We start from the raw sequence: 72089 nt of genomic DNA, 5'->3' as shown, positions 1-72089 counted from the left end.
TTCAAATTAAGACTTGATGAGTTTTAATGATAAAAATTACACCCTAATCTACGATTTACAAATTGGCAGCGAAAATCAATCAGAAATTGGGGTGTAAATCTTATCATTAAAACTCATCAAATTGTATTTTGAACCTACCATATATTAAACAAATTTTAACTAATATTTTTATGAGTTTTATCTGTACATTTGATTTGTTATTGATAAAATAAAATATATAATGCCTAAACTTTTACAGATGTAGTTCGTCGCTGATGTAATAATTTTCTAACTAACCCCGCGAAAATGGCGACCTCCATCCAGAAACTTCGAACCATACTGTAAGAGGCCAACTTTGAAAAGGTGGTACTCCGTAATTGGATTAGGGTATGAGTGGATTCATTTTGATTGTCCTGTATTTATCAATGAGATCATGTGGTATTATGTTTTGGGTGTTATTTTCCTTTAATTCAGATATTACATGCCAGGGTATTGTCCTAGTTTTCATTTTTGGTGCGTAAATTGATCAAATTATTCGTTTCTTTGAACACTACTCTAAACTGAGTGGACTCCAAATATATATTATCATCTCTCGTCTATTTCTACTTGCCCTTCGGCCTTGAAGTAAACTTGGGATAATTATGCATTTTGTTATACGCAATTTTGAGTACAGTGCACTTTGCCGCAGCTACTTATATGATATTACCTATTGTAGACACATCCTTATGTTTTGTTCATTTTCTTAAAAACGATTAAGAGTTTAATCATTTTTGTCTTTAAGCATAAAACAAAGAGTAATCAGTCCATTCTGTATGTGTGACCTGCAAAAAAAAATACAATGGTCGTTAATTTGGTTTGCTGAAAAGCCTGATAGCCTTTGAGGTAACTTTTTAAAGTATTTAGAAGAAATGTATCTTTTTTTAAAGTATTTATATGCACTGTAATTTCTTTGATAGTTACTGTTATGTTACACTGTTTGTACAGTAAAGCAGCTGTTATACATTTTTTGTCAATAGCAAATGTAAACCAGTATTGTAAATTAATGACTCTATGAGCTAAATACCAGTACTTTCTATATCACTTGTAAAATCATTTGTTGTTTGTTCATTGAAGGTGTTGTATTTTCTTAATCTTATAAAAGTCCATAGGGTCATGAACACATTCTACTGCTACCAAAATCATACCCATGATCTGTGATGTATCTAACCAGTTACCACACACATTGCAACACACCAGTTGCTACATACATTATCATGCATCAGTTATCACACATACCATCACACTAGTTACCACACACATTTTGGGTAATGACTCTGATGCATGGTATTATGTGTAGTATGTACAATATGTGTGGTAACGTGTGTGGTAATTGTAATGCATGTGGTAACTGGTGAGTGTTTACCACACACCATTTACCACACAAATTACCTCATATTTTACCACACACCAGTTACGTAACTGGTGTGTGGTAGTGTATGTGGTAACGCGTGTGGTAAATCGTGTGTAGTAATGCATGTGGTAACCGGTGTGTGGTAAAATGTGACGTAATTTGTGTGGTAAGGCGTGTGGTAAAATGTGAGGTAATTCGTGTGGTAAATGATGTGTGGTAACGCGTGTGGTAACTGGTGTGTGGTAAAATGTGAGGTAATTTGTGTGGTAATGCATGTGGTAACTGGTGTGTGGTAAATGGTGTGGTAACTGGTGTGTGGTAACTGTCATGTGGTAAATGGTGTGTGGTAATCTATGTGGTAAATGGTGTATGGTAATGCTTGTGGTGACTGGTGTGTAGTAACCATCGTGTGGTAAATTGTGTGGTAACCGGTATGTGGTAAAAATTGTTACCGTAAATTAATCCCTTGTGTGGTAAATGTTACCGTATATTAATCCATTCATGTGGTATTCCTGTGGTAATGTTGTGTGGTAAATGTTCCAATTTACCACATGAAAATACCACACGACATTACCACACATTACCACAGGACATTAAGACAGCATTACCACACAACAATATATGTGGTAATCGTGTGGTAAAGTCCTATGGTAATTATATGGTATTACCACAGGACATTTTTGTAAGGGTTGGATAATTGACACTGGCACAATGTTGGAAACTGGTAGGTTGGAGATCAGTTGGATAGTCGATGATGACACAACGTTGGCAAGGTTGGAAACTAGTTCGATGGAAAGTTGTTGATCAACCGACAATGGCACAACGTTGACAAAGTTGGAAACTGGTTTGTTGGATAGTCGATGATGGCACAACGTTGGAAACTTGTGGTTTGGGAGATTTGTTGGACGGTCGACAATGGCACAATGTTGGAAAATGGTAGGTTGGAGATTAGTTGGATAGTCGACAATGACACAACGTTGACAAAGCTGGAAACTAGTTAGATGGAAAGTTGTTGAACAACTGACATTGGCACAATGTTAGAAAATGGTAGGTTGGAGATTACTTGGATAGTCGACAATGACACAACGTTGACAAAGCTGGAAACTAGTTTATTGGAGATTTGTTGGACAGTCGATAATGGCACAACGTTGGAAACATGTTTGATTAGATAGTTACTGAACAGCCGACATTGGCACAATGTTGACAATGTTGGAAACTAGTTCGATGGAGAGTTGTTGAAAAACCGACAATGGCACAACGTTGACAACATTGGAAACTAGTTTATTGGAGAGTTGTTGACAGTTAACATTGACACAATGTTGGAAACTATAGTTTGGTGGATATTTGTTTGACAGTCAACATAATATCCCGGCATAATATACACAGTGTTGAGAACAGAACTGGTTCATTTGAGAATTGATATACAGACGACAACTACTCGCATAAAATCCAAAGGGGGGGGGGGGTATAAAGTAACGGTTTGCTTGTCTATCCATGTCACCATTGTATCCTCCCAGCAATAAGGGGAAAAGAAATCGAGAAAGAAGGAAAATAATGGGAAGGGAAATAGGAATTTAAAGGGGAAAACAAAAATAAAGATGGGATAGAATAGATCAGGCCACCGGGGGCTGCAAATGTGTCGATTAATATATAGAAAATAAAGGAGAAAAACAAGAAAACAAATGCAGTTCAAGACCAGAATTTCCAGAAACGCCCTCGTCCTTTGCAGCTGGCTAGGCCTCTCACAGTAAGTACGAGATATAGGCCTACCGTCACATAGCTAGAAGAAATTGAAGAAGGAAATACAAGCATCAAATTTACCTATTTAAAAATACCATACTATTCTAATGGCAGAATTAGTCGCGACGCGTCGACGTCAGACTCATTCTTCTGTGTAGTCTGCTTCCTTCAATTTTGAACTTGAAGAATCTTGCAGAATTTGAACTGGATCTAGACAATTAAATTCCCGAATATCTAGTGATCATTTTTCATTAATGCTTACTTACGTCTTTTTTTGTTCTTTTCAATGTTTTCACAAGTCCCAAGGGCGGGCCAATAATTTTCCAAGGGTGGGGGGGGGGGCATTTTGTAAGGAAAAATTTGACAACCCCCCAAAATCACGGTCATTTGTTCAAGGAAAAATTTGACAAGCCACCCCCCCCCCCGAAAAAAAAAAAAAAAAGATCCCCAATCGCCTAGAAAGACACATTCCAGTTAAAAAAAAAGTGCCTCTCGAAAGTGGTTCCGCCACTGCCATGTCCCTTTCACAAATATTTTCAACTTATGCATGGAGTGTGTGCACTGCGGTTGCCCCTCCATTTAGCTCTGAAGTATATTGGAGCTTGTTCGATTATATGATACTTTCCATAACTTCTGAAACTGATATGTGATTCATTATAGTTTGTGGATACTTCTGGACAATTTCTGAGGAGTTTTTTTTCTAGTTTTCTTCAAATACACTCTGCCTCAAGTATTTTGCAGACTTGCCTACCGAGAATGCATCGTAGAAGCCATGATATGGGGCTAACTTGCTAACTTGCTCTTGGACCTATTGTTAGGTAAGCTGCTCAATGACATTCACAATAAATTTGCCCAGGGTAGTCCCCTTTGTGCTGATTTGTCTTCTTTTGTGCTGTGAACCCTAAACGAAATAACCCAGGTAAAAAGCCAACGTTGGCTCAACGTTGGAAACTTGAAAGTCGTTGGACGTTGGAAAAACTAGATGGATTTACGTTGAATCGACGTTGGAAACTAGTTTGATTGAAAGATGATGGACAATCAACAATGACACGACGTTGGCAACGTTGGAAACTTGTTAGTTGGAGAGTTGTTGGACAGTCGACAATGTCACAATGTTGGAAACACGTTTGATTGGATAGTTGTTGAACAGCCAGTAAAGGCACAACGTTGGCGACGTTGGAAACTAGTTCGATGGAAAGTTGTTGAACAACCAACAATGGCACAATGTTGACAAAGTTGAAAACTTGTTTGTTGGAGATTTGTTGGACGGTCGACAATGGCACAACGTTGGAAACTAGTAAGTTGGAGATTACTTGGATCGTCGACAATGACACAACGTTGGAAACTAGTGTGTTGGAGATTTGTTGGATAATTGACACTGGCACAACGTTGGAAACTGGTAGGTTGGAGATCAGTTGGATAGTCGATGATGACACAACGTTGGCAAGGTTGGAAACTAGCTCGATGGAAAGTTGTTGATCAACCGACAATGGCACAACGTTGACAAAGTTGGAAACTGGTTTGATGGAGATTTGTTGGATAGTCGACGATGGCACAACGTTGGAAACACGTTTGATTGGATAGTTGTTGGACGGTCGACAATGGAACAACGTTGGAAACTAGTAAAGCCAAAAAGTTGCACTTATATGCCAAAACAGGCATCTTGGTGCAAACGGATATTTTCACCATCAGATTATCATCTGTGTAAAGAATTTGTGTGTTTTGTAGTAAATAAGTTGAGCAAAGTTATTTTAATTGATTTCTGATTAATAAGATATATATTTAGGTTTTATTTTTCGCGAGGAGGCGTAGCGAGCAAGCGGTTTGGAAAAAAAGAAATCAAATCTGAATTTGTAAAACTCGCTTTTTGGTCAATTATGGACCTAATTACTGTTAAAAGGGCATTTTTGTGAGCGAATCACGAGCTCAAACTTTTGGGAATTTGATATAGGCCTATTAAGACATAATAATAATAATAATATCAATAATAATAATATTGGTATCAAAGGGAAGCCACTTCAGTTCTGAAAACTGTTCTTGCAGCAGGCCCTTCTATTACTATTACCCCGGCTTTGGCTAGGCTGCCTAGGCGCCCAAAGGAAGGCATCCTACCGGGTACCCATTCACCTCACATGGGTTGAGTGCAGCACAGTGCGGATAAATTTCTTGCTGAAGGAAATTACGCCATGGCTGGGATTCGAACCTACGACCCTCTGTTTCACAGTCAGAAGACTAATCCACTGGGCCACAACGCCCCACATAAAAATAAACATTCCGAGCATTTTTTGTAATCATGAACAAAAAATTGGCATTTTCGGATTAACGAACCTCATTTCGCTTTCGGAGTAACAAACCTTCGGAATTACGAACCTCATTTCGTTTTCGGACTAACGAACCTTCGGAATTACGAACCTCATTTCGTTTTCGGACTAACGAACCTTCGGAATTACGAACCTCATTTCGTTTTCGGATTAACGAACCTTCGGAATTACGAACCTCATTTGGTTTTCGGACTAACGAACCTTCGGAAATCTGAACCTTTGGAAATACGAACCTTCGGAATATCCGAACCTTTGGAATAACGTAGCTTCGGAATAACGAATGTGTGCGGGAACACATATACCTTACTGTGGAAATACATCGGCAACCTTTCAGGTATCATTCCCAGGTAACAAGCCAACGTTGGCTCTACGTTGAAAACTGGAAAGTCGTTGGACGTTGGAAAAACTTGATGGATTAACGTTGAATCGACGTTGGAAACTAGTTTGATGGAAAGATGATGGACAATCAACAATGACACGACGTTGGCAACGTTGGAAACTTGTTAGTTGGAGAGTTGTTGGACAGTCGAAAATGTCACAACGTTGGAAACACGTTTGATTGGATAGTTGTTGAACAGCCAGCAAAGGCACAACGTTGGAAACTAGTTCGCTGGAAAGTTGTTGAAAAACCGACAATGGCACAACGTTGATAAAGTTGGAAACTAGTTTGTTGGAGATTTGTTGGACGGTCGACAATGGCACAACGTTGGAAACTAGTAAAGCCAAAAAGGTGCACTTATATGCCAAAACGGGCATTTTGGTGCAAACGGATATTTTCACCATCAGATTATCATCTGTGTAAAGAATTTGTGTGTTTTGTAGTAAATAAGTTGAGCAAAGTTATTTTAATTGATTTCTGATTAATAAGATATATATTTAGGTTTTATTTTTCGCGAGGAGGCGTAGCGAGCAAGCGGTTTGGAAAAAAAAAAGAAATCAAATCTGAATTTGTAAAACTCGCTTTTTGGTCAATTATGGACCTGATTACTGTTAAAAGGGCATTTTTGTGAGCGAATCACGAGCTCAAACTTTTGGGAATTTGATATAAGCCTATTAAGACATAATAATAATAATAATATCAATAATAATAATATTGGTATTAAAGGGAAGCCACTTCAGTTCTGAAAACTGTTCTCGCAGCAGGCCCTTCTATTACTATTACCCCGGCTTTGGCTAGGCTGCCTAGGCGCCCAAAGGAAGGCATCCTACCGGGTACCCATTCACCTCACATGGGTTGAGTGCAGCACAGTGCGGATAAATTTCTTGCTGAAGGAAATTACGCCATGGCTGGGATTCGAACCTACGACCCTCTGTTTCACAGTCAGAAGACTAATCCACTGGGCCACAACGCCCCACATAAAAATAAACATTCCGAGCATTTTTTGTAATCATGAAAACAAATTGGCATTGTTAACACTAGGCGTAACGATCAACAAAATTGTATTAACATTTATTTTCTTTATTACCATTTTCATTATGATCATCGTTTGGATTATTATGATCATCATTAGTATTATTTTTATTTTTATTAGCAGCAGAAGCTCTTATTAAAAATGACATCCCCTCCAATACGAATCCTATTATCTAAAGGTTACTCGAAGGCGACCAACTTACTTAATCCCCTGCATCTTTAAACCATTTTCTTAGGCAGCAATTGCTCAGATAAAATCGAAATGAAGCCTATGCTTGATCCTGGCGCCTATTCTTAATGCAATACATGCTTTGGCCACAATACACACATGTATCATCGTTTGTTATTACTTCTATTGCATAATATCATGTTATCTTCTAAGGAAAACACGATTCTTGTTACCAAAATGAATTAATTTCATTTTCGGAAATATGAACCTTATTTAATTTTCGGATTAACGAACCTCATTTCGCTTTCGGAGTAACAAACCTTCGGAATTACGAACCTCATTTCGTTTTCGGACTAACGAACCTTCGGAATTACGAACCTCATTTCGTTTTCGGACTAACGAACCTTCGGAATTACGAACCTCATTTCGTTTTCGGATTAACGAACCTTCGGAATTACGAACCTCATTTCGTTTTCGGACTAACGAACCTTCGGAAATCTGAACCTTTGGAAATACGAACCTTCGGAATATCCGAACCTTTGGAATAACGTAGCTTCGGAATAACGAATGTGTGCGGGAACACATATACCTTACTGTGGAAATACATCGGCAACCTTTCAGGTATCATTCCCAGGTAACAAGCCAACGTTGGCTCTACGTTGGAAACTGGAAAGTCGTTGGACGTTGGAAAAACTTGATAGATTAACGTTGAATCGACGTTGGAAACTAGTTTGATGGAAAGATGATGGACAATCAACAATGACACGACGTTGGCAACGTTGGAAACTTGTTAGTTGGAGAGTTGTTGGACAGTCGAAAATGTCACAACGTTGGAAACACGTTTGATTGGATAGTTGTTGAACAGCCAGCAAAGGCACAACGTTGGAAACTAGTTCGCTGGAAAGTTGTTGAACAACCGACAATGGCAAAACGTTGATAAAGTTGGAAACTAGTTTGTTGGAGATTTGTTGGACGGTCGACAATGGCACAACGTTGGAAACTAGTAAAGCCAAAAAGGTGCACTTATATGCCAAAACGGGCATTTTGGTGCAAACGGATATTTTCACCATCAGATTATCATCTGTGTAAAGAATTTGTGTGTTTTGTAGTAAATAAGTTGAGCAAAGTTATTTTAATTGATTTCTGATTAATAAGATATATATTTAGGTTTTATTTTTCGCGAGGAGGCGTAGCGAGCAAGCGGTTTGGAAAAAAAAGAAATCAAATCTGAATTTGTAAAACTCGCTTTTTGGTCAATTATGGACCTGATTACTGTTAAAAGGGCATTTTTGTGAGCGAATCACGAGCTCAAACTTTTGGGAATTTGATATAGGCCTATTAAGACATAATAATAATAATAATAATAATAATAATATCAATAATAATAATATCGGTATTAAAGGGAAGCCACTTCAGTTCTGAAAACTGTTCTCGCAGCAGGCCCTTCTATTACTATTACCCCGGCTTTGGCTAGGCTGCCTAGGCGCCCAAAGGAAGGCATCCTACCGGGTACCCATTCACCTCACATGGGTTGAGTGCAGCACAGTGCGGATAAATTTCTTGCTGAAGGAAATTACGCCATGGCTGGGATTCGAACCTACGACCTTCTGTTTCACAGTCAGAAGACTATTCCACTGGGCCACAACGCCCCACATAGGTCTAAGCTATTATTGTCAAGAAAAGTAATTATAGAAGAAAAGGGGGAAAATAAATAAAAAGACATGTAGAACTTACCAGAAAAGTCTTCATGCTCTGCACATTTGGCCGGTATCACGTGTGCGCGCAAGCAATTAACGCGAGATCCGAGTAAAAGTACTTGGATGCATGATCTCAACACCCCAAAACTCACATACAAGAGTCATATACTACTCTTTTTCTCAGCGCAGTTAATCGTCAGATTATCGCTTTACCTGGCTGTGAGTTTTTTCACCCGTTCTGCTATCATACCTTACAAACTTGAAGAAAAACTCATTTGTACGGATTGTTTTACATACTTTCACTGACAGGGATACTCAAGAAAAGTAGTTAATAAGTAATGTCCTTGAAAAAAAGATCAGGTGTAACAGAAACCCAGATTCTCGAGTAAAAACACATACGTTACGAATTTTTGCACTTAATTCTTTATGTAAAAAACAATTTTACTCATGGAAAATAGTTCTCGTTTTTTGTGTGCATGTGGCGTGGATCGAGAACTTTCTTTCAGAGCGCAATCAAAGGGTGAAATATAAAGAAGCTCTGTCGAATTGGTGTATCACTTCAGCGGGCGTACCCCAGGGCACGAAATAAGGCACGGTTGTGTTTCTGGCCTTGGTAAGCGACGCTGCAGCCAATGAACTCAGTTTTGTAAGGACCAATGACATGTGTAGATCATTTCAAATACGTTGATGACCTCACCTTTGGTGAGACCCGTCCTGTGAGAGCACCGTCAACACTCTTGTCTGCACTTACTGAACTACATGAATGGTCAACCGCAAATGGAATGCGTTTGAATTTACAAAAGTGTTCCACAATGGACGTAAGTTTTTATAGAAATGTACCAAACCCGAGGGTGCTCTCACTACAGGATGTGTCTCTGCATCGTAGCAATACTTTGAAATTACTTGGCGTCTATATCCAGTCGGATTTGAAATGGTCTACACATGTTGAATATAATTTGTGGTCAAGCGCGCAAATAGTCGTTTATATGTTCTTCGCACTTTGAAATATCATAGTCTGTCATTTCAGGACCTTATAGTTGTATATACTAGTTTCGTAAGACCAGTTGTTGAATATGCTGTACCTGTATGGTCAGCAGCTCTAACAAAACAACGAGCACACAAGTCATCGAACGTATTCAGAAACGTGCCCTTAGAATCATTCTTGGGGCAGCATATTCTTCATATGAACATGCTTTACGCAAGTCAAAACTGATGTCTCTTGAAGATAGACGGGTCAAACTCTGTCTTGCGTTTGCGAAGTCTATGAATATCACCACGTCTAAACTGTATCATCTTCTACCTCACAATAGGATTTGTCAATATCAGACTAGAAGCTCGACCGGAATAGTAAAGATGCGATGTCGAACTTCACGATATAGAAATAGCCCTTTCCCTCGTTGATTCGGCACCTTAACTCTAAAAGAATTGATTACAAGGAGTAGTTTTTTTTGGTATATATCTTCCCCTATCGTTACATGCATTATAATATAAACATAGGTATGGCTGAGAAGTCAAGAACTCATCATTCATTGGACTCTTTAAATGTAATATAATTAAAAGATTGTTGTTTTTGTAAAATGCAGATTACATAATAATTCTAATGTTGAGTTTTTTTTATGTTGGCGAACTCAAATTTCATTTGATTTTACTTTGTTAATCAAAATATTTTTCGTTCATATGAGCAATTATTCACTGATCCATAAACTTAAAGTTTTAATTGAAATCACAAAAATTGCCCAAAAATGTATTATTGCAGTATGTATGAAACAATTTGACCTAATTGCTTCTTCGCCCTTTTCTCTCTGGTTCCCTTCCACCATCAATTTATTCTCTTCTCTCCCTCTCTCTCTGCCTCTCTTCCACTATTTCTATTCCTATCTGCTTTCCAATTCATTTCCTGTATCCACTCATATCAGTTTGGATGAATTTATTCTTATCTAATAAATGTGAACATTATATGCATGTAATTTTTATAATTCTAAGTTATCATGCCTTGCCATTTGTCACACAAATCATTAGCACATTATTCAGCATAGCCGGGTGTGATCCCTCCTCTCTCCCTCTCTCCTTCTCCCTATTCTCTTTCGCTTTTTTTCTTCTATCTCCCGCTCCCTTCCTTTTTCTTGCTTTTCTCTTTTACTTCTACATATCAAATTCCATCTCTCAGTTCTGTCTGTCTCTCTTTACAAACACACTCACTTAACTCACATTCTTGTATTATTTTCTACAATCTAATATCAGGTTTAAATTGACATATTTCTTACAAACGAGAAAATCTATAATGATCATTGTAACACATTAGGTTTATTCACATATATTTTGCATATTTTCATATTTGATCAGTGTGTATCGATTTGAATTTATTTATGATATACTTTGTTACATATATGCCTATATTGAAATTAGTTCGTAGTACAATAAGTTAATTTTACCTTGTTATTAATGATTTTGTTTGAAATGTAAACTTTTGCAATTCGGCTTTTGCCGCAAAAAAGTATTTTTAAGAAACCATTTTGAATTGAATTGAATTGAATTATGATTCATGGGCGATCCTCTGTATGCCAAGCATGGCGGATTTGGAAGGGTTAGCTCCATCAGCCGGTGCTTTATCGAAAAAAATATTCCATTTCATTTCAGAACATTATTTCAAATAATACTAACATGAAAAGTAGGTCTGTACATAAAATGCAATCGCCGAATAATCACCATGATTTCAAATTAGTTGTCGCTAAACATCTAAAATTAAATTTACTAATCATTTAAATCATGCTTACCTATACGCGAATTCATTTTACTAAACAGCTGCCACGCATTGCAACATCTGATTTTGAATGCCATTTCTCAAATTGCATGTTCTTTGTAAAAAAATCAAGTGATTCACTTGAAGAAGGTTTTTGCGGAAATAATGATTAGGAAAAATATTATCTTTTCGAATTAATGAAAGTGCATGCTGTTTATCTGAATTCTAGTGACTTGTTTGATAATTAAATGTGTATTGCGCGGAAAATACGTTCAAGTGACAAATTATTAAATACAATGACAAATTGCCTTAGCGATCATGGTATCGCGATTCGCGAAATCAAATGATCATAACAATAAATTAAATGATTTGAATCTGAAATTGAGCGGGAAAACCTATATTATCATCTTATGGGGGTACACGCCTTCCTCCGGGGTACTGCACCTACTTGTACCAAGTGGTACCTTGCGCACATATGAAAAAAAGAAATGACTAATTGAACCCTTTCTCTTCTCAATTTCTTTTTCTTTCTTTCTAATTTGATTTTTTTCTTCAGGTTTTTGAACTTTGAAGGGACTAGAGCCAGAGTCCCCTTTTTACGCCATTGGCTTGAAATCATTAATAAACTGACCATTTTTTTCTAAATAGTAAACAGAGTAGGATTACACATATGTTATAAACGTGGGCATTTATTGCTGTGTCAGAAATGAAAGTGAGCATTTCAAATAGTCGAAACACAAATTTCATTAAAAGGATGGTCCGGGCTGAAAACATTTATATCTAAATAGAGTAAAATTCACAGAGCAAAAAGCTGAAAATATTATCAAAATCGGATAACATATATCGAAGTTTTTGAATTTTAAATAAAATATCAATATTTTGTGAAAACAGTCATATGCACATCGTCATGAATATTCATTAGGTTATTTGGACGTTATTACGTGAAGTCATACATGTATAATAAGTTGCGGCAGTAAATAACTAATGCACTTAATCGGTTGTCAATCCAATTTTTTTTTAATAAACCCAATTTCATACATGTATACGCGTCGGCATTTAAGGACGTTCCACAGTTATGTTTGTGCGCATCATGGTCTGCGCGCTGACGTCAACAATGGATGAACTTGTGATTTAATCAGCTGTAGGTAATGCGAGCTGATTTTTTCCTTATCTGCACTAAATGCAGATCTGGGGCCCGTTGCAGAAAGAGTTGCAATCAATCGCAACTCTAAAAATCACGCGCAACTTGATATTCAACCAAATAATTTTTTTTTTTTTTTTTTTTTTTCATATACAACTAATATTGAAGTTGGAGAAAATTTTTGCTCAAATCATATCATAGAAGGATATATTTCAAATATGTTACCCCGTTTGGATTGTCAGTGCAGTTCTACGTGGTAGTCCCAGCTGTGTACCTGAATGTCATGATCTCACTTCACACTCCAACGAGGAGCCCGTCATACTTTGGTAACGTACTGATTGCGATATCCTACTCTATTTGAGCGGTTTTATAACACTTAAACTGCCTAAGATCTTTTTGACTGATCATATTACATCCCATAAACTCATTATTACGTTATCATGAAAACAAATGAATGCTCAGAAACGCCGGGTACAAACAACTTTCGTTACAAGTTACCAAAATATGTCACAAAGACCAGTCTGGAAAGAACAGTGAAATACTTTGAAAATGCTTTCCGACATACTGTTGAGAATGAGAGTGTTGGAAAATCTCAATACATTTATGAAACTTTATGTTCTACATTTCCACATTTGAATAAAGACATATGTCATCATTTCGCAAAACATGAGATTGAGAGCCGCCATGTTGAATCATCTGAAAATGCTTTGGATCAACGACCAGATAATGATATATCTACTCCCAATAGAGTTTGTCATTGCTCTGAACTAAATACGAAGCTGAGAGAATTGCAAAGTCAAGTTAAATCCCTGTCCTCATGTATTGACTCATTATTATCTGCTCATTCATCTCTTGACAATGAACGTATTAACAACATTGCCGACGAAGCTGATAAAGACAATCAAAATCAAGATCCCATCAAATCTCCTACCTATGTACCCGGTGGAGATGTCAATAACCCCTTTCATCTACTCTTAGAGGACAATGGAGATGATCTCTTGATTGTTAGTACAAAGTCCCAATCAGATCAACTATCTGACTACAGAGAAAAGCATCAGAAAGAATGTCTACGACTAAAGCACATTGAACAAAACAAGGAGAGAATGAAAGCCAACACACTAATTATCGGTGACTCAATGCTAAAACCAATCAAACCATCAAACTTGTCCAGTTCCATAAAGGTCATCTGTAAAACTATTAGTGGAGCTAAGATCGATGACCTTTTTGTTCCAACAGAATCCCTTGCTAACAAGCATAATGTAAAAAAAGTTATCCTCCATATTGGTGGTAATAACATTCCTATTAACGATGCTATGTGCATTGCAACGAAGGTAGAATCTTTGGGTTCACAAATACTTTCGAAACGCCCAATGGTTACCACAATTACCATCAGCTCTATCATAAATAGAAGGCTAAATCAACGTGAAACTATGGAGAAGATTAACCTTGCAAATAGTCTTCTACTTAAAGTAGCTGAAAATAATGGTTGGAATTACATCAACAATGATAATATTGATGAGTCAAATCATTTAAGTATAGATGGAGTGCATCTAAATGCGAAAGGTGCTTCTGTATTTGCCGGAAATCTGTTTCAACATGTCAATGGAATCTCATCTTCAGATATAACAGTACCACTGAAAAGCACCTATGTTAAAACTTCTACTGATAATCCTAATTACGCTGATATTGCTGTGATCGGAAACCCTATGTCTCGTAACGATCGGATGCGTTCCGGGATACCACCGTTGCCTTATGTGCCACGCCCACTTGAGTTTGACAAGCGACCCACCGAACCATGGCAACGTACACAACGCTCGATGCAACACAATGGCGAATACTCTGGGTGCTACTTCTGCGGTGAAAGAAACCATAAGAAAGAAAACTGCCGCTTCGGTCAAGAAATCGAATGCTTTAACTGCCATAAACTTGGACATAAAGCTAAACTCTGTAGATGGAATAATTCATAGAACATCGGCCAAGATGACATTGCCGATCAAAGTTTAGACTCCAAAGAGACAAGTACACTTAATATTTCATCTGACTCTTACAAAAATGAGTATGATCGTTGTGCTGTTCTCTTAAATCAAACTAAAGGATTGAGAATCGCCCATCTAAATACCTGCAGCTTGATTGATAAAATGGATGAACTGAAATTTTTAATCAACAAACTTAATCTTGATGTATTTTGTATAACTGAAACTTGGTTAACTCCGTTTATTCCAAACAGTTCAATTTTGATAGATGGGTACTCCATATTCCGCCGTGACCGCGCTGACGGTCGCCGTGGAGGGGGTGTGTGCATTTTCGCCAAAAACTCATTGTCAATCGACGAACGAAATGATTTAAATGATAGTACTGTTGAAAGTATTTGGGTGAACTTAAAAGCACCATCATCTGAAAACATACTTATATGTTGTTTATACAGACCTCCAGATGCAAACAATGATTATTTTGAAAGAATGGTCGATACATTTGAAAAGGCTTCATCTGAATCGAAAGAAATGTTAATACTTGGAGATCTAAATATTGACTATCCTACCACACATGATATCAATGACAGTGTTAACCCTATTAATCTCATTGAAGATCTTTTTGCTCTTACTCAAATGATAGACAAACCTACTCGGGTGACGTCTTCATCATCCAAATGTATCGATCATATCTCATCCTCCATGCCTGAAAAACATGTCATTAGTGATGTTGCCAAAATAAGTGTAAGTGATCATTATCTTGTATTTACTTGTATTAGTTTTAAGTCTACCATTAATGAACACAAAACCAAACGTTCTCGTAATTATAAACACTTCGATGAAGAAAAATTTATCTCAGCCGTTCAAAAATCGGATATTCTTAGGAAAAATGAATATCAGAATCAATCTGTAACTGATGCATGGCACGAATGGAAGGTTGAATTTATCAATATTTGTAATGAGTATGCTCCTATCAAGACAATTCGCGTAAAGAATAAAACATGCCCTTGGATCACACCTGATATTGTGAAGATGATTTATAAAAGAGACTACTTAAAAAATAAATCTAATCTACAATATTCAAATGAAATTAATAAAGAATATCGTATAATGAGAAATCGTATTACTAATCTCATTAGAAAAAATAAACAGAAGCATTTTAATGATATCATGCATAAATATAAGTCAGACTCAAAAACACTTTGGAAAGAATTGCAAAAAGTTACAAATAAAAATGTTAACTCGGAAAGTTGTAATATTGACTGCAATGTTATAAATGATTATTTCACTAATATAGGCAAAGAAATATCTAAGAGTTTTGATAATTCATACATTCTAGATTGGAAACACCCCAAATGTATTCGAACTTTTGAAATTGAACAAATTAAATCTAAGAAAATACTTAACTATTTGAGTTGTCTTGATACTAGCAGTCATCTCGACATACTGAATTTCGATACTAAGTTACTAAGACTTGCTGCTCCCTATATATTTGAATCTCTATGTTCTATTTTTAATGCTAGTCTGTTCACAGGTGACATACCCTGTGATTGGAAGATTGCCCGCACTACCCCTGTATACAAGGGCAAGGGGAACAAAGATGACATTTCAAACTATCGACCTATATCTGTAGTATGCCACATATCTAAAATGATAGAAAAAGAAGTTCAATTGCAATTATTAAACTATCTTAAAGAGAACGATATGATCAATGTCGATCAATATGCATTTCTCCCTCACCATTCTACTATCAACTGCCTTCACAGGGTAATTGATGATTTTCACGAGGCTCTTAACAATAAAGAACTAATTGGTTCATGCTTTCTTGACATTTCTAAATGTTTCGACTGTGTTAATCATGAAATACTCTTGCTTAAACTAGAGAAATATGGTATTTATGACAAAGAATTAAAATGGTTTTCTAACTATATTACTGAAAGAAAACAACTTGTTTCTTCAAAAGGTAAAAACTCCTCTATAAAGGAATTACCAGTAGGGGTACCACAGGGCAGTGTACTTGCTCCTGTTCTATTTTTATTATTTATTAATGATATATCAGAAGGCCTTAATAATGCTGTATGTTCTATTTATGCTGATGATGTAGTTATCTATGTTACTGGCGATAATATAAATAATGTTACTGTAAATTTACAAAATACGATAAACACACTAGACAACTGGTATAAGAGGAATCGTCTTAAGATAAATGTTAGTAAAACGAAGACAATGTTAATTTCTACAAAGTCAACAGAAAATCTTAATATCTACATTGATAATGTACTCATAGAGCAAGTTCATTCTATCAGGTATTTGGGCATTATTATACATGAAAATTTAAAGTGGAATGACTATTTAAGACACTTATGCAAATCAACTGCTTACAAGATTTACTACCTTGGCAAATTAGCAAAATTTTTAAACAAAACTTTACTTAATACTTTATACATATCGTCCATACAACCATGCCTTGATTATGGTGTCTCAGTATGGGGCAACTGCCCCAACAAACTGAAATTACCCTTATTGAGACTTCAAAAAAGAGCGGCCCGCCATGTAACCTTTAACTATGATTATAATACAAATTCAGGTCTTCATTTAATGGACAAACTTTCCTGGCAAACGATTGATGATCGCCGTGACTACTTTCTATCAACCCTAATGTACCAATGTGTTCACGGTCTTGCCCCATCCCGATTATGCAATGAAATAGAAATGTACTTCGACAGGCATGGATTAAACACTCGTAATGCTAACTCCCTTAATGTTGTACCACCAAAACCTAATATTCAACTCTTTTGTCAATCTTTTAAATATGCCGGTGCCAAAGTATGGAATAAATTACCGATAAATTTCCAAAATGCTCAATCCTTAGATGTATTTAAGTCTCTATACAAAAAATCTAAATCTAATATGTCATAATAATCCCATCCCTGAACTTATATATTCAGTAATTTACATTACAATTTTATTCTGTCTATCATTATTCAAAACTCTCAGCCCCTACTTATTTTTGCAATTTGTTTATATACTGTAGTTGATAAGGTCATACGTATACCTACCCTTCTTTCATGTAGGCCGATCTATTTTTTTACCACTAATAATAAGGTGATCTATAATGTTTTCATGTTTTTGTATTACGCTGATACTTTTATGTCTTACCCTGTTTTTCGATATATGCCTATTGTTATATGCCTATTATTGTCATTACTATTTTATCATGTTTTTTATACACCAGGACCAAGATGAAAAACAGTAATTTTATCTCTGATCTTGTGAACCTGTTTAAATATGTGTGAATAAATAAATAAATAAATAAATAAATAAATTAACAGCGCGCATTTGGGACTTGCGATTGATTTTTTAGGACTTGCGTTTAAACGCAACTCTTTCTGCAACGGACCCCTGGGGGGCGTTTCATGAACATTTCCCGTCTGACATCTTGTCAGATCCGACAACTACGTCATCGTCTGACATCTTGTCAGAACTGACCAAAAAACCGTTTCATGAAGCTCGCAGCGGCCGTCTGACATCTTGTCAGACGGTTTTAATTATTACATCGTAGTGAACGAGCCTACTGACCAATTAGGCTCCGCCCCAAACTAGCGGCAAAGAAAAACATTAAAAATTCTCGCGATCGTACCCTTCTGCTGCTGCTGCTGTCTGAGCAAAGATGGACACGAACACTCTAGGCGACACCCCAATACTTACCCGTGCTAATAAACTGGGACTCCACTCACGCGCGTTTGGGCCTCCCTAGCTTAGAACTAAGCACTAATATCACCTTAAAAACTAAATCTACAAGGTATGTATAATCTATTTATAACTTTAATAATGTTTAATCGGTACTCACCGGTTCTTTTGTTGCATTTTCAGACCATTTCTCACAATTCTTCGTAAATATTTGCGGCAAATTTTGTCGCCATAGACAGCTTAGCGTCCATCTTTATTGATAAATGGAGCGCCCTTTACGATAGTTGTTAATGCCGCGGATAAATCGTTAGGCATTTTGGCCTGTGTTCAAGGCGTTCTTTCTGTTTTATTTTTTATATTGAAGATTGTGCATTTGTTGAATAGCGCCGTCTACGTCAGGTATGAGATCGAGTGTATAAATACACTCTTCCCAAATAATTATGATTCCGACCTGGCGCTGTTTAACTCTAATCTCTTTCACCTAAATTAGCGATGAATGCTAGCATTATAAAATATATATTATTAACGTCTGACGAAAAGAATAACCAACCGATCAGCTGACGAGAACGCGAATCACGTGATCTTCATATCAGCTTCGATCGCGAGTCAGAAGAGAAGAGCAGCTGCCCAGAAAATCAGGAAAAAGCCGTGAAAATGTAAGTTCCCCTTCATTTCTTTCATTTTTTGTTGTTGCTAACGATGCATTTACACTATAAAATTATAATTTAAATAAGAGAAAGGAATAGAGCTTGTACTTGTGATATAATTGCCTAAATATCCTGTTCTCAGAGATTTCTAACCAAAAATACTACTGATGTCGCCTATGAGGTCCATACATGTAATGTTGGACCTCATTGGTACTAGGAGTGGACACGAACACAGAAGAACCGACGGTAAGTACAGTTTTTGAAAGTATTTGAGCCGATGAAATGAAAATAATGATATTACTTTTGCATATTGGCCTGAATATTTAGATTGCCTTGATACGGAATGGTATTGGAGCAACAGTTTAGAGGCATGAAATTGGTGCGAGAAGACTCATTGTGGTCCCACCAATGCCTTTCTGTGTTTTTTTTTACTTTCGCGAAAATGATGGTACGCGAGCTCGACAATTCTAACTTGTACTTGTAACTTGTTAGTTGTAGTTGTACTAGATCTAGACTAAAGCTATACTTAGTCTAGGTCACTTATCCAATGTACAAGGTTATGATATAACCTTGTCCTGAGTTAGTAACCCCTGTGTGGTGAAATAAAGTGGGAATAATGTTTGGTTTTTTTTCTCTTGACTTCTTGTTTGGGGGGGGGGGGGGATAAATCAAATGCGTGATTTGTTTTGACATTGAATGTAGTACTAGTAGAATGCATTCTTTTAATTATTTTTTCTGAATTAAAAAGAGAGTCTGTGACTATCTATGGAGATGGAGATTGCCATCAATCTCAGTTTTCCACCAAAAGAAGTTGTCATAAATATCTGCCTAAAATTAAAGAGGTTTTTTTAGCGCTCTGGTGAATAAAAAAAAAATTATTCCCCAAAGACCCAAGTCTAGAAAATCAGAACTTAATCAATGGCAACTGATTTTTTTATTGTCACAAAGGGTATTTTAAAGACTTTTTGAGTGTGTGTTGTATGATGCATAGATTCATCACATACAGGGTGGTTGCAGAGTGCACATGGTCTAGGCCTAGACATAAAAAGCCTTCAGATTCTGGGGATTTATTAATAATTTCTGACATTTAACTATCATCCCCACAGAGTTTTCCAAACTCGATCGCACTTTATCTTTATGGAGCACCTCGTCCTTGAATGTAATACATTGGATAAATGCTCTACGTGAGATCTATTAGTATTACTAATAGATGTAACGTAGACCACTTATCCAATGTTCACCCATAAATATTATGATAATCTTGTCCTCAGTTAGAAACCCATGTGTGTTAAACTTACATAAATCCAAGATAAATCCATGATAAATCCATAATTTATTGTTCGAAAATAGACATGAAATGAAATTGAACATGAATAAGATTGTCAATGTTTGACTTATTTTTCTTGATCTAGAATGGATAAATGCTTGATTTCTTGGCACATTTTATTTTAGTTCAGTAGATTCTAATTCATCATAAAAAAATATGTCTTGGCCCAAAACTAAATTGGATTCTTTAAAATTTTTTTTTCTAATTAGCCTCTAAACTCTAAAGAGAGTCTGTGGAGATGAAGATCTGCATCAATCTCAGTTTTCCACCCATAGAGGTCACCAAAATATGCTCAAAATTAAAGCTTTTGAGCACTCTGGACTTTCTGGTGAATAAAAATATGATTCCTAAGACTGGAACTGGGTGTTTTTTTTTTTTTTTCTTCACAAAACTCAAAAGTGATATTTTAAAGACTTATTTTAATGTATGTTAAATGTTTAATGTATGACCCACCACAGACAGGGTGGTTGCAGAGTGCAAGTGACGTAGACTTGGTCTTGGGAATCATTTTTTTTTTCATTCACCAGAGTGCTAAAATCTTTAATTTTGTCATTTCGAGCATATTTTTGAGACAATTACCATTGTTATAAATTTAACTTCAACCTTGGAAAAATTACATGATTTTTTTTAGCAGGATGCTGAATGAGCACTTCATCATTGATATTTTTTGTAACATGAACTTTAGTGAAATTAGGTCTGATTTTGATGTATAAAATGGGCCAGTGTTCATTGTAAATTCCATCCATTCTTTATTTTTAAATTTTCCATTGTTTTGAAACAGGATGGACCGAGAGTAACATATAACGACGCCCAAGTACAGGCGATATGTTCATATGTGAGAGAGAATTACACTGAATTATTTCCGTGTAGTGACAAGCCAAATGTAAGTACCACTTTATTGTAGAAACCATGACATTGTTTAATCCAAGTACCAGTTTAATTCATATGCAGACAATAGTTATTACAGGATTCTTATTTCTGTAACTTGTATCGCAATCTTCCCAATATTTCAAATAAATTTTATTATTGCTATCAATTTTATAATGTCAAAATTAAAGAAATAATCATCCAGAATCGAGTTTTGTTTTATGAAGGTCCCTGCAACATTCAATAGTATGCATGCAAATTATCCTATAATCCTATTCAGCTTCATCTTTTTAAATGCAAGTTATCATTTTTAATTTGTCTTTCTCAACCCTCTTTTCACCTCTTGCCATTTTCTCCATATCCTCCCAATCTTCCTCACAAAATATGTTTTGTTTCATTCAATGTTCCCAAATTGTTTTACTTGATAAATTGTATAATTGATCTTGTTTAAATTTCATTTCATATGCTTCATTAAATGAATGAATCTTGATTTGATTTTGAACTTTTAAAGTGTTTCTTGTGGTCATCAGCACAGACTTTTTATTGTTAAAAAATATTGACATACACCTTTTTACATTTACAACATACAATGAACTAAATCTGTTTAATAAATAAAGAAATTATTAGTCTAGTAATGAAAATGGTAAAATTTATGTTCAAAATATCTAGAACATTTCATAATTTTTGTCTCGCCTGCATAGCATAGCGAGACTATAGGCGCCGCTTTTCCGATGGTGACGATAGCAGCGGCGACGATGGCAGCGTCAACAATGAAATCTTGACCAAGGTTAATTTTATGAAATGTCATAACTTAGAACGTATATGGACCTACTTCATGAAACTTGGACATAAGGGTAACCAAGTATCACTGCTCATTCTGCACAAATTTCCAGGTCACATTATGAAGGTCAAAGGTCATTTAAGGTCAATGAACTTGGACCATGGTTAAGTTTTTTTGAAATGTCAACATAACTTTAAAAGTTTAAAGGCCTTTTTCATGATACTTGAACAAAGGATTAAACAAGTATTGCTGATTATCTTGCATCAGTGTCAGGTCACATGATCAAGGTCAAAGGTCATTTAGGGTAAATGAACGAACGTTAACCATCAGCACTGCTGCTGTATTGAATTGCGTAATGCAGGCGAGACTGCCAGGGGCGTTCCACTTGTTATTGAGTGTGTGTCATTCAGAACAAAACATCAAATTTGATAAACAAAACACAGATTTAATGCATTTTTTCGTCTACCTTTCAGACCAAAGGACGGGTTGCAGAGGCATGGGACAGGGCAGCCACCACATTGATGAGTGGTGGTCTGCCCATTTCTAATGCCAAGAAGGCCCCTGGTGTGCACCTCCGTGACCTATGGCACAAGATGGTGTCGAGGGCCAAAAAGTACCGTGATGACCGTTCACGTACAGGTAAGATTGAGACATATTTCACGAACCTTGGTTACATTTTGAAATTATTGTATGTTCTACATTTGAACACTTTGAATGCCCGTCGACAATGGGTGATTTCAAGTTCGGTGTTGGCCTTGGTGTTGGTGTTAGTGTTGAAATTTCGATTGCTTCCCCTAGCTCCAAAACTTATTCAGAGTTTGTAAAACTGATCCAGATCACATTATTGACATCTCAACAACTAGTGAGTGACTTTTCGGGACCATCCTCATTTTATGTTTGGACTTATAATTGTGTAAAAATTGACCCAACACCAACACCAAAAGGTCAACACTGAACTTGAAATCACCCAATATGTGTCCTGTTGTAACAATTTGTTTTTTCCTTGTGAATTTATTCATCGTAGGATTTTAACAATTATTGGTTCATATAATATAGAATAAGATGCATGAAATACAAAAATTCCATGCTTGTTGATGAAATTGATTGATCATTGGAACCTTTGTAATGTTGTATCCTGTGCAAATTTGATTACTGTTTGTGCCAATTAGAATGCTGTTCATGTTTAATTGAATTCGATTTTCCTAAAAGTCAATCACATGTTGAAATCAAATGGACCTTAAATATTTGCTAAATAATTTTGATAGACATTGACAATTGATTTCACATCATAATGAAGGAACTTTCATTTATCCCAACGATAAGTTCATGAAGTTAGCAGGAAAATCCTTTAAACACATTAACTCATCTTAATAGGTGGTGGCCCTCGACCCAGATTCCATCAGCGCCATGAAATGGTCATGGAGGTGCTACCTAAACCTGCATGCATGGGCTTTCTTGGCCAAGATAGTGAAGGAGGGAATTTAATTGCCTTAGTGAGTAATCATTTCTAATGCTTCATTTGCAACTCTTCTGTCATTCATATATTTCATGTATCCTCTGTATATTTCTTCTTCTCTTCTTACAATGGAAACAGAAACTTTGTCTGCAAACATACACCACCAGTTCTTGTGAAAACAATTACATAAGAATGCAAGAGTGGTGCCAAAGCACACCTGTGAATCTTGTACTACTTATTCTTCTCTTTCTCCTTTTCAAATCTACCTTTTGCTCTTGTTCATCTCCTAGATCTTCAATATTTACATTTCTATATTTGTTATAAAAATGAGGAAAATTGCCCGCTTTTTTTGGAAGGGGGGGTACCTTTTAATAAGCCTAGATTCCCTCCCCCCTAAATAAAACAAAAATTATGCATGTTGTAAATTGTAGTTTTACCATTTGATAAAACTAGTAAATTTTATGATCTGTGCAATCTCCCCTCCCAATTTCTCTCTTTCTCTCTTTCTTTTTTTTGAAATTTTCCAATAGAAAGGGCATATTATCGCTTTACACTAGAGACACCATTTTTTCAGTTTTCTAAAATGCAAATCTTGATGTTCTAAACATCAAAGTTTACATTTTCATTAGACATTTTATGAACATGTCACCCGGTATACAGATACTTTTTTACTTGAAGAATAGATAGTGAAAGCAGCGTTAATTCGTAGATACTGCTTTGAACTGATTTTTTTTTTTTAGATTTGGAAATGATTTTCAGGATTATACAGATTTTTTTTCTGTTTACTTTCTTAAATTGCAAAAGAATTAGATTTGCATGTTCTTTTTATGTTCCTCAAACTCTTTCATTTTATTCATCACAGAAAAATGGAGTCTCTACAGCTTTCTTACTTAAAAAGGATGTAATGAAATTAGACCTTAAATGACACACAAAAAAATGATATTTGTAATATTCTTATGAAAATATCAATTTAATGATACATGCACTATTAACGATGATCTACAGTAATAAATCTTTTTTTGGATTAATAAAAAATATTTACAAAGTCTAAATGAGTTTTTGTTTTTTCATTGCTGATTAAAAAGTCTCTGTATTTCAAAGGTAAAAATTTTAACATTTTACTGTATTTAAATTTCAGCTAACGAATACGGAAGACTTTGATAACATGGAAGAGCAATATCAGACAACACGGCAGCATCAACAGCAGCAGCAGTTGCAGCAACAACACCAGACACAGCAACAACAGCAACAACACCAGACACAGCACCATACCCAACAACAACACCAGTCACTCCAGACCCAGCAACAGCAAGTGCAACCTTTGCAAGAACACCATCAACAAGATCGACGGCAAAAACCACAGCATTCTAACCTTCGACAAGTGCGAAAAAGGAAAGCAGATTATCAGTGGGAGTTGCTGGAGTGTGAAAAGGAAAAGCTAGGTGTAATGAGGCAGAGACTAGAGGTTGAGAGAGAAAAAGTTCAATTATTGAAGCAAATATTTAACAAACTTAGTGGCAATGTGTCAGAGAATGAATCATAATTCCATAAACAATTTTGATAGAGTAAAGAAAGTAATAACTATAAAGACCAATTGTGGAATAGTTAGAACAATCACGGTTTGAAAGAAAGTGATTGGAAATAATTGCATTTATCATTAAATGCACACAAAGGTACTGTGTTCTAATTTGTTTCATTAGATATGGTTTCAAATGAAAACTTACAATTGATGATTAGGAATTTTATAGCAACCAGACAATAGTAAAGGACTTTTTCTTCAAAAGTTTGGTATTAAAACCGATGACAGATAAATTTTTGGTACAAGTAAATTTAAAGGATGACAAACTGACAGTTGATTTATGCAAAAAAACTACGAATGATGTCATCTCTAACTTGTTTTCCTGTCATGGCATCCCCCTCTTCATTGAGGTCGTTGGCTTCATCACCAGCGTCGTCGTCAACCCTCTCCTGTTCAACCTCTGGCTGCTTCATCTGCTTGCTTATGTTATGAAGGCAGGCACATGCCGTTATCACATCGCTCGCTCGTTCTGGAATCATGTTGAGCCCTCCACCAATCAGGCAACGGAATTTAGACTTCAATTGTCCGTTGACTTGTTCTATCACAACTCTGGTGCAACTGTGAGCTCTGTTTGAAAATGAGAGAGAGAGAAGATTAATAGGACTACTTATTTCCTTCTCAGAGGTCTTTTAACCCTAACTAGGCCTGGCTTTTTTGGTTGTTCTGTGGCCGTAGGGGGTTGATTCACCCCCCCCCGGCCGTTTTTTGTCTTAAGGAAGAAACAATGTTATCTATGATGATCTCAGGATTTTTTTTTCTTGCTCCTTTACTCTTACACATGATTATTGTGAGTGAAGTTTCAAATGCCATGTTATCTGTTGTAAGATAAATATGATATATTATTGGTATACAGTGGACAGGTAATGCAGTAGGTATTATTAACTAAGAAAATGGTGGCATTGATTGTTACATACTGATTGTATCTTCTCTCTCCTCGTGTTCTTGGCAGTGGAACCGGTGTCATTAGCCATGATTGGAGGCCGTAGCCAGAGTCCCCCAGCAACAATCCATTTAGTGCTCCTTCTCTGAAGGCCTGGGCAATTACGCTGGTCTGTTGAAATGAGAGCAAGACATTTCCTATGAAAATTTCCCCCTCAGTTCTTCTGGCATTTGTATAAAGAGTGACTAACATTGTAACTTTAGCTTCATTATTGCTCTAGACCACAATTTGCTTCCTTCTGGCTTGAATTAGCAGTGGTTGTTATTGACAAAATCCCCAATCTATAGCTATGAGGTACATTTACATTTTATAGTATTCATTGTACTGAAAATTTCTTTTTGTTCAGTATAATGTTTCCAAATTCCTAGTTATGGCTCCAGGTTCATTTTATAGCCCTACTTATGAATTCATCTAACTTAAAATAATAACAATAATATACAACATTTATAAAGCACTTTATACAGTTCAAGAATACTAACTGAGTCATGTTGATTTTTTTTTTCATGTTATCTATTTTTTTTGGGGGGGGGGGAGGGGGAAGGGAGGATAAAAAACCTTCAAATCTTACCCTGCAAATCCTGCTATCGTGCGTAGATCCAGGCCATCGAGCAGAAATGCTCGTTATCTCATACCGGGCATTGCATGTTAGTTGGACATTTATACTGTAGAAGCCCTTTCTGTTTACAAAGAGATGTTCGGCTGCTCCTAGGGGGACTCCATTGATCCGAACATGAGTACCGTCAATAGCCCCAACCACGTTGGGAAAGCTTGCCAGAAGGAAGAAACGTCTTTGGGTATCACGCACTTCTTCTTGTGTGCAGGGAAATTTAATGGACTGTAGAAAAATGATTGATAAAAAAAGAATTGTTTGAATATTCAGACTCTCTTCATTTGAGATTAAGGCTAATGAAGCTTGCCTGCAAGGAATAAGAACTTGCTTTGTTGTTTTAACCAAGTATCCGATATATTGTGTTAACAAATGAAATAATATATGTACATATATATATAGATATTGATTAACTCAATCGTATGCTCATATTGTACAACATCCAGTTAGCAGGTCAATATTTGTACATAAAATTACACATGTGCTAAATGTCCAGCAAGTAAGAAATGTCTTTAAATTATTTGTAAATATGCATGATTTAGAATAATTATCAAGATGATAAACTTGAACAGAAGATATGAATATTATTTCAATGAAAATATTAACAGCAAAATTCCACACTAACACTCATGTGTATTTCTTTGATGTATTTTCTTGAAATTTGAAATAATTTATTAACTGCATGCTTACTTTCACATATTGTATTTTCTACAGAAAAGTAAAACAATTGTTGTACAAACATATTTATTTGATGCAGGATACAAATGAATATTGTTATAATGAATATTATTATATTGGATATTTTTATTGAAAAATATATATTTGAATTTAACACAGTATTGTTTAAAATAGCAATATATAGTACAAGTAATATATGAAAATAAGATACATGTTTGATGATTATTTATTAATAAATTCCAATCCCAGAATTAAAGCAATTGCCTCCCTATATTTCTTTACTTTTTGGATGTTGTCTCTGTTTTGCATATGTTCCAGGTAACTAACAATTGCTGTAAATACATATTTTATGTGGTAGGTAATTATAAATGATAATATTTATGAATGAATTTTATAATACCTGTATTTGTGAATTTAAAGAAAATATTTAAAATAACTGCCAGTAGTAATTAATGAAAACATGAAGTGTAAAATGATATTGATTAATTAATATTAGCAATAAAATTGTATGCTGTAAATTATAATAGATAACTTGCTTGCTTCTATTCCTTTACTTTTTGCAGATGGATTAGCAATGAGCTGCCTTTATTTTTCCATCTTTCATAAAAATGTTCACATCTTCTACAGTTGATATGTTCATCTTTTTATAAGTTTTGAAATAAGAAAAAAATCATTGAGTTTTTTTAAGAACATAATTAACTTGTAACATGTAGATTTACATATCTAACAAACCATATAAATATGAATAATAACTTTCCAAGATATAGAGAATGCAGCTTTTTGATCCACCAATGTTGGATCTTTTTCATAAAGGGCTATTGAGAATATTTCTCCCCACTGCCTGTTCACTAATTTCTTTAGTTATCTTGCTTCTACCTTCTCTAATTATAACTGCATCAGTATTTCTCATTTCATATTAGAAATAACTGCTTTATTCGAGAATTAGCATCGTTAACCATTAAACAAATATTTTTTGTTTAATTATCCAACATATCAAAATTGATTTAAAATTGAGGGTGGGATAGGATTATAATCAATCAACATCAATCATGATCATCACTGTCGCCATCATAGGTGTCGATCCAGAGGGAGATATGGAGATATTGGCCTAAATATAAGGTCTTGGGGCCATGGACCCCAGAAGTTTCATGATCAAAAGGAGGGTAGAAAAAAGAGAAGGAAGAAGGGTGAATATGATGGTTTTTTAAATGTAAAAATGCATCAAAAATTTTATTTATATCGAAATGTCAAAATTTTTGCTAGTTCGCTTTGCGGGTTCAATTTTTTTTTACCCCATAGGCCTACACAAATCGGGCCCCTCAAATTTGGCTAACTGTGCCACCCCACCCCGTCTAAATTAAAAAGAAAGGGAAAAGAAAATTGTGAGAACCCCCACCCCCCCCAGAAGGGGGTCTTCATATTCATAGAATAAAGTTGATTTCTGTCAACTTAAAAAAAAATTGACAAGCCAAAAAGAAAAAAGAAGGAAAAGTGGTATTTAATGACTACCAAATGAAGGTGATTTTTAATCTTCCCAAAAGTAGCATACCCAACAAAAATTTACGGGGGTTCACCCCTGCTTGCAAGGGTTGTGGATTTAGTTGTTCATGAGAAATAAATGCTGTATTTCAATTTGTTTTGTCTTATGAGAAACCAGTTATACAAATGCTTTGTAGAGAAATATGCATTTGTTTGAGATATGTCGTCATTAAAACACAAGATCAAAAGGCATGCAGGTACAAAATTAGGTGTATCAACCTCCCAGGATTTGTTTAAAATATAATTTTTATCATTATTTCTGAAGTATTCCACTGCGGCCCGAAACGACATTGAAATATTCTTCGAAATGCCGCCAGCTTTCGACCATGTGTAAACAACCCTGGACAAAATGTTAACAGTACGGTATAGGTGTCACGCGCGTAAAACGTTCCCCATAGACTTGTGTGTTAAAATGGCACTTTTGAAAAATTCATAAAAAATAAATGTGAAATTAGAGGGTGGAATGTTTACTACCAATGGATAGGATATATATCTGACATTCCAAATCTGACCAGGAAAGGGTACCGTAGCCAGCTCATTTTAAAAATAAATCGCCATTTATGAAGATAACTATGAATCGATCGAATTCATCAACTGAAACAGTAAAATAGTCCTAATTATTCCGCCAGTCAAAAAATAGTTCCAAATTACTTATTTATCTTCCCAATTTGGGCGAAGTAAGTCCAGTAGTTACCATTTCTAGAATCAGTGTTAGATTTTGAATCACATTCATACATTTTTGTCAATCAGCAATATCAAATTGACAAAAATTCGAATGGGTTGGGTCGAACGAATATCTTTAGCCCTCCTGATGTAATTAGGCTCGTGGAACCTATATTATGTGACTTATGTATTTTATTTTTTTGAATAGCTACTTTTCTATTCTTTTATATCTGTACACTCACACTAGCACAAAGAAATACATTGAAAATTCCTATTTTCTATGCAATGACCCATTTTAATGTGTTACCCATACATGTTATTTTCACTATTTATGGATGTATACAAATCCTACCTGCATATAGCCCAACAGTGAATGCAATGACAATATAGGTCCCTATCAATTGTAATATAAAAGTGTATGTAAATTCTGTGTAGATATCAGGATACCAGAACTGTCCCAAACATAATTACCAAATATACATGAGATTGGATGAGGAAACAATAAAAGAATGAGATACTACTTTAGTATATTTGCATTTGACCTATTCAAAATCTTCCTAGGGCTGTTGCCTCTCAGATGTAAGAAGGAAGAGATACATAGAGAGAGAGAGAGAGAGAGAGAGAAAGAAAAATAATTTTATAGATGGCATGGCTTAATAAAGAGGGGGGGGGGGCTATACTAAGATTGCAGCACACAGCCCCCCCTCCCTCCTTAGTTGAGCACTATTAGATACCTTACCTTACTCTGTGCCCCTTTCTAAATACCTTCTTGAAGGCACCACTCTAGTTCTCTTTAGTAAAGTTCTCAAAGTTCTATCTCCTCTCTACCTACCCCCTTCCTAAGAACAATTTTAACATGATGAATTTCTAAAGGTCTTTCTAATGCTAAGTAGGTGATGTACACTAACACAAAACAATGATAAATCAGAACATAAAGAGGCCTTGACTCTATACATTGACCAATATACATATACATTCCTAGGCTACACAGACCTACTAACTTTACCTGATGTAGCCCTGCTAGCCATTAAATCCATTTTTTTGCACCACTTCTGATGACTAAACATATTGATATCAGTGAGAAATTGTTTGCTACTGAAGAGTTTGGCCAGGTATTCCATCCACTACTAGGGATTTCCCATATTACTTACAGGTGTCACGCGCGTAAAACGTTCCCCATAGACTTGTGTGTTAAAATGGCACTTTTGAAAAATTCATAAAAAATAAATGTGAAATTAGAGGGTGGAATGTTTACTACCAATGGATAGGATATATATCTGACATTCCAAATCTGACCAGGAAAGGGTACCGTAGCCAGCTCATTTTAAAATTAAATCGCCATTTATGAAGATAACTATGAATCGATCGAATTCATCAACTGAAACAGTAAAATAGCCCTAATTATTCCGCCAGTCAAAAAATAGTTCCAAATTACTTATTTATCTTCCCAATTTGGGCGAAGTAAGTCCAGTAGTTACCATTTCTAGAATCAGTGTTAGATTTTGAATCACATTCATACATTTTGGTCAATCAGCAATATCAAATTGACAAAAATTCGAATGGGTTGGGTCGAACGAATATCTTTAGCCCTCCTGATGTAATTAGGCTCGTGGAACCTATACAGTTGTGGTCACGACAGTCTTCCGTTCTCTGAGAACTGTTAGAACTTCGGCTTAATTGAAGAATGACCTTCCAAAATGTTCATAAACTGATGTAAGTAATACAGATCTCTAGGCATATCAACTGTTTTTATCTAACTTGAAATATTTGGAGTTTTTGGACGCAAACAGCTGCAGTCTTGCAGACATGGACGTACAGTAATTACGAGTGAGCGAGTTGTATTGACAATACTATTGACTTTTGTGTTTGCAGACGACATACAATCGCCAACAATATTTGGTATGTATGGGACTGAAGTGAAGGCTGTGCGGTGCAACGAGAAGTGAGTGCGATCGATCGATGACGATGGTCAATCGCACTCTTCTTTCCCCCATATCGACTTGAAAGAAAAAGAAATAAAATGAACGAAATACATTAGGCCCTATATCAATCTTGCTCTCAGGATCATGACTTTTCAATATTTTAGGACCCCACTATATAACTTACTTAGTGTATTCTAGAGACTAGATCTAAGTAAAAAAAACTTTTTTATTCATGATGGCCAAAGTTAGACTGTCTCTACGTACGACGTAGTAGAACTAGATCCAAATTAATAGAAAAGGACAATTAAGAACTTACCTCATCTCTTTTAGAGCACAAAGCAAGTGTCACCCTTCTTATGACTCTTGATGCTGTTGATCTACTGCAGCCGTGGATAGTGGCTGAACTATCCATCACATATCCCGTGGCATAGAACCTCAGTGCTACAAAAATTTGCAGTGCTGGGGTCAGTGCATTACTCCTTTTAGTATTGTGTTTCAATTCATCTCCAATATAATCAATGATGAAGCTTACACCATCTCTGGTGAATCGGTATTTTCTGAACATATCTCTGTCATCGTACAGTTCAAAAGGATTGGATCTGTCGCGAAAAACACGCTCCCTATGCAGAGCGGCTCCAACCATAGCATTCACTAACGCTATCTTGGTTGTCATAGGCAGTGGACTTGTCGGATGAAATTTTGACTTGTCGGATGAAATTGGCATTTGTCGGTAGGTAAAGGGTGACCGACCAAATTCAAGATACTTGTCGGATCAAATTAGAGCACTTGTCGGATTTTTCATCCGACAAAGTTTCATGAAATGGAAAGTTGTCGGACGAATAAAAGTTGTCGGATAAAATGGGACTTGTCGGATAAAACGTCCGACAAGTCCTTTCATAAAACTCCCCCCTGATGTCTTATTTTATGAAGCTAATACACTAGAAATATTCCATGGACCATTTTTTTTTATTCCTCTACAATTTCAAAATAGTTTCTCTGTAGTGCTGCAAAGTATGATGAATATGACCCCGAGTATGAATAAATGAAAAAGTGGTTCGGAATTTTTCCTCACATGTAAGATACTGCTTTTGGCGCGTTTTCGGGTGTTTTAAGAAGCAAATTTGCTCTAATAAGAGTGCTGATAGTTTAAAAACAAGCACATGAACCCATATTTTTTAATGTTGCATACACTCCTCTACAACTTTGCAAAGTTTTGTGAAAATGACACAGATTTTGAATAAAGTGCAGCATTTTTTTGACTTCTCAAGTTTGTTATTGAAATTTGAAATTTTTGAGGTTGATCATCTTTCTCGCAATTTCTAAGAACTGAGAAAGTTGTTAGACTTAAATGAGCAAACAATTGACAGCAATATAGATCAATTATCCATCTCACGGATGCAATTATTAATCATATTGCAAAATTTGATGAAATTTTCATGGATTTTGACTGAGTAATAGGGCTTTAAACTCAATGCTGTGATCTCGTGAGGTCTAAAAATGCCAAATTCTTTTGGATGCGCAATACTTAAGAAGAACATCATCCATTTTGGGTTAACTTTTAAGCTCTATAGCAAAAAATCAAGCATATGGACCCATGTTAATTTTTGCATATTTGGAATATTCAGGTGCTAAAGTATCTATGTGCAAAGTATGATGAAAACGACATGGATTTTCAATATTTGGGAGCAAGACTGCGGAACCACTTGCATTTTAAACTGTATTAACAGACTTTTGCTTGTTTTCAGCGCATTTTGGGCTGTTTCAAGCCAACTCGCAATACTTTGGACACTGATAGTTTAAAAACGAGCGCATGGACCCCATATTTTAATATTTTAACGTCTTCAGAATATATTCCTCTACAAATCTAGAGAGTATGATGAAAATTACATGGATTTTGAATGCTTGGGAGCAGAACTACGGAACCATTCGTATTGTAGACATTTTGGACGGTATTATCAGACTTTTACTTGTTTCCGGCGCATTTTGGGCTGTTTCAAGCCAATTCGAAAAGTTTAGACACTAATAGCTTAAAAACGAGCACATGGACCCCATGTTTGTTATATCTTAACGTCATCAGAATATATTCCTCTGTAAATCTAGAGAGTATGATGAAAATGACATGGATTTTGAATGTTTGGGAGCAAAACTACGGAACTATTCGCATTTTAGACGGTATTAATAGACTTTTGCACGTTTTCGGTGCATTTTAGGTGGATTTCAATATTTTCAAGCCAACTCGCAACATTTTGGACACTGATAGTTTAAGAACGAGCACATGAACCCCATATTTTTAAGATTTTAATGCCTTTAAAATATATTCTTCTACAAATCTAGAGAGTATGATGAAAATGACATAGATTTTAAATGTTTGGGAGCGAAATATGGAACCATATGCATTTTAGAGGGTATTAAGAGACTTTTGCATGTTTTCGGCGCTTTTTAGGCGATTTTCAAGCCAACTTGCAACATTTGGGACATCAATAGTTTAAAAACGAGCACATGGACCCCACATTTTTAGTATTTTAATGTCCTCAAAATATATTCTTCTACAAATCTAGAGAGTATGATGAAAATGACATGGATTTTGAATGTTTGGGGGGCAAAACTAAGGAACCATTCGCATTTTAGTCCGCATTATTAGTTTTTTGCACGTTTTGGGCGCATTTTTGGCTGTTTCAAGCCAACTCGCATCACTTTGGACACTCATAGTTAAAAAACGAGCACATTGACTCAAAATTGTTAACTTCCCTACACCTTTAATATGCATTCCTCTACAATTTAGCCGAATTTGATGAAAATGACATGGATTTTGAAAAAAGTGCAGCTTACAAAATACTTTTTTAATTTTTGAGTAGATTTGACGTCTTTGAAGATTTGTTTTTTCCGAGTTTTTGCACCATTCTTGCCAAACGAGGGCGCTGCTGACTCCAAATAGATATAGTTAATAATAATGATAATATTGATAAAACATTGCTTATATAGCGCATATAACGATGATATAATCATGTCTCTATGCGCTTTAGAAAGAATGGAGAAGAAAGAAAAGCCTTTTACAGAGGAGCAAATATATAATCAATTAGTATGTACATAAATATCTTTTTTTACGAAAAGGAATGTCTTCAAAAGGGACTTAAAGGTAAATTGTGTCATTGGTTTATTTCAAAACTTTCTTTTAAATTTCACTCTTTGCTTTCCACAATATTCATAAACAAGTTCTGAGTCCATACAATGTATTGCATTGGCCAGAAAGAACTGTTTTTATTCTCAAAAAAATATATAAAGATGAGAAGATTTGCCGAGTGAGCTTTTTTTATATTTATTTTTTGAACTAACATAAAAAATGAAGAGCGCCACCTTGAGACCAAATGACATCAATAACTGCTCATGAATATTCATATCTCTAGCTCTCGCCTCTGCGCGAGTCTCAATCAAGTGCAGTGCCGATGCACGGTACGGACGCATGGACGGGTACGGAGTCTGTACACCGTGAATGCACGGGTTTCTTTCCCGGTTTCTATTGCATTTCGTAGAAAGCGTGTACATTGAAAACAAAGTCTGACGGCTTTTTCCTTGCTTTTATCTTTGCTTCGTTGATCTGTATTGTTTCTCTATTTCTCCAGGGTATGGAGGGAGGGGAGAACGGTGCTTGCGAAAGGGAGAGAAAGGGCTATATTCTTATTTATTATATTTTTCTAGTTTTTTATATGTATTTTTGTTTTGTTTCCGATTCACTGAATTGTTATCATTTTCTTCAGGTTCTGTATTTTGATTTGTTCATTATTATCACGTGTAGTAATATACGTTGTAATTTCTTAATTGTTTAAATAATAGGCCTATGCTACATTTTTTTTTAAGGAAAAATTAGAAATCATTTTGTATTGAACTAGCTTGGCCACCAATTTCGTTATTTGCTTTGTGTGTCATATAGCTCTCCACCACTGAATTCGTCAATATACTGCCTCGACGTATTTATCAATTAAATTGGACAAATACCGCGTGGCCTATAGTGTTTTTTTTTTACAATATCCAGGGGCGGATCCAGCTTTCACTAATAAAGAGGGAGGGGGTTGAAAAATATTTTCCCCGATCGATCCGCAGCTCAAAGCTATTTGTTTGTATCTATATAGTCGTAACAGTTACTCATAAGCCCTATAAAAAATGCGAGCGCGAGGTAAAATTTTCGGAAATCGTGTATTGTGTCCTGAAAATTGACGGATCCATGCAGCACGGGCCGGCTGTGCCCCCCGCCCCCCCCCCCTTCAGAGGCACAATCAATATTTCTTATGTAAAAATCTATCGTTCTAACCATTTTTTTTTTTTTTGTTAAATTTTCCTCGGGAAAATGTGCCCCCCCCCTTTGGAAAATCCTAGATCTGCCTCTGAAGATTAATCATAATAAAACAAAATAATCATAACGGTACGTAGGGCCTATGGTGCACTGGGTAGCCACTTCAGTTCCGTAAACTGTTCTCCCAGCGGGCCATGCTAATACCCCGGCTTTAGCTTGGCTACCTAGTAGGCGCTCAAGCATTTGAATTAGTAAATGGTAGTTCCCTTGTTTGTTTTACCATGGACCTATAATAGGTCCATGGTTTTACTAAGGCCTGTTTTTGTTTACATTGATCAGCTGATATTTCTTTAATTTGATATGAATAATACCTTTTTATTGTAATCGCTATTTTACTATGTTTTATTATAAAAGGACCAAGATGAAAAAAACAGTAATTACAACTCTGATCTTGCGAACCTTTTTAAATATGACTGAATGAATAAATAAATTAATAGGTAGGCCTATTGATATAATGATAAATAGATATTCCATCGAAACTGAGGCAATGCGAACACGAAGCGCGGGCTAGATTGTTTTATGCAGTGACATGGTTCCCCCCCCCCAAAGTCTGAATTACCCTCACCTTATTTTATTCATTCTTCCCCCTTATATTTTTTCTTCTCTCCCCACCCTCTGCTTTCCATTCTATTACTTGTTTCCCTTTCTTTCCCCCTATTATGCGCCGCCAATAGGGTGGGGCGCCCCGTTGGCCTCCTGGATCCGCCTATGATACCGGTACGTCAGGCCTGTATATTATAAGCAATTGATGTTTATGTAACATCGATTATCCCCCCCCCCCGAAAGTTTTTCTTTGTATTTTTCTTTTCAACTTGTTATGGTAGTATATACTAAACAAGTATCACGTTTGACTTTGTCCAACTTTGTGACCAAAACTTTAGTACGGTTTTCTCAGTGAAATTGATGATGACGTCTCCTGGGTGCCTCCCCCTTCACCCCACTCCTCCTTGGTCCTCTGGGCTTGGCGAATAAAATTGCGTACGTATCATGGAGAGATATATCGAGGACATACAGCTAGGCGGAATTATTTGGGGAAGGGGTCTTCCATTTCTTTGTTATTCAGCGATGGTTCAGCGAATGTGCTCTATGCAAAATCACGTTTTGGCACGACTTCTAAGCGCTGGGCATGTCAACGGACAATAACAAAATAAATGCAAACATGTCATGGATCGAAATGGTAAAAAATATATATTTTAAAGAAAACCATCGTTATCAAAATTTGATGCAGTCAAACCAAATTTTTTTGTTAATACCAGTTTCAACTTACATTAAAAATTATAACCCGAGGCCATATTAGCACCGGGGGGGGGGGGGGGGGGGGGGCAGAGAGCACTTGCACCCCCCAAAAAAAAATCCCAGTAGGAATTTTTTTTTTTTTTCAAAATGGAAAGTGCCCTTCTTTCAAAATGATGTGTGCCCCTTTTCAAAATAAAATACCTTTTTTGAAGTCAAACAATACATTTTAGGTTAGAAAATCACAAAATTTTTGGCTCGCGCTTCGCACTCACATCATTTTGAAAGAAGGGCACTTTCCATTTTTTCCCTACTGGGATTTTTTTTGGGAGAGGGGTGCAAGTGTTTTGGTTACAACTTCTGCTTACAATGTTCAATTTTCAAGTTTGAATATCACAAATTTTCAGCTCGCGCTTTCCGCTTGCATCATTTATTGTTTATTCTTGGTTTCAAAACTTAGAATGTCCATCAGGTTAAAATATCACAAATTTTCGACTCGCGCTCGCATCAATTATTATTTATTGGTTTCAAAAAGTGCTTAGATTGTCCAGTTTTCAGGTTGGAATATCGCACTCGCGTCCATTATTCAGTTAGATACCCATCTTTTTCATGATAACAAAAACAATTGCTCGGAATGTTTGATTTTCAGGTCTTATTAGTACATGCAATGTCCAAAATTTTGAGCCCGCGATTTGCGCTCACACCATCTCGCAAGGATGCTCTTTTAACAATAATTTGCGCGGTAATAATTGACCAAAAAGCGAGTTTCACAACTTCAGATTTGAAAATTTTTCCAAACCGCTTGCTTGCTACGCTCGCTCCCGGGAAAAATAAAGCCTGATTACATATTTAATCAATCAGAAAAGACTTCAAAAAGGCTTTGCTCACCTTAATTACTATAAAACGCACAACTATTTAACGCAGATGATAATCTCATGGTGAAAATTTCAATTGCATAAAAAATACATATAAGTGCCCTCTTTTGCCCCCCAAATGAAATACGTTCCGCCGCCCCTGATTATCACCCATCGCACTTGCTGGTATTTCTATTTATCGTCATTCCCCCCTCTCAAAGAAAAAACTTATGCTTTTGCCCTTTATTTAGCCTGCAATGGAACTTGTCGGAAATTTTATTTAAACGCGAGCATATCAAACAGGATGCAAATGGAGGTCTATTCAGCCGGGCATTATTTATACGCTTTGGATTCTTGTTTGCCTAGAAAATGTAAAATATTTCAAGAGTTCTTATATTTTCATTACATCTTTGTCCTTATTTCTCTATATCTGTAGCTCCACCATGCGCGTATTCGAGGGCCCTTGGGGCACACCCCCCCCCTGGGTAGGCGAAAAAGGGGCGCCAAAAATAGGGAGAAAAGGGGAGAAAAAATGAGGGAAAGAAGAAGAGAAAGAGAAAAGGGGGAAAGAAAGAGAGGAGGAAAACAAAAGAGCGAAAGGGGAGCGCCGAATTAATGTTCGCCCTAGGGAGGGGGGGCGCCCAATTGATAATCGACCCATAGGGGCGCCGAATTTAAGTCCAACATAGATAGGGGAGCCGAATAGTTATTCGACCTAGGGGGTGCCAATTGATGTTCAGCCTAGGTGGGGGGGCGAATTAATGTTTTACCTCGGGGCGCCGTATAGATGTTCCACATAGGAGGGGCCGCATTGAAGTTCGACATAGGGGCACCGAGGGGGCGCCGAATTGATGTTCAAACTAGGGGCTGGGGCGCCGAATCGATATTTTCCATAGTGTTGCCGAATTGATGTTTGACATAGGGGGGCGCCGAATTGATGTTCAACCTAGGGGGTGGCAAATTGATGTTCAACCTAGGTGGAGGGGGGGGGGGCGAATTAATGTTTTACCCCAGGGCGCCGTATAGATGCTCGACATAAGAGGGGGCCGCATTGAAGTTCGACATAGGGGCACCGAGGGGGCGCCGAATTGATGTTCAAACTAGGGGCTGGGGCGCCGAATCGATATTTTCCATAGTGTTGCCGAATTGATGTTTGACATAGGGGGGCGCCGAATTGATGTTCAACCTAGGGGGTGGCAAATTGATGTTCAACCTAGGTGGAGGGGGGGGGGGGCGAATTAATGTTTTACCTCAGGGCGCCGTATAGATGCTAAGATGCTAAGATGTTAAGTTCGACATAGGACATAGGGGCACCGAGGGGGCGCCGAATCGATATTTTTCATAGGGTTGCCGAATCGATGTTTGACATAGGGGGGTGCCGAATTGATGTTCAACCTAGGGGGTGCCTAATGGATGTTCACCACACGCGGGCGCCTATTTTATTTTTGTCCTGGTGCGCCAAATTCAGGTTCAATTAACCAAGGGAGGGGGGTGGGCGCCAAATTCATGTTTGCTCGCATCAAATACTCATCCTGTTCATGATTACCAAAAGTGCCTATAATTTTAGATCAGAATACAAAAAAAAAATCATCCTACTCTACGCACTAGCATTAATTGTTTAGTAAAGTGACGATCCTGTTCATGGTTAGATAAGTGCTTAGAATGTCCAACTTTGGATCGAAATATATAAAAAAAAATCAGCTCGCGCTTCACGCTCGCATAAACTGTTTTGTTAGTGCTCATCTTGTTCATGATAATCGAAAATGCTTACTCGAATGTCCAAATATTAGGTAAGAATATGAAAAAATTTCATCTCGCTCTTTGCGCTCGCATCAATATTGTTTAGTTAGATGACAATCCTGTTCATGATTACCAAAAGTGCTTAGTCAATGTCAAAATTTTAGGTCAGAATATCAATAACTTTTTAAGCTCGCGCTCCGCGCTCGCACAATTGTTTAATTAGATACCCATCCTTTCCATGGCTATAAAATATGCTTAGAATTTCCAGTTTTGGGTCGGAATACTAAAAATTTTACGCTCACGCCTCTCGCTCGCATTAAATGATTTGTTAGATACCCATCCTTTTCATGATTACCCAATAATGCTTAGAATGTCCAAATTTTAGATCAGAATATCAAAAATTTTCAAGGCGCGCTTCGCGCTCGCATTAATTATTTAGCTAGATACCTATTCTGTTCATGCTTATAAAAAGTGCTTATCATGTCCAGTGTTGGGTTGGAAATTCAAAAATTGTCAGCTCGCACTTCGCGATCGCATAAAATGTTGACAGATACCCACCCTGTTCTTGATTACCAAAAGTGCTCATAGATTTTTCCAAATTTTAGGTAAGAATATGAAAAATTTTCATCTCGCTCTTTGCGCTCGCATCAATATTGTTTAGTTAGATGACAATCCTGTTCATGATTACCAAAAGTGCTTAGTCAATGTCAAAATTTTAGTTCAGAATATCAATCACTTTTAAGCTCGCGCCTCGCGCTCGCACAAACAATTGTTTAAATAGATACCCATCCTTTCCATGATTACAAAACATGCTTAGAATGTCCAGTTTTGTCTTGGAATATCAAAAAATTAAGCTCGCGCCTCGCGCTCGTATTAAATGATTTGTTAGATACCCATCATGTTCATGATTACCCAATAGTGCTTAGAATGTCCAAATTTTATGTCAGAAAATCAAAAATTTTCAACTCGCGCTTCGCGCTCGCATTAATTATTTAGTTAGATACCCATCCTGTTCATGATTATAAAACACATGTGAAAAGTGCTTATAATGTCCAGTGTTGGGTTGGAAATTAAAAAATTGCCAGCTTCCACTTCGCAATCGCATAAAATGTTGATAGATACCCACCCTGTTCTTGATTACCAAAAGTGCTCATAGATTTTTCCAAATTCTAGGTAAGAATATGAAAAATTTTCATATTGCTCTTTTCGCTCGCATCAATATTGTTTAGATAATACATATACCCATCATGTTCACGGTTGCATTAAAACTCAGGATCCGCCCCCGGTTAAGAAATTACAGCTCCCGCACATAATTTTAGTATGGTCTACCACTCTGATGAGAAGTTGAACTAAATTGAAACCCCAAAATGCTTAAAATTCTGTGCTTTCTGGTCGCATTTATTTTTTTCAAAAGGTGGTTACAACATATTCATGGATGTTTTTTTTTTCATGAACACATTGAAAAGTGGTCTTCGATGCCTTTTTCCCGTGATTATGAAATACGATCATTCAAACTGCATTTAAGGCACCTATGATTGCCGTGCTGGGCGCGCGCGCGGGTCGGGGTGCCATTTTCCGAAAAGTTCACAGGGGCGCCAAAATAGTCGGGCTCAATCATGGATCCTGGATACGCGCATGTCCGTGGGCATCGTTTCCAACACTACCTCCTTATCTATACCGGCGTGATACTAGGCGCTAGTCCATGGATCGGATCGGTTTACTTCCATTTCGTCTGATGCCAACTCGTCCAAATGCCAACTCGTCTACTATCATTATTTGGTCTACCATCAGTTCGTTCACTATCCACATGCATGCATTCCGTCTAATAACCATCTGATCCAATAGTCATTTAGTCCATATACAATTTGGTTATTGAACGTGTTATTGTGCAAAATGAATTGGATACTGGACTAACTGGACCAAATGGTTGTTCGATGAAATGTTGATGGACGGATTGGCATTGCATGGACTAAATGAAAGTAGACCATGTGATGAATGGACGAGTTGGCAGTTGACGAATTGGCAATTTACCAATGGACCTACTAGTACTAGGCCACTGAATTGAACTTGTCATGTGCCATAACACCTAAACTGCTTCCTTATATCCGATACCCCCCTCCATCCTAGCTCGGCCGCCCCAATAAAGGGAAGGAGGAGAGAGAAGAAAGGAAGAGAGAGATAGATTGTTGAAAGGGAATCAAAAGAACGATCAAAAGGGAATTTGAACGCAACATAATATTATACTCTGTTATTGTTTGAATCGTTTCTCTCTCATGAAATCTATATTTTTAATATATATCGTTTCAGTCATTCTCATTATTTTACTGCATAGCGAATTACAAAACGTCCTATCCTCGTTTCCACTGACCACACATGACATTATTTATCATTTTATTATTATCATGCAATGAAATTCATACTGTTTTTACACGCTGCGTCGGCTGCCACTTGACTACCTTGTAAATATTTTTCTGATGATATTCAGTTTAAATCAGTGGCGTTCAAAATAAGGCTTGGGGCTGTATGGATTCCCAAATTTGTCACGGCCAAGAAAAAAAAAGGAAAGAGAGAAGGGAAACTATTATCTGAATATCATGTCAAAATCTATCATAGATTACAAAAAAAAAATCAAGATTTGTGCCCTATATGTATATCTGGCCCCTTCATTTTTGTTATGTTAATTATTTACGCCACTGGTTAAAATTAAATTCAACTTAAAACATTTTCCCTTTATCATTGCATTATACATTCATGAATAGTGGAAGCATGTTCATAACATCTTTCTGTATTTTTCGCTGTTTATACAATTCCTAACCTTAGGTTGTGTGTATTCCTTATGTTCGCATTCTCAATGTTATTTTTCTCTTTATTTCAATATTATTCTCACAAACTTTATTATGGTATGCCTATTCAAGAAAGTATTACTTGTTTGCTTGCCCCATGACAGCTTTGCCTTCACGTTTGCAGATCGGAGTGTCTCTCAGTCAGTATTCAGAGCTATTACTGTATTCTCCTTGACCCCCCCCTGTGAGTTGTAAAACACCCATAAAGGCAAAATATCATATTTTTATCGGCAACATATTTGCGTCACATCACCATAAATTAAGTACATCAGAATAGGCGTATACCCATTGAACCTCGCCAGAATGGGCTTGCCCAAAAATTTCAAACACAAATTTCTTTTTTTCCCCGAAAGTCATCACCGCTTGGAAGTAGGCGACCTTCCCGCCCCAAAATATTCTTATTCATACAATAGTGCAATCCGTCACGAACACCATGCACGATTGGCCTTTCATAATTAACTGATCTCCAAAATAGTTGAACCATATTCCAACACTTTCTACGATCAATACGATCGCCTTGACTGATCTGATACTTTCTGATACGATTAATTATTCCGCGATTATATGCCTCTTGGAAGCGGGGGGGGGGGGTGAGCTGGGGATGCGGCATGTATTATTTTCCATGGGCAGCACCCCCTGGAATTCTGATAGGTGTCAAATTTGAGAAATGTATGGAATGACCAACATTTCGTGTTAGAACCTTTATGTTTTTCTTTTGCTTTGTCAATTTTTTTTCAGCAGGTAACCCCACCCAAAAAAAATCGTGACAGTGTGAACTGAGCACATTTTTTTTTCAATCATCAAAAATGATTATTATATTATTTTCCCCATGAGTTGTGAAATGTTGACACGCCGAGATCTCCTTGGTCCCAATCCCAATGAAGAATACATTTCCTCGGCTATATAAAACAACAGTTATCATTCGTTTTTCCTATATTTATAGCAGGAAAATGGGAGTCCCAATTCCCGGTTCCACTTTCATTGCTAAATAAGTCTACGTTATGCCAATCAAGATGTGAGTGATGTCTTTGTGTCCTGCTCACGTCGCCACGCACCACAGTCATTCACATTTTTTTCAACAGTTGAACTGCTCGTGCACACACTGTATGCGTAGGCCTATATCCCGGAGGCCTATCTTCCTCTCATTTGTTGCAATAAAAGTTCATCTTTCCATCTATTTTTATTTGTTTATTGTTTATTTAATAAGGGGTAGCCCATTCAACAACAGCTCCCATGGGGCGCCCCTATCTATTATTCGTCATTGGTATCCATTTGTCTTTGTCCATCCATTCTTGGAGTTATACATTCATCGGATGATCCATTCATATATATGCCTATTCATCCATCTATTCATTCTTTCAGTCATCCATCCATCCATCCACTGATGGATTTGATTAGGCATATAGGCTATACCCCCACCCTCCCCATACTGGAGAAATACTCTGCGACCCATTCTCTGGAAATCCTTATTGATACACGTTTCAAAGCAGACGTAAATTACTATCCCCTCGGACGTTGCTTCTCCAAGTCTACTTAGTCTTCTTTCACGTACTTCGTTGCCCTGTTTCACACGGCATGACTTGTAAAGTTCTGTTGTAAAACATGCCGGTCGGCCCCCGGGGTCGGCTCCGAAATTCACCCCTCTGCATACCTAGAGCGGTTCTACCATAGACCACAGCGCCGCGCAATATTGAATATACTCAACTTCTCATTACTCCATATCTAGCTACAAGCTTTCTTGTGTGGCTGCAAGAATAAGAGTTTTCCGAGAAATCTTGCCCCTTACGTCTACCCCCCCTAATTTTATTTGCTTTTGCTCATGACGCCTCTGCTCTGCTTGTGAAGATTGACCAAATAACACTTTATTCTAAATTTGCAACTTGATGCATGGTCGCATACACACACTGTCACGGTCTACACGATGTAGACTACGCTACATACTTCGCATCAACAGGTTTCTCAGCTCACCTTTTGACCTCGCAAGTTTAGTCTAAACAACGAAGAATAATCCTACTTTCATGTCAATACTGTGTGTCCTCCATGGTCCCATCAACTTTTATCTTCCTTTTATGTTTTACTATTTTGCATCCCGCCCTGAAAATAATCGATTTTCTCTTCGCCCTTCCCTTTCTTCATACTCGGCCCTAGACAGAATGGGGGTGGCCGTCTATATACATATATATACATATGAAAATTTTTCATCTCGCTCGCTTCAATATTGTTTAGTTAAAATTAGATGACAATCCTGTTCATGATTACCAAATGTGCTTAGAATGTCAAAATTTTAGGTCAGAATATCAATCACTTGGGCTTAAAAAGTGATTGATATTCTGAACTAAAATTCTGACATTCTAAGCACTTTTGGTAATCATGAACAGGATTGTCATCATAGATATCTCTGATTGTCATCTACCTAACAATATTGATGCGAGCGCAAAGAGCGAGGTGGCCGTCTAATCAAACTCAGCCCTTGCCCTTCTCTGGGATTCTCGTATCTCTTTTAGTCTTGGAGTACTTTCAGATTCATGACATAAGATTCCGAAAGTAAGCAGTATTGGGCAATCCTTTGCTTCGTCATTCACGTCCGATAATCCACGTGTCTGAATCCTTATTCACGTACGATACAATCATGGAGCTATAGCTCCATATAATATGCTTGTAATTGTCCTGTGTGTGCTATCGCTAATAGTAGAGTATGTCTAAAGTAAACGTGCATGCAGAGCGCAAGCATATCGCTATAGCTAGTCCACCTCCTGGACTGTTGGTATTTTGTACGATACGACTACCAAACACAACACACTACATCCCCATAACACGCATACACACACCCCCTGAATAGTCACACGAAACAACATTTTTTTTCGGGGAAAGTGAATCAGTGGGTTAGGTGAATCACTGGGGGTAAGTGAATCAGTGGAGGGCGTGTGTGTGTTGGTTATGTGTGCGCGCGGGGGTACCTGTACAGTCCGATAAGGTTTGCCCCTGGTTTGCCCAATCAATAAAAATCGTCCAGGACGTGGACCAATCGCTAGCCGGCTAGCATCGGCTCATTGAGCTTGCACGCAACGTTCGGTGTTTGCTTCTACTCGACTCAGCTACTTCTGCACACAGCGCTGCACTTTGTTGATACGGGGATTTCTTGATACCGCGCATGCGCCATGACGTATTTCATCGATATGCATGAGGTTGTAATGAATATGCATGATTCGAACGGTGTTCTAATATCAATTTATTTGTTAACTCGAGAGGGCGGAAACAAAATATATAGGTTAACCGACATATTATAATATATATTTCACCCCTCAATATCATGAAAACAGAAGAGTTATACCAATTTCTTTTGAGTGATAAAGTAGAGCATTGATATAGATATTTAATGAAAATAATATCTTTACAATTGATTCACTGACCTTGTCTAAGATTAACCAATCATACACTATACCTTTAAAGGATTCTACATTATTAGCTTGTTTAACAATATCGGGTAATTTATTCCAAAGTTCAGCAGAGGACATTTTGAATGAACGAGCGCCGTAGAATTGAGTGTTAATTTTGGGAACTACTAGGAGAGATTTGTTGTTTGACCTTAATTTTCTTTGGGGTACATACTGTTCAATGAGTTCTTTCAGATAGAATGGCGATTGACCTTGTAAGCATTGGTATGTTAGGAGTAATATCTTGTATTCAATACGGGATTTTACAGGAAGCCAGTGTAATTCTTGAAGTATGGGTGTTATGTGTTCGCTGCGCCTCGTTCTTGTTATGAGTCTCGCTGCCGAATTTTGGATCCTTTGAAGTTTATGAACTTGATTATCAGGGAGGCGATACAAAAGGCTATTACAAAAGTCAATGCGTGATATTACAAGAGCGTGAACCAATTTCTTTGTGGCTTCTGTTGTTAGAAACTTGCGAATTCTCCCAATGTAATACAAGGCAAATGAACTAGTTTAACATACATTGTTTATTTGAGCTTTCATACTTAGTTGTACACCAAGATTTCTTGCAGTTTCTACACATTTTACATAGGTATTATCAAGTTCTATTCCTTCTATCTGTCTACTATTTCTAAATATACTAGTGAGATGAAGCACTGCAGTTTTATTACAATTAAGTTTCAGTCCATTATCAGTTGACCAAATAATCACATCTCGGACACACCTCTGTAGTCTTGTAGTGGCATCTTGCTGCTCACTGTTTTTTTTAGGATTATGTACATTTGCGTATCATCAGCATACATCATGCAGCTTATCTTATGGTGAGTGGTGACATCCTGAAGAGGAGCAGCATATAAACTAAAGGCCAAAGGTCCGACAACTGAGCCTTGTGGTACTCTATGACTGGTATAGCAGGTACGTGAATTTGATTCTCCAATCAAAACAGAATGTCTTCTATTTTGGAAATAAGATTGAAACCACCTCAAAGCATCTTCACAAATTTCGTAGCGTGTCTGGAGACGGGAGAATAAAGTCTCGTGGTGAATGGTGTCAAACGCCGATGAATAATCTAACAGTAGCAACACCGCTTCATCCCCTGTATCAAGAGCTAGTAATATATCATTTACTACTCGAAGAACTGCAGTCACCATCCGTTCAATGACTTTCCCAAGAAACTGGATATGAGCAACAGGCCTGAAATTCTGTAGATCATCAGTATCTAACTTGCCTCCTTTAAATGTTGGAACACTATTTGCATGTTTTAGCACATCTGGGAAGCAACCATCACGAAGAGACATGTAATCAATACGAGTGATAACTGGACATAATTAATTTACACATGTCTAAACAAGAAATGTGGGTAAAGGATCCAAGCTGCAAGTAGTAGGACGTGATCCAGTAATTAGCTTTGTCACTTGACTCTGTAGAACACAGTTAAATTCACTAAACTTCTGATCAGTCGTCTGATAGGTGATATGTGTTAGATCGTCCCTGGGAACATCATTGAGCATCTTGATAATACTTTCAGTTTTGGCAGCAAAATAGTCACAGAATCGGTCAGCCAAACTGTTTTCAGAATCATCATCACCTGGAAGACACTTTGTTGTCTCAGCATGTATCAAGTGATTGACCTTCTGGAAAAACCCTTTGGGCTTGCAGTCCTTTAGTTGTAAGGAGTAGTACTCTTTCTTTGCTTGAACAAGTGCTATTTCATATTTTCTTGATTCATTGCTAAAGATTTGTCGATCAACTTCTAATCTGGAAGTACGCCAGCGTCGTTCTAATCGGCGGAGTTCCCTTTTCAACACTTGTAATTCAGCAGTGAACCAAGGTGAATGAGGGCGAGATTGAATAGTCCTTGTGATTACTGGAGCATGCTTATTACAGTGGCGGATCCAGGGGGGTGGCGCAGAGGGCGCGCACCCCCTAATATTTGAGCGGCGCCGCTTAAAAAAATTATACACTGATATAATATTAGCAACAGTAAGGAAAGACTATCCCCCAGCAAAGCACAATCATATCATCTTCCTTATCTTTTCTTTCAATTACCCTTTTCCCAACAACTTCGCCGGTTAAAAATAATCAGCAGTGCGCTGCCTGCATATAACTGGCGCCAATCAAGAATAATCAGCGCCACCTTAATCTAAATCGGGGCCGGACAAGAATAATCAGCGCCAATTGGTTATAAATCGGCACCAGTCGAGAAAAATCGGCACTGCCAGAGTCTTAACCGGCGCCGATCAAGGATAATCTGCGCCACCTAAATCTAAATCGGCACCAGATAAAAATAATCGGCGCCATCTGGTTATAAATCGGCGCCGGTACAGAAAAATCGACGCTGCCTGAGTTCTTAACCGGCGCCGATCAAGGATAATCAGCGCCACCTAAATCTAAATCGGGGCCGGACAAGAATAATCAGCGCCATCTGGTTATAAATCGGCGCTGCCAGTATCTTAACCGGCGCCGATCAAGAATAATCAGTCAGCTCCACCTAAATCTAAATCGGCGCCGGGCAAGAATAAACGGCGCCATCTGGTTATAAATCGGCGCCGGTAAAGAAAAATCGGCGCTGCCTGAGTTCGTAACCGGCGCCGATCAAGGATAATCAGCGCCACCTATATCTAAATCGGGGCTGGTCAAGAATAATCAGCGCCATCTGGTTATAAATCGGCGCTGCCTGAGTCTTAACCGGCGCCGGACAAGAATAATCAGCGTCCCCTGGTTCCAATAAATAGGCGCGCCGGTAGAATAATGAAGAAGGGCCTATTGCCAACCAAATCTGCGCCGGTCAAGAATGATCAGCGGCACCTGGTTATACATTTTATTGTTGAATTGTCATAACAAAGCTTATCGCATGCCCTTACAGAGTGGACTGGGGCGGGGCAGTTGCCCACAGAATGACAGATGTCATGAAATCTTTAATTTATTAAAAAAATCCCAGAATCATACAAAAGCGTAGAGCAAATCCTTTAATTTTGATCTTATTTTCCAATGCTTTAATAAAAAGAAGGTCAGTCACTTTTCTTCTTTACACATTCCACATTGTGCCACCTCTATGGCCTTTAGTTTAAGACAGCTAGTATAGTGTTTTATGAAGATGATTCGATATTTTAGCCCAAAACTTTGCTAAAACCCGTTGCTAGTACCGGGAGTGTATAATTACGCAACCAGTCGTATATTGAGATTGAGCTACACAACTCGTTCTTTATTTAAAATCGTGCTTAAATTATCCGCTTCTCAGATTGGAATATACAAATTTTCAGCTCGCGCTTCGCGCTCGCATCATTTCTGTAACAAACCCCATACTTTTCATGATTAAATAGGTGAATAGAATGTCCCTTTTTCAGGACTAAACGTCGAAAGAACTCCCGCTTTGATTTACAATAATCTTTTGCTGGATATAATCTTGTTCTTTATTACAAACGTCAATTAAACTGTCATTTTTTTCAGATCGAAATATCAAAATTTTAAGCTCGCGCTTCGCACTCGCATCTATTGTTTTTTAGATACCCATCTTAATCATTGGTACCAAAAATGCATAGAATATCAAGCTTTCTGGTCAGAATATAAAGTAATTTCAGCTCGCCCTCGGCACTCGCATTATCTGTGTAGTGAGATATGTATCCTCCTCATGAGTTACTACAAACAGTCCTAAACAGGCACCTTTTTCCTGTTTTCAGGTCAGTATAATAAACAATTTCAGCTCGCGCTTCGCGCTGGCATTAATTTGTTGGTGAGATATGTGTTTCTATCTCATGAGTCATATTAATATGTATATATGCATATGTGTGTGTGTGTTTGTGTGAGTTTGTTTGTTTTGTGTGATATCGAGCGCCTTTGGAAAGTTGATTCATGATTTTGCCCCCCAAAATCTTAAAAAAAGGATCGACGCCCCTGTGTATATATTTATATACATATAGTAAAAAAAACTTGTATCTCTATTAATATACAAAAGTATTGGCCTCATCGCAATAAAAGGGTTAATACACGAGATTTGGAAGTCGCACATAACATGCATAATTTGTGTTACTTTTTGCTTGTTTCTTTCTTTAATAAGTTTTTCAATCTCTCTCTATAATTATGTTTTAGAAAGATTATATGTTTAAATTGATGTATATTTCTGTTATAATGAGATATGTTTAAGTGGACTTCAGGGCATGGTCGTACGCAGCAAGGGGGAAGGGGGGGGGGGCACATTCGCGATCTGCTGTTGCGAAAAACAATTTTTTTCCCTTAACATTTCATGAAAACTATGAAAAATGTGCAAATGTGAGATGTGCACCAAATTTTCGAGTCTTGCCCCCCCGAAAATATTATCTGCGTGTGGTCATGCAAAATGGCATGACTGGAAATCCTACATTTTGAAAAGAGTATTTGACAGGGTCAGACTTTACCCCTTTTTCAACATTTTCTTTTATGGCGCCGGTGAAGTGCAAAAATATGTGCGCCGCTCGGCAGTGCGCCCCCCCCCCTTTCGCCAAAAGCTGGATCCGCCTATGTAATTAAGTAGAGTTGTCAGAATAGTGCTATACTGAAGGACCAATTCATCAACCTTATCTGAAGGAGATTTGTACAGGTCTGACTCAAGAATATCTGTACGAAACTTATCTAAACCTCTCAAAAAAAGTTTGGAAATCTGTGTTTGGCCATTAATTTCTCCTTATTTCAAATTTCAAACAATGCATATTTTACATCAATCAAAAGATAATTTAATTCTCTTTAAAATGATATCATGCTTGTTATGATCATGTCATCACAAAAAGAGCAGGATTCAAATGTGTTGGATGAGATCTGAATTGAAAAGCTGCAAAACGAGCAAAAAGGGTTTGGAAATCTGAGTTTGACCATTCCTTTCTCCCAACTTCCAATATTGCACAATGCATATCTTATATCATTCAAAAGATCATTTAATTCTCTTTAAGATGATACCATGCTTGTTATGATCATGTCATTACGAAAAAAGCAGGATTCAAAAGTGTTGGATGAGGTCTGAATCGAAAAGCTGCAAAACGAGCAGAAATAGTCATGAAGGGTCAATACAAAACATGGTTCTTTTGTCTGTGTCAGTAGAGATGAAAATCCATTCAAACCAAGCCCCTGCTTCTCTAGTGATGGTTCTGTGAGATAACATGGTTTGTGTCGTTGTTTGAAATACCCATGCATGTTTGTTTGTTATGTTTTTGCTTGTGCAGAGGTGTGTTTGATTACATGTTAATGTTGATGTTAAGGTGCATGAAAACAATTAAAAGAAATTAATTAAAAACTCACTCATCACCACGGAAAAAAGAACAGTGACTTTCAATATTGCGTCATTTTGCAACTTTTGAATTTTGACCTTGCCCCACATTTTAAGGCACTGCACCTCCATATGAATGATAATCATATCATATAGGGTATCATTTTAAAGAAAATTAAATGATTTATTCATTGGTATTAATTACACATTGATATTTACTAGAACCGATGAGGAATTATCGGTCAAAGTAAAAACAAAACCGCTGAGAAACTCACTCATCACCACGGAAAAAGAACAGTGACTTTCAATATTGTGCCATTTTGCAGCTTTTGAATTTTGACCTTGCCCCACATTTCAAGGCACTGTACCTCCATGTGAACCGTAATCATATCATGTAGGGTATCATCTTAAAGATAATTAAATACTCTATTTATTAATATTAATTACACATTGATATTTACTAAAACCGAAGAGGGATTATCGATCAAAGTCAGATTTCCAAACTTTTTTTGAGGAGTTTATGTTGATATCAGACACCTTCCTATACTTGATAACAGTCTTCACATAAGCAGGTTTTCCGATGCTAAAATTGCATTTGACTACATCATGGTCAGATGGTAGATAACGACTGGAAGTGATGCCAGATACAATGTAATCCTCCATACGTGTAGCAATGATGTCAAGAGTATGTCCTCTCCGATGGGTAGACCCTTCAACATGCTGTACTAGATTCACAGACGACATGATATCAATGAAGGTGATGGCATCACGATTTGTCTTGTCATCTAAATGGAAATTAAGATCACCCGCAATTAAGAGGTAGTGTGGGTCAACCATCAAACTTTCAAGAAAGTTAGAAAACTCTTTGAAAAATATAGGAGCTGTAGGTTTACGGTCTCTTGTAAGTTGAGGACGATACATGACTACAATACGAATAGGCTTCTGGTGATTGGTAGAGATCAAAATATTCATGTATTCAAAGGACTCCAAAGAATTAATATCCTTTTCATGGACATGAAAACTTTTCCGAAGACACACCCCAAGTCCACCACCTGGTCTATCCCTTCTAGGAGAATGAAAAAACTGATAAGATGGTAACGACGATCTCAAATCCGCTAAGGAATGGTCATCCCTTTCATCTCCGCAGAGCCAGGTCTCTGTTATAGCAAAAATATCTATGTGATCTGATATAACTAGATCACATATCATATGTGTCTTGTTCCTAATCGATCTGGCATTCCACAAAGCAAAATGTGCATCATTACCTTGTGATTCTTTATCTTTATCTTTCTGTTTCTTCAATACATGGCTCACCGGTGATGGGGAAGTTCAAACACTATCTTTCTTACGTCTTTGAATACGTCTACCACCCTTAATCCCTCGATGAGTTGGATGTCTTGCACTGATTCCAAGGGATTTAATCGTAGCCCAGACGTCATCACGAACACGACCAGAAAAATCACAGTGAGATCGAATCCGGTATAGTTCACTTGCAGTATACAGACCATGGTATTTTGGTGTCTTCTGCTGAATTTCCAAAGCATGTTCCCCTGCTGTTGACTCCAAATGTTGAGACGTGGATTTTGGTCTTTCACACGGGCCTGGATTAGGATGAATGTCTCCATCTTGAACATGCTCAATATGAAAAGTACTTGTAGCATTGCTGTAGTATGAGACTGCCTTCCCTTTTTAACCATCTTTACACTTAAAATCCTTGGGTTGATTAGTCTTGCCTTCTAGTCCATTAAATGTTTTGACCAAAAAAGGAGTGTCAGTGAAAGAAGGATGATAAACCTCAGAGACTCCATTGTATCTATTCAGTGATGCACATGCTTGGGTGATCGACAATTACCCTGAAGTCCATGTAGAAATCAAGTGTACAAGTATGGCCCCTGATGACCAAAATAAATATATGCTTGTAGAAAATTCTGAGTCAAAATCAGCAATAATATAGAACCAAATGTCATCAAATTTTGCTAGTGGACTCAGGATGATAACAGTAATAAGATGATATAAACATTAGATGTAAACTCCAAGTAAATCAGGCAAAATAATAAGAGATTGGGAGAGCACATAAATAGTGTTGGCGGCTGTTAGGCGCACAACTCAATAGTTTTACTAATTGAAAGACTTTTTCTTACTTAGGTATACACTTTGTTATATATCTTGACAATTTGATGAAGTTTGATGCGGTATCCTATGAGTAAAGGTGATTTAAACTCATTTGGTGAATTCATGAGGTCTAAGAGAGGCATAATTCACTTGATTGCGCAAGATTGCATATCATTCAAATACATGTACGGCAACTTTGAAGACCCGTAGAAAAAAATAAGCTATTGTTATTTTTTGCATTTTCATAATGCATATATATCAGAGTAACTCTCTGCAAAATTTGGTGAAAATGACATGGACTTTAATTTAACTGTGGAACGTCCTTAAGTGCGACTTCAGTAATAATAATGCTAATAATAATAATGTGTGTTATTTGTTATGCGCCAAATCCACGCGGCAGAGTGTCCAAGGCGCAGTGAAAGAAAAAAACAACAAATATAATAGTAATTGATTCATGAAAAATTAAGAGTAGGAAGCATTTTATAGACGAGTCTTAAGGTTACGTTTAAATGTGTCAATGGAAGTGCGTTCACGGATTACCAGGGAAAGATCATTCCAGAAAACAGGGCCAGCACGAGGAAAAGCCCGAACCCTTATGTTTTAACAGATTTGGAAATAACTAGGGAACCAGGGTTGGATGAACGTAGAGACCTGACAGGAGTGTATTTATTGATAAGATTGATATTGTACTGTGGAACAGAGAGCCGTTAATTGCATGGAATGCAAGGAGAAGGATTTTTAAGATGATGCAATCGTTGACCTTTAACCAATGAAGAGATTTCAGAATGGGTGTGATATGAACATGTTTTTTTTTAAGGATGACCAAACGTGCTGCAGCGTTCTGGAGCTTTTGGAGTTTAGACAACTGGGTGTTGGGTAAATTTTAAAGCAAGGCATTTCCAAAATCAAGTCGTGAAGAAATCAGTGCATGAACTAATATTTCAGTAGCATATTTTGACAAATATTTTCTGATGAACCCAATATTGCGGAGCTGATACATTACAGATCTACAGATGTTGGTAACTTGATTTGACATAGACATTCCACAATCTAACATGACCATAGGTTACGACACATCTGGGACACATTAATGGTACATCGCGAAAAAAAGAGACGGATGACAACTTGACCATACTAAGTTGAGCCCTTGAACCAAATAGAAGGAACTCAGTTTTGGAGGGATTCAATTTCAATGAATGACTATCCAGCCAGGATTGAATGTCAGCTAAACAATTATCAAGAAAGGTGATTGCATATATTGCATCAGCCTGTTTTGGTTTGAAAGAGAGATGGAGATGGATGTCACATCATAGATATGATAATTGATATTATGGCGGCGTAAGATATGTCCCATACTAATCAAGTAAATCGAAAATAAAGTTGGCCCACCCATAGTTAAAGTGTGATATCCGTGCTTATTGTGTAACCTGGCCTTACAGTTTAACCTGCTTTAAAGAGATACCTTCTTTAAAGCGTAACCAGGCTTTAAAGTGTAACCTGGCCTTAGAATTTATCCTGATCTAAAAGAGTAATCTGGGTATACTTGCGTGCAGTATAAAAGACATCACCGCATTGGTCAGATCATGCCGAGAGGACGTGCACTTCTGCGTACGGTATTGATAAATAAGATTGCGCGCAACATGTCGTGTACAAGTCAAACTAAAATGTTTGTGAACCACCCCTCCCCCGCCCCCATATAGTGTAACCTTTCTTATGTTATATGGTATAACATGGCCTAATAATGTAGCCTGGCCTTGCATGTGAGCTAGCATTAAAGAGTAGCTTGGCATAAAATTGAAACAACTTATAGTGTAACCTGGACTTACAATATAATCAGGGTGGTGTTTCACAAAGATTTAAGTATGACTTATAGGTGAGCGGCCAGAAGCCAAAAAGTGCCTTATTTCTTGACTTTAATCCCCCCGGCTGGATCAAAGCAAAATCATATATCAAATTAAAGGAAATTTTCTGAATTTTTCGGAATTGGGCATTAAAAATGCCATAATGTGTAGCATCACCATATAAACCAGCCTTGAATAAGCCACGCCCATTTTAAATACTTATTGAATATTTATCGTGAATTCTGATTTTTTACTCATTGATTTAAATTATCAGGTATTTTTTCTTACTTTCAAAGGATAGATCCACTATATATTGTAAGAAGAATTACTGAAAAACATTTAAGCATGAATTTTATGAACATTTTCTCAGAAAATGATGCCTAGCAACATAACTTACCAACCATTTCCTTACCAACCATTTAGCTCCTTAAGTAAACCACTTATTGTTCCATTTGAAACCTAACTTTTAACTTTTTAACTAGGTTAAATTAAACCAAAAAGTTACACCAATGAAATTCTATAAAGTATTATTGAAAAATAATAAAATGAACTGAAAACCCCCATTTTAACTATTGCGAACCTCAAATAAATTTGCTAAGCTCTATCTGACATACCCATCCACATCGAACAAATCGCCATATTTTTGTGATTATTGTTCATTTTGACTACATTGATATACGTACGTACAAGACGTACTTTATACTATTTTGTGGTGAAAAAGTTGATTGAGTTAATAATACATGGCCCTGTTGCAAAAAAGTTTATGTATTGATTTATGTCATGATTTATGTGACGATTTATGTCATACAGCATAAATCATGACATAAACACAAATATTGACATAAATCCGTTGCATAAAGCTTTATGTCACAAATCACGACACAAAATCATGACATAAATCCATTTGAATGACATAAATTTATGTCTTGATTAAAATCAAGACATAAACGGCGGCTTTCCGCAAAGAGTGACTTATGGGGAATTTTAAGATTTTTTTTAAATTATGCCCTTTGTAATTTGATGATATTTTGAGTTTTACTTGGAGTTTCGAAATAATTTGTGTGTCATTGGATAGTCTATGATGTATTCTTTCAATATCTTAAAAAAATAATAATCGTAAATATTTTTTATTTTTATAAGCAGAGCTAGGCCTAAGCATAATAGTTAATGTGCTTGCTTAATCGAGGATAGGACATTTTCTTCAGAATTATATCATAATTTATATCAACGTCACATATTTTTCAGGCACCACCCTCCCTCCCAAAATAATGATAATAACTTTGACTTTCAGTCTAAAATCGCCCCTTTTGTGCTTAATTCAGATGTGATTATAAAAGAAATTTGGTACACACATTGGATGATTTCGAGTCCGGTGTTGGAATTTGGATTGCTCCCCCCCCCGGTGCTTCCCCTAGCTCCAAAATCTATTTTGTGTGTCAGAAATCATGTTGCCATGGTAACGGCATATGATATGACAAAAAATTGTTTAAAAAATGAGTTGTAATTACTTCATCGATTTTTAACCAATTCTCGTAAAATTTGGTTCACACTTTGAGCATGTTGAGTTAGAAGTAAAGGTGTGAGAGAGACATATTTTGTGTGTGTCGGAAATCGTGTTGCCATGGTTACAACATATTACAGGCCCAAAATTTGGTAAAAATCTATTGGTTCCAACTACTTGATTAGTTTCCAACCAATTCTCATTAAATTTGGCTCACACATTGGTCTCGAGGTAAAGATGTACAGGACATATTTTTTGCATGTGTCGGAAATCGTGTTGCCATGGTAACACTATATATTATGTCAAAAATTTGGCAAAAATCTTGCGGTTCAAAATACTTCATCAGTAATTATCATGACTTGCTCACACATACATGTAGGTCTTGGGTAAAGATGGGCAAGACATTTTTTTCCACTTGTTGGAAACTGTTGCCATGGTAAAGGCATAGGGCAAGGGTATTAATCACCTTCATTGATAATTCTAGTTTAATTTACCCTTCACCCAACCAAGTGCATATGGGGCTTGCCTCGATTATTTCACCATCCTTTTTAATATCGCCTCATTTTTATTAATTTTCTTTATTCAGGTTCATGGTCTAAAATAGGCACTAGGCCTAGAGAACATACAAAAAAAATGCGAATTGTAATTTAAAAGAGGAAAGAAAAGGGAAATATCAAAAAGTCATCAAATGGATATATAAGAGCTTATCCCATTCTTATCGAAAATCTCAGCTCGAGCTTCGCGCTTGCATCATTAATCTAGTTATCATAGTAGTCTTGTGGAAGAAAGAAAGGTATAATTATCATGAAAAATTCGGTCTGAAAAAAGAAAGGAAAAGAAAGAGTGAAATATGATATATTTTATGAAATATCATATCAACATCAATCACAAAATTATAATTTGTATAAAATATTCAAAATGTTTGCTCGCTCGCAGTTTTAATAAATTTTGCCCTTTACACCATGTCTACCCCATAAAAATATGAGTTCCTAAAGCCACCCCTTTAAACTAAAAAAAAACTCATTCACAGAGAACAATTTTGTGTCAGTCATCCCCAAACCACGAACACCGATTGACAACCATGCATAATCCCTGTAATGATTTGTTCATTATTTCATTTCTTTATAATTTCAATTGTGTATTTTATAAGCGTGTCATGGAACCCTCTTGCCTGTGCAGTTGGGGCGAGGGTTACAAATTTGGAAGCACAACGGGGCAATTTCGTCAAGAAAATAATTGACAGAGAAAATAAACAAATAAATAGGCCTAAATGAAAATGTTCCTCAATTCCGAACAAAGGTCTAATCAGATGGCTTGGTTTTTTTTAGCCAGGAAAAAAAAGAGACGCGGGGTTTTCCTTGCCCAAAACTTGCAACTGGAGATGGTGCGAGTGGAGGGGGGTCCACTTATAAAAAATCCCACTTATTGCCCAAATCCAAGGAGGAGTGCACACGAGGGGCCACTACTCATCACAGCTTTGTGCCTAAATTGGGACACGTTCATGCATCTTTATCCCTTGATCCATACCTCTGTCACCCATCATTTATATTTTTAAATCTTTGAGCACCTGGCCATTTTCTTTCTATCTCTCTTTCATCAAATGCAACCCCCCAAAAAACTGCTTTATCCTCGTTATCCCTTTCATTATCTTCCTACCTCCGAGATTGGCCCACTATCATTCACGAAATTTATCTTTCCAATTCTCTATACATCTCTCTATATCTCCGTTTGATAATGACTCCACATTTCTACTTTTTCCTTTCCCTTCTCCCATTCTAATTAACCTCGTCCCCTCTCTCTCTCATCATTCCTTATACATTGAAATCTTTGAATCTCTGGATCTTTCTCATTTTTATATGACATTTCCTGTTCATTTCTCGCCATTGCTACTTCAAATCTTCATTTTTAATCAATTATTTTCCCAATTTGACAATTCATGGGAAAATATTTAGCGTTCATAAAAATAATCCTACAATTTTCTACAAATATTACTTACAATCTTTAGTAGGGAAACAAGTGTGTTCTGAGGGGCAAATCATATTTTAACCACACCCCACCCCTCCCGATTCAATGAAAGCAATTAAACAAAGAGATGAAGCAAAAGGAATGACATTTTATGTAAATTTATTACTTTTGAAATAAATGCACACTAAAATTTGTAAAACAATATAATCTTGTCACCTGTCCCATGTCCCTTACTCATGACTGTATAAACATGATTAAAAGAGGTATGTGGATTCAAAATAAAATATATTATTCATATCCTAAATTAATACAATACCTCAATCAAGTGTACAACTACAAACATGACACAATAATACATCTTAAAAAACAAAAATAACTATATCACATTTTATGCTTAAAGGACAAGTCCACCCCAACAAAAAGTTGGTTTAAATAAAAAGAGATAAATCCAACAAGCATAACACTGAAAATTTCATCAAAATCGGATGTAAAATAAGAAAGTTATGGCATTTCGAAGTTTCGCTTAACTTCACAAAACAGTTATATGCACATCCTGGTCGGTATGCAAATGATGAGACTGATGACATCATCCAGTCACTATTTTTTTTGTATTTTATTATATGAAATATTCTAATTTTCTCTTCATTGTCAAGTGAAACAACCATTGATTCCTCTCTGAACATGTGGAATTAGTATTGTTTAATACTATATGGTTCAGTGAAGTTGGTCCTTATTGTCAAATTTTAAAAAAATTAAAAAATATTGTTTAATTGAAACAATAAAAAACAAAAGAAATAGTGAGGGACATCATCGACTTTCTCATTTGCATGTCACTGGGTTGTGCATATCACTGTTTTGTGAAAAATAAGCAAAACTTTAAAATGCCATAACTTTCTTATTTTACATCCGATTTTGATGAAATTTTCAGCGTTATGTTAGTTTGATTTTTCTCTATTTATTCAAATCAACATTTTTCTGGGTTGTACTTGAACTTTAATGAATATTTCCATTTAAAAGAGACGATGATTTCTGTTATATCATGAATTAACTCACAGCGATGCAATTTTTTCTCCTCCTTTTCTCCTCTTCCTTTTATTCTTCATCATCTTCTTCTTCTTTTCCTCCTCCTTCTTCTTTGTCGTCTTCTTTTCTACTTATTTTTCATTTCTATTATTATGACCTATCATCATTAACACTTTAATAATTTTTATGATAACAATCATAAAAAGATATCCACAATGTCAATATAATAATTATTATCTTTGAAAAATGAAAGTTAGTACTAATGTTAATTTCACAAAGCGTTTTGTGAATATTTAAGTGAAGTCATATAGTTCCCTTGCCAGGTGCAACCAGGTCCATGACGTCATGTCTTCAACAGTCTTGACTCTTGAACAATCTGAAATAAGAAGAATCAATGCAAACAACTTTAGCAACTCAACTTGATAAAACCAGTGTTCACATACATGTACGAGTCTCTGAAAGATTATGAAAGAGCCTTTTGAGATTGCAATCACAGGCTTAAATAAAAAAAAAATAATAATGTGAAATAAAAAAATGGGTTAATAGTCTACTATTACCTTTGATACCCTTATATTGTAGTCAGAATATTTTCATTTCAATCAAATCATTGGAGAGAATGTTCATGTGTGGTGTTACTGAAGGAGGGCAAGGGTGCAGGGTAGGCGACTCACCTCTAGTAATGGGGGAAGTATATAAGATAACTTCAAGAGGGGAAGAACAAGGAATGGGGGAAAAATACAAGAACACAAAATTGAGGTCAATGTCATGTTTACGTTACCAACTTCCCACCTGTCCCTTCTACTACTACCACTATCTTATTCTTGAATGCACTTATATTGTGCTTAAGCTTATAAGCTCAAATTGTTTGTCTCTGTTGAAAATCTAATAAAAAATATAAATCAACTGAATCTGAATCTCTTGCAAAAGTAAAGTGGAAAATAATTGTTACAATAGTATGGATCTAATAGTCTACCTAGATTTTGTTTTCGTTTTAAAGAGTTACATTGTTCTTGCTCTTACATATTTTTGAGAATGCATTCCATTATTATGTTGTCATTAATTGAAATATTGAGAGGGCTCAGTTGTCAATTGAAACTTGACTTTCTATAAAAATTTACGAGATTGATATTATCCATTTTTGTGAGTAAATTAAGATGAATACAAGATGTGATTTAATTGTAGAAGAGATTCATATTTGAAAATTAATATAACAGTACATTACATGTACAAGCGCTCTTAAGAACAATAACATAATAAATATTACTGTACAGTTTACTTGTATTTACAAGTAGAATGTTCAATTAACACAACTATAAAAAAAACTTACCTTCATACTAGAAGCTTGACCCCCTGATCCAAAAACAGATTTCTTTTTCAATGGCACACAGTGGCAGAGTGTCTGGAATTCCATCTCCTTCCAGTTGCTGTCCCCCTCTCTCTTTCTACCTCTTCTCACCATTTGTGTGGTTCACCTGTTAGAAAAGTGAATACCAAATTTTTCATAGTTACAGATGAAAATGAATTCATATTTATATTTTGTATAAAGAACAACTGAAGTCCCCTCTTTTAAGAAATACTTCTATCGTTACAGATTTTGTCACATATATTTGACAGGGGTGTTGGTAAAGTTTCACCTTCTATTTTAAGAACTGTGTAAAAATGAATTCTATCCATGAGTGCATTGTGAATACATATCGAAGGCAAGAAGATGTCATCCTCCAAGGCACGATGGCATTTTCTTTTGCCAAAATGAAATAGTTCCTCTTCGCTAATAAGGTCTAGTCATTCAACATTGAAATGGTTTGATCGGGGTTCAAATTTGAACCTTAGGGGTTGGTGCAAAAACAGCACCCCAAGGGGTGCTAATGAGAGCAATTATGCTCATTTGTTCACCTTAAATACGGGTGTAGCAAAAAGCACCTTATACGGCGCAGAGTTAAACCATGTAATAAAGGTTAAAAAATTAGAACATTTTAAGTATTATGCACCTTAAAAAGTAACATGTTGCTCCTTTTATTGAGCAAACAAACATTTCTGGGTACAAACAATAATAAGGTCAATTTTTGAACCTTTTATCACTTAGGGTGCAATATTAAAAGGAAAGTACAAGTGTTTCATTTAGGCTTAAAATTTTCCTTTTTTTTACTGTTAGAAAAATATGTTAGAAAAATGATTTACATACGAAATATATCAATACTCCTAATGAAGATAGTATGAAAAATTTATAATTCTATTATCTATACAAAAATTAGGGATTTTCTTTACTTCAAATTGCAAAAGTTTTTTTACCCCCCAAAATCACCCCTTTAATAATTATCTAAAAAATCCTCTTTACAGTAAATAGGTAAAAGGAATAGAATATATTTTGAGATTTTTTTTATAACAGTCACCAAGAGCATTTCAATTATCATGGTTATTTTTATCCACAGATCAGAAACCAAACCCTATAGTTAATGGAATTGCTTTTTCTTCAAGGATATTGTCTGTGCAATGGTTTAAAAATTAATAGAAAAAACATTTGATAAGGTTTTTATCTCTTTTACATTTTAACCTGTAAAACAAATCAAAGAACAAAAATAGTCTCCAGTCTTTATAAACGCAGTGGCTATCTAAATTATTTTATCACCTTTATTACACACCAATCATTTCGGTTTTTTTTCTTAACGGAGAGGGGACCCCCCAAAAAAAAATCGCTCCTAGGGTCTTATACTCTACATGTTATTGTAATGCACATCTACCACCTGATAAATCTTGACTAGGCCTCTACCCCTGGCACTAGAAAACAATATTATTTATAATAGAGCTAGAATACCCTACTCCATAACTCTATCATGAACCCAGGGGGCTCAAGCCAATTCCCCATCTCCCAAAGGTCTAAGTTAGAACCTACACATGTACATGTACCATGTGTACTAGATTCTATTTGAATTTTAATGTCAGAGTTAAAAATTCAGGCTAAAGATTGGACATAGAATAGCTCTAGAGTAACATTTGTAGTTCTAGTAGATCTATGATATTAGTATTAATATTAGATATATCTAGACCCTATAAATTATTAGCTTACTAATGATGTAAAGACAGTTTCAATTTTGCTCCTTAAATTAGACAAATAAATTAAAAGCTCGCTCGTTCTGCCTGAGCTCTTGTATTGCTAAAGTAGATTAGGTCCCGGATTAGGTTTCAATTTTGATATATGATAAAAGCTTGAATGGAAGAAGCCCAAGCCAGACCCAGTCCAGGGGCAGGGCTGCACCTCCTCATTTCATGGCCAGGACCAAGGTCCCAACCGGGGTAGGCCTAGATCTAGTAAAGTAGTAATGTTAGGGCCAGCTCAGCTAACCAAGACAAATTTAACTTATTTAGAATTTAAAAGACTAGATCTAGACCTGGGAGGTCTAGTCTACTTAACATAGTCTAGAACCTAGATAGAAAACTAGATCAGAATAGATCTAGTGACTACTATGGATCTAGATTAGAACTTAAAAGGGGCCAAGCTAGTACTACTACTAGCTAGGGCCTGGCCCTGCATGGCCATGAATAACTCAGGCGAAGGTTCATATAGCCTAGGCTCCACTACACTTCACTACCGCTACCCTCCGCTCCACCTATCTGATAGTGGAGCGGAGGGTAGTGGTAGTGTCACTAGTGAAGTTTAGCATATATACAAACCCTTGCCTGAGTTTGGCCATGCCTAGACTCTAGCCCTTTTTTAAAATCTCCTATATAGGAGTCATGGCCTAACTTTGTCTTAGGCCTGGGCTAGGACCTAACTTAGACTTAGTTAGGGCTAGGCCTAACGTTAGAAAGTCTAGGGCCTGGCTCTGACGGTCAGTGACAGTGAGTGACAGCTAGAGCTGTATAGGCCCTAACTAGAAAGGGTCTAGTCTAGACTCTAGTCTAATCTAGGCCTAGCTAGACTATATCTAAGACTAAGTTAGAAGTTGTTATTAAAGCTTAGATTAGAAGTTAGATTAGGAATTTTCAAGGGCGGGGTGCTCAAAAAAAAAAACTTAAAATCAATGTACAATGTCATGAAGATTATTAAAACTGTTTTCTGTCGATGTTCATTCCACACATTATTCATGTTTATCCGACACCGGAACCTTAAAACCAATGTCGTGAAGATTATTTAAAACTGGGCAATTCCATAAAATCAAATCAAATCAAATCAAATGATCATGAATTGGTCAGTTTATGAATTGAAGTAAAACTTGAGAAAAATGGGGGTCAGATGTACAAAAAGGTTGATTATTTTACGGAATTGCCCAACTGTTTTCTGTCGGTGTTGATTCCATGCATTATTTGTCTGTATCAGACGCCGGAACCTCCGGCTAGCACTGCCGGCGTTGTACGGCTAAAAGCAGCCGGAGAGTATCCAAGCAATCATTGCATAGAATTTACGGTGATAATAATTCATTTAAACGATCTCTTTATACTTAGAAACTTAGAATTTTGGTCAGAACATGAGATATATCTACTATCTATGATATATAACAATGAAAATTGGATACGTACCAAAATATGCCTCTATCCCGTCAAAATGGGAAGCCGAAGACCCTTTTTCGCAAGAACTTGCTGTGGCTGAAAAATGACAGCTTTTGCCAAGTTTATGTCAACAGGCTCGTTCATGACTATTCAGTTTATGTAATGATGATTAAATCGCGTCATAAGCTAAAACAATACATAAATATTTTTATGCAACGGAATTTATGTCAACGGTATAAGCTATGCATGATTTTATGTCATGATAGAAATTTATGTCATTATGACATACATTTTTTTGCAACAGGGCCCATCAATTAACATGCAGCATCTTGTCTTCAATAGAACAAAAACTAAATGACCATTTCATATTACCCATGTATACCAATTTGTTGCCTAGCAACGACTATTTTCCATAGCAACGACTATGTTAACACTCTTTTCCCTGGACAAATCTGTGGAAAATAGTCCATTATGAGCAATAATACTGACTACTGACACAATTATTATATAGATGCCTACAACCTCGTTTTCAATAATCATTCAACAAACTGACTATTTTATAGCTTCCATGGAGACAAATATGTTGCCTAGAAACAATATTCCCTAGCAACGGCTATGTTACCACTCTTCATCTCGGCCAAATGTGCTGAGGAACTTGTGCCTTAGAGTAAAAATATTGAGAAAATTAACATAATTCCGGAGTTTTACATTTGTTTAATAATATACCTGCCTGCATACTGGCAATGGTAAATTAAAGGACACCACTTCAGTTCTCTTATTTCTAAAAAAAAATCATTTATCCTTGCTTGTATATTGCTTGTCTACCAATTCTGAACAGTACGATGAGCATGATATTTAAACTTTATCATATAAAAAAAAAGAAATTTAAATGTTGTAGATAAAAAGAGAATAATATTGTTAGGAGGATTCATAGCTGGGTACGTAACATTTTTTTTTAGTTTGCTACAGTAGGTATAGCATTGATAATATAATAGAATGGACAACACTACTCTTCAGGTACAGTCCCTGATTAATCCTTTGATCATAAAGTGGGTCTTCACCTAAGGCTTGTACAGATATTTCTTTTTCAATTTCAGGGACCTCCTATATTCAATTAAGTCATTAAGTCATTGGCGGAGGCTTTTGGCTGCATATTCAGATCACTTTCCTCGAGTGAATTTGGAATGGTTAACAAATGGATCTGTTTTGTCAATTATAATACCTAATCATCCATGCATGTCCAACTTCCAAGGTGGTGTCTGTGTGGAGGCTGTAGCCCAAAGATGCCAAAGCTGTGAGTTCGACAAGTTTCTGTTGAAACTTTAATACTATTAATAAGTGTCAGAAGTTTAATCACAGGGAACTTATGATGTCACTTTCAATCTGACAACTGTCCAGAAATCGAAGGGATGAAAGCATGGAAACTTGGGATCTCAAGCCTTAATATGGTTGTTGTTTACCTGATTGCTAAGAAAGTATGAATGCCTGTAAGCAAACAACCAGAGAACCAACAGCTTAATGTCCTCTCCAAAACCTGGTAATGAGGATGCGTCTTACAAAAGAGCACTAATGCACCAAGTTGGAATCAAATCCAGGTCAACGTAATCCGAAACCCCCTCTCTACCGACTGAGCTATCATTCCTGATTAGGCCAAGATAAGGAAAAGAAAACCATTAAAGGACAAGTCCACCCCAACAAAAAATTGATTTGAATAAAAAGAGAAAAATCCAACAAGCACAGCACTGAAAATTTCATCAAAATCGGATGTAAAATAAGAAAGTTATGGCATTTTAAAGTTTCGCTTAATTTCACAAAACAGTTATATGCACATCCTGGTCGATATGCAAATGGGGAGAGTGATGACATCATCCACTCATTATTTCTTTTGTATTTTATTATATTAAATATGAAATATTCTAATTATCTCCTCATTGTCAAGTGAAACAGTGATTAATTCCTCCCTGAACATGTGGAATTAGTATTGTTTCATACTATATGATTCAGTTAAGTCTGTCCCTATGGTCAAATCTGTAAAAAATGAAATATTGTATAATTCAAACAATAAAAAACAAAAGAAATAGTGAGTGATGGACATCATCGACTGACTCATTTTCATGGTACTGAGTTGTGCATATCACTGTTTTGTTAAAAATAAGCGAAAAGTTTAAAATACCATAACTTTCCTATTTTACATCCGATTTTGATGAAATTTTCAGTGTTATGCTAGTTTGATTTTTCTCTATTTATTCAAATCAACATTTTGCTGGGGTGGACTTGACCTTTAAGGGTAGAAAGGCTTACTAAATTGGGAGATGTTTTCTATGTCTAAGTGTCATTATGTAATATGTCATGAGGTTTGCACACATCTGCTGAATAGAGACAACCAGGGAGGGGCATACGATAAAAGTCCCTGAATGTGGAGAGGAGGTATAACAGCTTAAGTAGACTTTGATGTTGTCCTTCAGGTATTTTCGGCTACAGCAATAGTGTCAGTGACTCCGGCTGTTAAAAACTGATGCCTTCAATGCTCAGTTTAAGAAAATTCCTCTCAACATGCATACATTTGTAAAGGACATTGACAAAGGCAAAGCTTTGGAAAACAGGTACACATGTCACTAGTGTAGGGCTTACACTAACGCTACTGTTCGTTCCATGGAGATTTAGATCAATGTAAATCTTTAAAGACATCCATGGTATAACAAATATGTCTGGGAAAATATCTAAAACTGATGTAATTAGGATGATACCCCTACAGTATTGGTAAAACATACTAATCTGTATCTGTGATGATTTGGTCAAATAAGGCTGGAACATCTAAATGCATAAATTTGTATCACTGCTTAAATGGAGTGAGAAAACATTGAATTGTGCAATAATTTCTAAAGTAATAAACACTCCTCGGTGTGCCAAAACGGACTCAGTGATGATCTGGCAAGTCTAACTCCTTACTGTGCTATAAATCATCTCTGAGCCAATTCAGAAACACCCCCAACTTAGTGTATTCCACCTTAAAAACAGAGAGAAGATAAAAACTGAGGGTCAGATGGTTACAAGCTAACCTACCTTGGCGTCATTCTAGACCGTTCTTTTTCATAGAAAGAACATGCTGCCAAAACAAATGCAAAATTTGGAGCAAGAATCAATCTGAAGAAGCTGGGTAACAGATGGGATATTGACAGATACCAAATCTATCTGTACCACAGCTCTTTCTCTATGCTTCTCCACTGCTGAGTACGCAGCTCTTGGTGCTAAATATTGACCCCCAAGTCTTGAATGGAGCATGCAGAGCCATCACTGGCTGTTTTCGACTAACAGAATATTTACCTACTCTGTATCATTGCCCCACCATACGTCAGAAGAGAAGTCATCAGCACAGATGAAAGAAAAAAATCAAGAAGATAGTATTCCACTCGTCAACTATGAACCTGCCAAGAGACTCAAATCTAGACACAGTTTTCTCCGCTTAACAGAATCCCTTGATGACTCTGCACGCATGAAAGCGTCACCCTCTGGTCTAAAAATCTCCAGTCTGTGATGCACAAGCTCACCTATGGACTAAGTACATCACTCTCCAGGTCCAAGTGAAGAATGGCCTACCTGATCCTGTTTGAATCGCCTATGTGTCTACAATAGGAATGGAGAAACTACCTGCAACTGTAAGGATGATCATAGGATACAACACTTTTGTGTCTGCCCCCTCCTACCAGAGCTATGACAGAGCTATGAACTGCCACTGCACTAGAGTCTTTTCACAGGAAAGCTACATGTAGATCTTGTACCATTAACAGGACATGGCATCTTTAATGACCTAAGAAGTGTGTCATTAATTGTCTGACTGGTCGAAGACACCTATTTATGGTAATCTGACATTTGGGGGAAAAATGATTATTTGCTCATGTGTTGTTGGATGGGGAGGGGGCAGAGACTTAATTGGTTCCTCATGGGGTTGTCGGTTAGGCTAAAACTTTGCTGAAAACGGTGTCTATATTCTGATTGTTAGTGTTTGAAGGGAAAATTACAATTTGCCAGTGGAAGAGCAAAGATATTCGATGCTATATATTCGGTGCCTATATTCTGATTGTTAGTGTTTTAAGGTGAAAATTACAATTTGCCAGTGGAAGAGCAAAGATATTCGATGCTAACAATTTTACCCCATATCTACATACCCCCCTTAAAAAGCCACCTTTTGGAGAGAGAGACTCCTGCACACCTAGCCTCCAATTTGGTCATAGTATACTGAATGATTCTAAAGGGCAATATTTGCTCTGTGCCCATCTTCTCGGGTCATTAAACAAGTCCTGTGTAGTAGAGGGTTCAAGCAAGATCTGGTTTTGGGGTTGATCGACTCCAATTCTTTGGCAGCGCACGGCTCTGGTAGGACGGGGGGGGGGGGGCAGACCAAAAGGTGATGCACTGTCTGATCCTCCCCTCAGTCGTAGATAGTGTCTGCATCCCTGCTGTTGCCCCGAACTGCATATTAAGGACTTTGCACCTTCCTGTTCCAGACCATAGGCGATTGAGACATAGCCAGGATGACCATTCGTCACTTGAACCTGGGGGCGTGATTCGCTAGGTCACATGGAAAGCTTTTGCGTCACAGGCTGGATGTGGTTTGACCACAGGGGGATCCTTTGACTGTGTGCATAGCCATCAAAGGATTCAGTCAAGTGAAGGAACCTGTCTTGATTCAAGTCTCTTTTTGGCAGGTTCATAGTTAAAGAGTGGAAGAAGAAGGACATCTTGTTATTGCTTGTTTTCCACCCGTGTTGATATCTCTATGTGTGGGGGACTGTGCCACACAATATGTAACGACCATCTACTCTTTTTGGTAGAAGACAGCCGGAAATTGCTCTGCAAGCAGCATTCAGGACTGGATTAAACTTGTAGCATACAGCAGAGCTGTTGAACGGATGGTTTGGCATCTGCTTCCCATATTGTGTTAGCAATCCTCTTTTTGATGTTGTTCCTTTTTCCAGCTTTTGCCTTTGTCTTGGCAACATGTTCACTGTACGCAAGAGTGACGTCAAGGTAGGTAGGCTTGCTGGTGTGTTTCATTCACTTTCAACACCATCTGACCATCAGTTTCCGGTCTGTCTCTATTGTTAAGGTGGAAGACGCTAAGTTGGGTTTTCACTGGATAGTAAGGAGCCAGATATGCCAGAGCATCACTGAATGTTTTTTCCACCTCTTCAACTGACTGCTTCTGTGAGGCAATGTACAGTTCATCATCATAGGTAGCTCTTGGTGATTGGGTGGATTAGTTGGTTGTTTGTTTAGATGTTAAAGAGGTGTGAGGCAAGGACACTTCTTTGTGAGAGACCATTTTTCTGCCTCCACCATTTTCTGTTGGAAACACTGAGATTCACACACAACCGGTTTGAGAGCATGTTCTGAATTAGCCTTGTCAACATGAAGTCCTTTGTCATCACAATGACTTTCCTCGTAAGTAGGCCTACCCTATGATTAACTGTTTCATAAGCTGCAGAGAAGTCAACAAAGGCTGCTCCAGTTTTCAGACCCTCCTCAAACCATCTGATGTACTGAGTCAGATTCAAACTTTCCTGGCCTGAATCTTGCCGACTGGAATGAGGAACTCAGTCACAAAGGGAGCAATGCGGTAAAAAAGGGAGCCTTTCAAAGGGCGTGTATGTGTGACAGAGTAGAGAGATTGTTCTGTAATTATTTGGGCTGATTCGGTCTTTGCCTGGCTCGAGTTAGGCAACCATACCCTCAATTTCCTCTTGCCATTGTTTTTTTTTTAATGCAAACAGTGGTTTAACATGTCAGCAGCCCTTGGGATGCAACAGGTCCAAGAAGTGTGATCTGCTCACAAAGGACATTATATCTAATGTAGGTGACTTGTTGCTCTTCATTGTTTTCTTTGATAGCATAGCGCAAGCAGACAAGACGTTCATGCTGAATGGTCTTGTGTATTCAAATGACTCTTAGTTGGGATGCTGTCTCTGCACTTTTAGGAAGATTGGCCCTTCGCGGGCAATAAATAGGGTTACCTTGACTGTACACAAGAAGATAGTGGGCCACTTGGTCGGTGGTCACTAAGGGTATAGTTTGAGACTCGCATAGTCTTTTTCAAGGATCCGAATTGCTTTCCCCGGCTTTTATGCTGTTGTGAGTCATATCCATTGATTTATTAAATTACTGTCACTTTCTTTTTTACTATCCAGAATGGCAGTTGTCAATTCCCCCCCCACATTCAAGTGTATCGGCACCAAATGGGTAATTCTCAAAGCTCCTGAAATATGTATTGTACAGCAGCTTCGTCATCCGTCAAGCCCGGAGAATAGTTTGTACGGCATCCTCGTAGAATATTCTTCTGTGATGATTTCTTAAACAGCTTTCCAAATGTGTCGTAATGAGTAGGGAGTGCTGGAAGGTCCTGTGGATAGGTATCCGGATCTATGACAAACTGCTCCCAGATTGGTTTCTTCAGGATGAAATGTCTGTGAAAGGGAACTGTACGTGGAGTGATGGCTGCATTCACCTTCAGCCCAATAGGTCGATGTTGAGTGTGCGGGAGAGGGTCAAGCACAACCTTCTCACATTTTGTTGGGTGATGCAATCTGATTTGCCTCTGACCAGTTCTCCACAAGTTCTCCATCTCATTGGTTTCTCCATACCCCCAGATAATGCTGTGACTGTTGAAATCCCCAATAATTACATTTCCTCGATAGCGGAGGGGGCTTCTCGAGGAAGGGAGAAAAATTGGTTAGGAGGTTTATAGAAAGAACTTAAAGAAATACTCATATTTCAATGGTTAGGACTTTGCCCGTTGGCTTGATGAGACAATAATAGGGCTTATACTCAGCTAATTAACTGCTGGAATCAGTAATGCCCATATTGTACAGGGACTAACCAGTTCTAGTGAGCAACAGGCTCAGATTAGAGTAATTTTTGTTGTCTACTTGATATATGTACGACTGAGGATCTCTTGATCTGTGTTTAAATCACGGCAGGTGATCATTGAAAAGCCTTTTTTCACCAAGTTGTCCAGATAAACTAGCAACCCTGCTTGAAGGTCTGCAAGTAGACTTGTGTTAACTGCCCCATTGCCCATGCATTGGTATAATAAAAAAAGAAGAAAAAAAAACCCCTTAAAACACAGGAAAATTGCCAGAATTGCAGATTAGGAATTATATTTGCCATACTGATAAATAACTTCGTTTCCCATTGCAGACACTTTAAGACTTATTGGTTGATCTTAGATATGTATTAACCTTCCTAAAATGTTATACAATAAACTGTCCAAAGAACAAACTAAATGATATTGTTAATAATACCAATTTCCTCTCCCATTTCCGTACGCAGCGAAAAGTTACATTTTTAAACTGAAAATTTTCACAAAATTCACCAAAAGTGTTCATGATATCCTTTAATTTACTATGAAAAAGCGCCCCTTGCCAAACTCAGTCACTTCACTCCCTCGCTTTGTTTCTTGGAGATTTTTTAGTCGTCTTGCCACCCCAAGGAAAAGTTTTATGCATACAGCCATGCCCTCTCTCGATATGCCGACTGCCTGGCCAGATGGCTGAAATTAATTGCCATCACCACGACAAATGCTTAGAATAGTATAAGATGCATTTTGAGGACCAACAAATGAAATTTTCGGGAAGTTACAGGCTTGAAATATCGCCAAAAAGTGATGGTTGCTAGGGAAAATGCTGTTGCTAGGCAACATAATGGTTTCCATAGGTAACATAAAAATTGATGAATACTCAATTATTTAGATTAGAACAGATAACATGACACAGCAGGGTATCTAAGAATGATTTATAACAATATTATAAAATCCATTAAATGATAATAGACCATACTGATGCGTATAGTCGTAAATACACACAAACATAGTGATATCATGCAGGGGTTAATCAAACATGGCAATAATGTAACTTTTCATGATCATAAATGCATTATACATCCTACTCTTCCTCTTTTATTCATTTTTTCATCAAAATTCACCTTCTTCATTAGTTTTTACAAATGAAAAAAAAAAAAAAAGATAAAATGAATTAATCTGGTAAAAAAAGAGAGAATATTGAAGAGTGAATATGGTTGCTAGGGAAAATAATGTTGCTAGGCAACAGTTTTGAAATCATATATGTATGAAATATATATTTGGTTGCTAGGCGTTATCATATCATTCAATCTGTAGTGATCTTATCCTTGTAAAGTCTATATTTATATATAAATTAGTGTAATTAA

General features: G+C 36.8%; 2 protein-coding genes across 2 annotated transcripts; one reads left to right on the top strand and one right to left on the bottom strand.

Moving 5' to 3' along the window:
* The first annotated feature begins 18772 nt into the window (after positions 1 to 18772).
* LOC129261057 (G-box-binding factor-like) lies at positions 18773 to 32143 on the top strand. Its single transcript, XM_064114486.1, has 6 exons — positions 18773 to 18904; positions 21004 to 21105; positions 22344 to 22509; positions 23245 to 23363; positions 24465 to 29038; positions 30957 to 32143. Exons 3-5 carry the CDS (start codon positions 22392 to 22394, stop codon positions 24867 to 24869), a joined length of 642 nt encoding a protein of 213 aa, XP_063970556.1. The 5' UTR covers positions 18773 to 18904; positions 21004 to 21105; positions 22344 to 22391; the 3' UTR covers positions 24870 to 29038; positions 30957 to 32143.
* Positions 25150 to 52567, bottom strand: LOC129261059 (putative nuclease HARBI1). The gene is made up of 5 exons (XM_054899095.2): positions 52444 to 52567; positions 51608 to 51727; positions 26414 to 26865; positions 25820 to 25956; positions 25150 to 25472 (listed from the first exon to the last, which is right to left on the bottom strand). The coding sequence occupies exons 1-5, from the start codon at positions 52565 to 52567 to the stop codon at positions 25184 to 25186; spliced, it is 1122 nt and encodes a 373-aa protein (XP_054755070.2). The 3' UTR covers positions 25150 to 25183.
* Positions 52568 to 72089: the final 19522 nt, after the last annotated feature.

This window comes from Lytechinus pictus, unplaced genomic scaffold, assembly GCF_037042905.1.
Source record: "Lytechinus pictus isolate F3 Inbred unplaced genomic scaffold, Lp3.0 scaffold_19, whole genome shotgun sequence".
NCBI classification, from domain to species: Eukaryota; Metazoa; Echinodermata; class Echinoidea; order Temnopleuroida; family Toxopneustidae; genus Lytechinus; species Lytechinus pictus.
This window is presented reverse-complemented; position numbering and strand designations above follow the sequence as displayed.

Coding starts and splice junctions, on each gene's coding strand:
- LOC129261057 (XM_064114486.1), top strand. CDS start 22,392: ATGAGTGGTGGTCTGCCCATTTCTAATGCCAAGAAGGCCCCTGGTGTG. Junction 22,510..23,244: donor TGATGACCGTTCACGTACAG/GTAAGATTGAGA, acceptor TCATCTTAATAG/GTGGTGGCCCTCGACCCAGA. Junction 23,364..24,464: donor GAGGGAATTTAATTGCCTTA/GTGAGTAATCAT, acceptor TTTAAATTTCAG/CTAACGAATACGGAAGACTT.
- LOC129261059 (XM_054899095.2), bottom strand. CDS start 52,567: ATGGAGACATTCATCCTAATCCAGGCCCGTGTGAAAGACCAAAATCCA. Junction 26,866..51,607: donor TCTTGACATCATTGCTACAC/GTATGGAGGATT, acceptor CATACGATTGAG/TTAATCAATATCTATATATA. Junction 25,473..25,819: donor GGAGAGAGAAGATACAATCA/GTATGTAACAAT, acceptor ATTTTCAAACAG/AGCTCACAGTTGCACCAGAG.